The 72,089-nt window shown below is 39.6% G+C and overlaps 1 protein-coding gene across 1 annotated transcript; it reads right to left on the bottom strand.

The window, feature by feature from the left end:
• Positions 1-6,905: 6,905 nt before the first annotated feature.
• Positions 6,906-57,941, bottom strand: LOC142104104 (mucin-5B-like). The gene is made up of 9 exons (XM_075188593.1): positions 57,932-57,941; positions 54,385-54,643; positions 53,131-53,290; positions 38,161-38,325; positions 34,761-34,848; positions 34,401-34,507; positions 18,416-18,638; positions 9,627-9,752; positions 6,906-7,066 (listed from the first exon to the last, which is right to left on the bottom strand). The coding sequence occupies exons 1-9, from the start codon at positions 57,939-57,941 to the stop codon at positions 6,906-6,908; spliced, it is 1,299 nt and encodes a 432-aa protein (XP_075044694.1).
• Positions 57,942-72,089: the final 14,148 nt, after the last annotated feature.

The raw sequence follows: 72,089 nt of genomic DNA on the forward strand, positions 1-72,089 counted from the left end.
AGTGGTTGGAGTGGACTGGTATATGGTGGGTATGCCATAGCATCACTTCTCCTACTACCTTCACTGTAAAACTATCAAATGCCATTCACTTACATTTTCCATATCACCATTTCTATATTTCCATACTACCACTTCTAAATCCCTACTTCGACCACTGACTGTAATATTAAATCACCTTAGGAAAAATATAAATGTATTATTATAAAATTGCTGAAATAATATTAAATTACCAGGACAAATAAATGCAAATTATGCCATTTGGAAGGCCAAATACATCTGGGAGACACCCTACCAAATAAATGCTTATATTAATCAGCTGTATTGTACAGATATACCACCATACCTTTAGCCATGGTTTGCTTATCATAGGTTACTTGAGGAAAATCATTGTTGTCATATTTGATATCAAACATCTAAGGAAACAATAATACATTTAATCACAAAATGAAAGATAAATTGCAGGTAAATAATTTGTGATAGTTTTTTTTTAAAAACTTTTATTCAGATAATCTCCCAAATATAAGAAAGGTAATTTGAAGGTAATAATTTTGCCACATGGAAATAAACTATATTGCTGGATGTGATTTGCAAATTTAAAGTTTAAATACTTTTGCAGCATATTCGATTTGCCTCTTTGCATTTCAGAAATGCAAATTCTCCAGCCAGCAACTGAGTACAAAACTGCTCCCCTGAATAATTTACTGGATGTGACTGGGTGCATTCCATATGTCTAACTGTTGTGCTATTTAGAGTGTAATATTAAAAAAAATATGGAAAGAAAAAGGAACTTGGAATATGAAGTTTACTTTTAACTAAGCCACTACAAAGGTAGACAACTGGGTAATGCCTTTTACATGGGAGCCCTTTGAGTCAGTGCTTTATAAACTGTGGTTTAGATCATTACACAGATTATCTACCTGTACACACCCTTATTTGGATAGGTACATGGATTTCTGGTCAGAATGTGAAATACTTAGAGATGAGTGAAGGCGGATCAGCATGTTCGTGTGAATTGCATTTTGCAGCTGAACAGGCTGCTTTGTATAGGAACAAAGTTCTGATGATAAAATCTATGAATTTCGCTTTTGCTATGCCATTCTGTGGGATGGCTATTCTGCACCTAATTGGTAAATTTCAGTTCTGTAATCTTTATTGACAGTGAATAAAGTTGGGTCAGTGACAGTGGCAAATCATTGCGCACTGCCACTGACCCATATTCATTGCATTCATTGTGGTATGGTATGGGATAATAGTGGAAAAGAACAAAGATAACAGGGAAAAAAATTGCACAGATCACATGCATAATAATGTCAAAATTCGACAGTTTATATCTAGAAGAAGAACTATAGATAAAAAACTTCCTAATAAATATAAACATATAGAAAAATATATTTATTGAGTAGAGAGAGGTCTAATTTTTAAATTAAACAGAAAAAGAAAAACACAGGTGAAGGATATTTTTTCCCTTCAATTTTAGATTTTCCCTTTCCAGTAGCGTTTTAGTCATCACGTTATGTATCAATATTTTTGCAGCTATGCTTACATATTTTCCTTTATCCAGGAAGAGGACAATCTGCGTTAAACATGTGGCAGTTTCGCTATAGGCACATTTCTTCATTTCAATGGTCACTGAGAATGTATTATCTGCACATGGCTGAAAGAATAAGAACACAGTATATTTTAGCACTAAATGACCAAAGTACAGCAAAGATGTCTCTATGGAGGAGCCGCGAGCCTCAGTTTGCATAGGTGCGCCTACATGTTCCACCAAAGATGCATGGCAGCATTTACAGAGAGATAGAAGTTTACACCAGCCAATGGAAGGAGTTGGTAGGAGCAAAAGCATTGCTTGCAAAGTACAGAGCAGACACACCAGGGCGCCTAGTTTTTGCAAAGCGGTGCAAAATGAAATTACATTTTGTGGAGCACTATGAAGATTATAGGAATAAGATAAAGAGGTAGAGAGGACTCATAAAATCAAACAAAAATACATCAAGTAATAAAAAAATTCTCAATGTCCCATTAGTCTCATGTTTAATATAGGCTATAAATGAGGCTAAACTTATTTTAGGATATAATTTTAAACATGTAAATTAAATAAAGGTTTGGTTCTAAATTGGCATGTGTGTATTGCAAAACTCATCTTTATATGTAACTTTATATGAGTGAAGGTGATATGTAAAAATGTGTAAAAATGGGCATTGTACACTAACCCAGAACAGTTTTTTTTTTATTTTATCCTAGCTTTTTATGACTTAGGTGTACCTTGGATGATCTCAATGTAAGTGGGCAATACTGAGATGTATATTTTGATAGCAAAGAAAATTATATGAAATGTAAGTGCATTTCTCAGGTTATATTCTTTGAAGTGAAACATATTTTGCGGCATCTAATAAATATATTTTGTGCTGATGAATTGTGTAATGTGAACATAGAGAGCTGGCCGTTATTTATAAGGGATAATTCATAACTGTAGTGTAAATAGGTTGTATCAAATGAATCCATTGATAAGTTAGTGTAAAAGTTAAAGACGGAGAGTCTGATGCAATTGTGTTTGATTGCTTTTTACATCCCAGTGTGAGGAGATAAGCCTGCCACTTTTAGCAGCTTCCAGGATGTCTCACTGTTCGCTTTACACACTTGAATAGACTTTGTGGTGCCAATCACAGCTGGAGATCCTGGTAGGCAGCATGTGAAAACCAATACAGGTATATAGAAATATGACCTTTAAAGGAAAATGTTGTCATAGTTCATATTTTGGGAAATCTGGATGCCACTCCGTACTGAGGGGAAAAAAAACCACACAAGGGTCTTAACACATAGATACCAACTACACAGGGAACAGCCATAGTCACATGTATTTTGGGATGAGATTGGATATTGTTGTAATCTCATCATATTTGGTATTTAAATGTGCGGGAAATTATGATCGGTTTATTGAAGGGAAAGTTATGTCTCTGGGAGATATCTGAGGAAAGCTAAGACAGGTCATAACTTAGCAATAGTTTGAACAAACCTTAGGTGACACCCAGGGGATATTTCAACCCCTACATTAGCATTCACACTGCCTTTGTGAATGCCGTCCCATTTGACTTGCTTAAAAGCCTTTGTTCTAAAAGAACACATGGTCAGCTTTTTGGGGAATCAATCGAATTGAAGGACTGTCATTCTTTCCTGCCTGCCCCAGGCATACAGATTATTATTTGTAAGTAATGCTCTGTACTTTCATCCCATTTGATTTAGAACTGTTTGCAATTTTTTATTTGCATGTCAAATCTTTATCTAATTGTTTTTATTATCTGTAAGCATTGTACTTTTTGTATATTAAATCTAAAATTTAATAGTTCTGTCCTTGTTGCTCTAAACAATTTCATTGCCTGTTTAGAAGAGATAGATTGCTTGGCTGGATTAATTCTTTAGATACCAGAGTGAGAAGAGTTAACTATTTAGCTACCGGTGCACAGAGTGTGCGCAATAGGCTTGCTACGGGCCTTATTCATAGCTGGTGGCAGTTGCTGAGAGGTGTGAAGCCTGCATTTGTGTTGGGACGGGATCAGCGAAATCTGTAGCCTTAGAGAAAGAGGTGAGTGTTACATTTGGGTCTGGAATCCTGTGTTCCCTTACAGTTAGCTTCCAAGCAACAAGTGCGCATGGTGCGGTTTGTGACTGATAAAGGGGTTCAGGAGCGGTTTCCTGACAGAATAGAGGTGATATATTGTATGACTGTTAGAATATAAGATAAGATATATAATCAGGGAGTAGCTAGAGGGGCTTATCCCTGACATGTAACAAAAGTGACGTCATGCACTTTCTGCATGCCTATGTGCCTTGAGCCCTATGGGGAGGGTGTTTGGCTCATTACGCTGCAGAGTCCAGCACTAAAGTAGAGATGAGGGTTCAGGAATCTCTGCATCCTATGGAGGGATGTCTGCAGCGTGAACACACAGCCACTGCAATTCATAAACCCGAATCCACCTGTATCATTCAAGTGGAGCTAGCTCAGCATAACAGTCCAAAGACACACTCTATGCTGGCTCAGAACCCTGGTTAAGACAAGTACCCTTGGTGTTATTGGGTGCTACAAAACCCTTTGTAGTTGGTGGGTAAGAAAGCACCCTTATTGTTCTTGGGTAAAACAGTAGCCTCAGTGTTGATGGATTAGATAGCCCCCTTAGTGTGCGAGGACAAGGCAGCATTTTCAGGGTTATAGGGTAAAATAGCCCCCTTATTGTCATTGGGTAAGACATTAACCTGAGTGTTGGTGGGTTAGAAAGGCAGGGAAGGCATCATTTTAAGGATTGGTGGGTAAGATAGTACAACCTGTGTTGGTGAGTAAGATAGCACCCTCAGTGTTAGTGGGTAACACATCATACTTGGTTCTGGTGTGAAAAACAGAACCTGTGGCATTGTTGAGTATGATGGCAAATGCCCTCAGTATTTTTTTTATTTTTTTTTTAAAAGATAAACTGTAAATGGATAAAAAAAAAAAAAAAATGATATAACACATACTCCTGAATGGGCAGTTTTTTTTACTGATCAGTCTTAGAGACTTTATAAAAATATGGATATATGCAGCCAGCAACTATCAGCTTGATTTGTCAGTGATAATTTTACCTTTGTCAACACATAACTACATTTCCCATGAAATGTATAATGAGCCTTATCAAAAGTTGTGATATGTGATCCACCTTCCACAGAACATACACTTGGGCAAGGGAGTTCTTGACAGTTCCAGTGACCCCCAGAACATAAGCTGAAAAAAGCAACAGTACTTTATTACATAGAAACATAGAATTTGATGGCAGATAAGAACCGCTTGGCCCATCTAGTCTGCCTATTATTTTTTATAAACCTATGGTAACCTCACACCCTATTGATCCTTTATTCTTTAAAAGGATATTCTTATGTCTATCCCAAGCATGTTAAAACTGCTCTACTGTATTAGCCTCTGCCAACTCTGATAGGAGGCTATTCTACTTATCATTATTTTTGTTGACAGTGGTGTTCATAAGCATAAGCTTTTTTTAAATTTCTATTCATTTAAAAAAAAATGAAACAGAACTTCAGTATCCAATTTTTTGCCACAAATACCTTCTTACATGTATCTAAAATTAGAGAAATACTTTTCCAAATTAGAATCATAGGATCATAAAGTCACAGTGATAGTGTCACACGGCGGACCTTCTGTTTCTACAACCGTGGTCCCACACACTTACCTGCCACCCGCTGGTTTCCATGCTCCGGCCGTCGGCGTCCTGTTTTTGGGTCTGCGCGTGCATGGTCTCAATCTTCTATGCCTTCTGCATGTTTCCTATTGGACAACCAATCTCGGCTCTAAACTTTAAAAGGCACGTGCCCCTACAGCTCAGTGCCTCTTGATCGTGTTACTTGCCTGGTATCAGACGTGGCTCCATTGCTTCCTGTGTACCGCGGTCTACTAGAGCTTACGCTCCATCTCATCCCGCTCTACTGCTGGCTACAAGAGCCTTTGCTCCATCTCATCCCACTATATCACGGGCTACAAGAGCTTACGCTCCATCTCATTCCTCTATACCATGGGCTACAAGAGCTTATGCTCCACCACTCAGCTGTGTTGCTTGTCTACAGAGCTCACACTCCACCACTCCGCTATACTGCTTGTCTACAGAGCTTATGCTTCACCACTCCGCTGTACTGCTTGTCTATAGAGCTCACGCTTCCCCACTCCGCTCCGCTGTACTGCTCGTCTACAGAGCTCACGTTCCACCGCTCCTAGTTTCTCAATTGTCTCAAAGCTTGTGCTCCATCTCTCCTGCCGTTACCTGCTATCTGCTAGTTCATCCTTCTCATTCCCCTAAGAGATCTCGCCCTATACTCCTAGTAGGGGTCGCGACCTGCGGGCGGACGCAGCTAAGACCAAACCACCTTGCGGTGGTCCCTGGTGATCACCGTCTATTCGTTAGACCCCGCACCTTGCTAGGAGCAGTGCTAAATTGGGCAGATCAAGAACCCTGTCTTCAGAACTGTGACAGATAGTCATTTATTGCAGGCTGGCACAAGGCAGCCTTGTGTGTCTCCTTTCGCACTAATATTGCAACATTTAAGCTCACAGTACACTTATGGACACCCGTCAACATACATAAATTTGCTCAATGTGGCATGTTTGCCATGGAGGTCTAAGGTTTTATCACTACCTCATTGTATACCTGCCCTGTGGACAGCCAATTTGATCATATTTAGCTATTGCTCTCCTGATCCACTCTTGTTAGTAACAATCAGCTGTGCCTTCAGAATTGTCTAATTGATTTGTTCTTACTCTATTTTATTGAAATGTACTATGGTGCATTGTTTCCATTGCTCATAATGATATCAATGCTCATTACTTTAATTCAACTTATTCCACATTATATCTTATGCCTCCTGCTTTTACCTTTTTTTTATTTATAAGTAGGTTCACCCCATTTATAAATTTGTAATAGTTTTCGGCACTTTATATTCCTTATGGTGATAATTTAATTTGCAATTGGATAATTGTGCTATATGATGGGCGATCATTATAATGTTCATTGATGTTTTTCTATAGTGGAATTTTTCAAACTGTAGTGTGTGGCACTGTGTGACACGGCATGGCGCTGCCATTAGTCAATCCTAGACATTGTTCAGGGTGCCATTGATTAGGGAGCGCCTAAAAGAGTCAATAAGTGTAATAATGACTCTGTGGTGCCCCTATAGGGTGAGCTTGCCAAATGGCCGCACATTACCCTTAATCTTAGTAATAAGTAATAATAATACATTTAATCAAATAAAGAGACACAAACATGTAAAACATATCAGCAAGCATTATTAAACAAGTGCTACAAACTATATAAAAATTAATCTGACAATAATGTAGCAAAGAGATTAGGGCCAGAGGGATGCATGCAGCCCTAAGTCTGTATGTTGCCCATCACTGTTATAATAAATACATACCAGGTATGACATGTTCCATTGTAAACTGATCCTGGTGGATATATTTGATTGTTGTAAGTACAAGAACAATTTTTCATCACGATGCATCCCAAGTTAGTTATATCATCCAGCACATATCCTGAGAACACAAATAATAACTTAGTCTGGATGTTCTATAGATAAGCAATTTGGTTGCTGTTTTTATAGATTCTACACTGGACTAGTGATCTACTATCGTCTACCAAGTGGTCTATTACTTCTATGATATGAGGTTTACCTCCCCGACAAAACTCTTTTGTGTATATTTTTCCCAATGCTTGTCCCTCTTGGGAAAAATTCTTCAAATACAGAATCAGCTATTCTTAGCCAAAACAGTAGCTCATTCAATTTAAGTCTTTCTCCTGTAACAATGTTACTGAAGGATCATCATTATCATCATCATCATTGTCTATTTATATGCCGCCAAAATTTCACAATGCTGTACAGAGAACTCACTCATATCAGTTCTTGCCCTATTGGAGGATACAGTCTACATTCCCAAACATACACACACACAGTCCGAGAGAGACTAAAGTCAATTTAAAGACAGGAAATGAACCAATTAGCTTGTTTTTTGGAGTGTGGTGGAAACTGGTGCACCTGAAAAAAAAAACATGCAAACACGGGGAGAACATACAAACGCCACACAGATAAGGCCATGGTCAGGAATCAAATTCATGTTCCCAGTGCTGTGAGGCAGAAGTGGTAACCACTAAGTCACCATGCTACCCATTTTTATATCTTAAGAGACAATCATTCGGACAAAGGGCAAGTGCTGTTAGGCTTCAAAATAATGTTTTTGTGGGTTATAAAAAGAGTTCTATTGTGTTATACACCGATTAGCCACAACATTAAAATTATCTTCCGAATAGTGTATAGGTACCCCTTGTGCCACCAAAACAGCTATGACCCATCGAGGAATGGACTCCACAAGACCTCTGAAGGTGTCCGGTGGTATCTGTCAACAAAACTATTGAGTGTATATCACAATCATTGTAATTCTAATTTATTAATAGCACAGTTCATTTTATTTTAATTAAATTTTGATCATAATTGCAAGATCCAATCTAGAACGCTGTCATGGAAAACCCCTAATACTATAAATAGACCTCGCGCAAGTGGTAAGCTCATTGCGTATCGGAGCTTCTACAGTGTAGAAGCTATTTGCGGAGTCTCTCATCATTACTTTATTTTTTGCAAACAAGCATGTTCCGGATTGGATCTTACAGATATGGGGCCCTTCTGGATGAAGATAAGAAGACTTCAATCAACGAGAAGGCCATTCTGGCCAAGAAGAACTGATGACTTCAAGCAACAAGGGGGGCTTTTTGCCCAATAAGAACAGAAGATATTTCAAGCAGAGACTTTGGATTTACAAATTCTTTTGGAATATTTCAAGCAGGATTTTGGATACAAATTATTTTGGGACATTTCAAGCAGGACTTTTGGATACAAATTATTTTGGGACATTTCAAGCCGGACTTTTAGATACAATTTTTTTTGGGACATTTCAAGCTGGACTTTGGATACACATTTATTAGGACTTGGTATTCACACATTTTAGAATTAAGAGCTGCTGATGGAAGAAGAAAACATCACTGGTGAGTATATTGGGGATTTATTATTTTTTAATAAAAGTATGTGGTATAAATGAGGGTGTTTAGTGTCTTTATTGGGGTTTTATAATTTTTATTAAAACTATGTGGTTATTAAGAGGGTGTTGTGGTTTTTTTAATATTATGTATTGTGGAACTACAGATGCCAACCAGCCGTGGGTGTCAGGGCATGTTGGCACTTGTGACTCTCAAAGTGCCAACATGCCCTGGCTGCCATGTGTATGCTGGTGCTTGTAGTTATACAAGTATCAGCATGCTCAGACTGTTTATGGCACCCTGACTGGCTGGGACTTGTAGTTCCACAAAACAAAATGGCTTCCTTTTGTTTATTTAAATTTATATTGCCGTTATTACCCTACTACCCACAGCCCACGGGGTTAGGAAGAGCCCTAGTGCTTTTAGCACTGGGCTGATGGTCCCTAGAAGGGGGGCCCGCTCGTTTTTATGGCTGGGGGACCCCTGCCGTATGTCCCCCTGCTACAGTGCCACCACCCCAGGCTGCTTTGCCTAGTGCTAGTTAATTAAAAATTGAGGGGGATCCCACGTAAAAAAAAATCCAGATTTTCACTTTACCAGAAGTAGACTGGCAGCACAAGGGTTAATAGTGCTCGGACGGGGGGACCCCACTCTTTTTTAAAAAAAATAATTAATCTATTTTAACACTTTTGACACCTGCCGTGACCTCCGGCTGCATAGTCTGACAGTGTAACAGTGATGTGTTAACTAATCACGCAGCTAGGAAGCAGCGTGTTGTATGCAGCGAGTTTTAAAGCAAACTCAGGAGAGTTTCCTTAATTGCAGCTTCATACATTTGAGACTTGTATAGCTAGAATGGCAAACAGTCGGGAGTTTGATCTCTACCGATTTTGGAAATAGCGCTTTTGACAGAAACACATCTCTGGCAGCTTTACATGAAATCTCAGGTTCATACATCTGCGAGTTTCAACTCTCCCGAGAAAATTGCCTGATTTGCAAAATCACACCTTGATACATTTACCCCTATATCTTGTAATTATATTCACAGCATGAACTCCCTAATGGTACCTTTTGGACAGGTGCATCCAGCCACACAGGGTCCATCACAAAAAAAATGTCTTCCTGGATTGGAACAGGTAGGAGCACATGGAGGACTGCATTCGTTGTAGATCAGGTTAAGAGGACATGGCTTGTCTGAGGAAGAAAGAGTAAGTTTATCACATGCAATTTCTGGATATATAATACATTGCTCGATTTAGCGCTACATTTCTAATGTCACACTGGCTGATTACCAGGAGGTGCTTGAAGTGGGTCAGTATGTGCTATTATGATATGACACTGCTCCTCTAGAAGCATGCTGGAACCTCAACTGCTGGGGCAGCTACCACTTCAACAGGTGGAGAATTGAAGGAGGTAGCAAGAGGAAGGTGGGGTATGCTGACACCAGAAAATGCAGCATGGATTGGTAGTATAACTGCACATCCCAGGATGGGTACAGCAAACTACTTTCTTTTTATCCACAAGTGTTCCCATAATTTACTTTCATTCCCATTGCAGCAGGACACTGGGACAGCAGTAAGGTAGCTGTTTAGATACTGCATGCCAAAAGGAATTTGAATTACTAAGAAAAGGAATGAAGGGCTCCCACCAACCTCCAGAAAGATCCAACTGTAAAGCCAACTACCAAAGCAGAGAAACCTCCGGTAGTGACAGCACAACAAAAGCTGCAGCATTGATATCCAAGAGTGTGTACCTACATCTAATTTATTAATTAATCCCCTCTTTTCTTTCTGTTGGCAACTGATAATGAATTATTTGTCATCTAAGGACTGAATACTTCTTTTATATTACATTCTATTTTTGTTTAATTTAGTTTACTTTAATTTAATACATTTATTTACTGACATCTTTTATTATTGTGAATGTTATCAAACTTACTAAAGCTTTCGGGGGCCTAAGGAGCCCCCAGGTTCCCGGGTGCTCACTTTAAATTTATATTCAAGAACTTCTAAAGTCCTGATTTGATAACTACCATCATGTATAAAGTTTGCTCTCTGCACACAGTGGAGGTAGATGTCCTATGGGCTGAATATACACTATTACTGAGCCATGATGGACTTGTACCTATAATTCATTGTATATAAAGAACAGGTACATTTTAAAAAATGTGCATTCAAGTTTAATCATTTTATAAAATGTTACTATTTTCAGAATTTGTTTTCAAGCTGGGAGGGAATATAAATATAGTGAACATTAATCTTTTGGCTGCTAATGGCAAGTGAGACCCCCCCCCCCCCTCTGGCCTGATTCATCAAGGCATACAAAGGACACTTACTATAGTTAAAGTTACTTGTTTTTCTGCCGTATCCCTTGCACCTGCTCTGGAGCTAGTTTACCTTCAGCCACTGGACCTGCAGGCTTTATACTGTGTTAAAAGATAGAATTAAAAAATAATGCCTGGGGCCCCCCCTCCTAATGATATTAACCCTTGTGCTGCCAGCCCACTGCTAGTAGTTGCAAAATGGGGGGGGGGAAGGGTTGGTACGAAAAACCAGCACTAGGCAAGCATAGTAACAGTTCTTGATTGTGACTTTATTTAATGCTGTATAATCAGTGCATGGTGGCAATGAAACATCCTTCTTTTCACAAAGAATATAGGTGCACCTGGTGGAGAAGTGAAGGGAAAAATAAAACCCTTTTCTAAACTTTCATCCACATAATTCTTAAATACCATTAACTCAGGCTCGGCTAATCCACCGGGAAATGATAGGGTCTGTGGGGTGGTAACTTGTCAGCATTCTTCTTACTATAGACATCAGAAAAGTCTTTATATTGTGGTGGTATCTAGTCCAATACATAAGGAGGGGAATTATGTAACTCGCTCACCTCTTCAACAGAGGGTTCAGATTTAGTCTTGGAAGCATAGGTCTCTTGTGAAAATTAAATAGTCTTTGATTCCCAGTTAATGGATGGGATTATTTGCAGCCAACCAAGGAATTTTTAGAATAATAGGAAACTGGGGAGAAGAGATCAGTAAGAAATTCAGAGTCTCTTGGTGATTTGGCTCAATTATGAGGTCCAAGGGTTCAGTTTCATTAAAGACAGGACCAGAGTTCAAAGGTGAACCATCCACGGTTCTCATTAACACAGGTATATGTTTCTCTCTAAACTCAATCTTGCTTCTTTTAACAAACAATGTCCATAAAATTGCCATTCGCACCAGAGTCCACCATTGCTGTTCTGGAAATCCAGTATTCACCTATCCGGAATCGAATCGAAAATGAGAAATGCAAATGCTGAAGAATATCAGAAATCACAGACTCCTGATCAGAAGAGTCTGCATCAGCTTAGGTGGCCACAGTCCTCTGAGGTCTTCTAGGACGATTTGAGATATAATGTCCTGGTTTGCCACAATAAAGACACAAGTTCTCTTGACGTTGTTGTTCCCTTCTCTCATTGGAACTATGGTTGGGAAGTGTGACTACTATTCCTTAGTGGATTTGACCTCAGAATTCCCATAAAAGTTTGAAGTTGTGGGTTCCCAATAACTGGGGTACGTCCAGATTAAGGCCCTCCTTTCTTGTCTTCTCTCTATTAATCAAGCATCAATGCGAATGCAATGGTTGATGAAAAGTTCAAGTCCATGGGTGCCACTGCTTGGGCTAATTCATCTTTAATGGCATCAGAAAGACCATTTCGATAGACAGACAACTGCACCTCAGAATTCCCTGTAGTGTCAAGGATCCATCTTCGAAAATCTGCAGTATATTATACAACTGAGCGTCTCCCCTGACGTAATTTCAATAATGCATTTTCAGCAGTATCTTTCCCGTTTGGATCATCAAAGGTTTATTTCATCACTGTGAGGCAGTCATCAAATTTCTCTAATATTGGACTAGAAGCCTAGGGACAAGCCCATACAAGGGTGGTCTCCTTAAGTAGCAAAAGCAAACACCAGACCTTCGACTTGTCAGACTGAAAATGAGACTCATACAATTTGAAATGCATCTGATATTGATTAATATATCCACAAGTCTTTAGAGGGACTGAGCTGGTGGGAGAGGGAGAGCAGCAGGGAATGGCATTGTTACAGGCACATGTGGTAACTTGTTTTCTAACTCTGTGATATAGTCCTCATGTTGAGACAGCCTAATTAGAAACTCCTGGAAGTCACTGTGTGAATCATGCTCCTTTTGTGAGACAACTTGAATCTCTTGCTTAACCTGTGATTTGAAAGCTAAAAAAACTGTCTCTCCGGAATTTCACCTCCGCCTGATATTCAATTAGCACGGTGGTTAAACATGCCACGAGCCGCTTAACAGGTATATCTTCGACAGAATCCATTTCAAGGCTTGAGTATCGTGTATCGATACTGGTGGTATTAACTGAAGCCCAATAGCTGAGTAGATATCCAGCGAGTAGTCAGACATTTGCCTTGTCGGTACATAAGAGGGTAGTCAGACGTTTTTTGGGTCGCTGCACAAGCAGGGTAGTCATACATGTGCCGGGTCAGCACACAAGAGCTGGTCACGAATGCAAGGAAGTGCAGCAAGTGACAGGAGCTGAGCAGGCAGAATACTCAAGCACATGTTGGATCCAGGAAGTGCCTATTATAGGCCCAAACAGGAAACAGGATCCAAGATGGTTTCTCCTTGATGCTATTCTGGCCATGTTGGATAAGAACAAATCTGTAGGCAAGAATGCAGAGACCTCTTGTTGTCGGAGGTGCAAATATCAAGTAATTCCTTACACCAAAAGAGACATATACAAAAGAAGTAGGCTTATATTGTTGAAAAAAGAGGGAGAGGGAGCAAGAGGGAATACTCAAGGTGGATTAAAATCTGCTGCTAGGGATCTCACTGCAAAGAAATGATGGTTTCTTAATGATCGGGGGGATATGAACATATTTAAATGTGGAGGTAAAGATGCCAGTGGAGAGGTTGAATAGGTGGGCAAGATGATAATGGCTACTGGAGACAGGAAGTGAAGGAATTTAGAGGGAACAGGGTCAATGGGGGCAGGTTAAGGGAGAAGCAGATAAGTGAACATAGAAAAGCTCAGGCTCAGTTGCTGGGGGGGAAGGAAGAGAGGGTGATAGAGTGAAAGACAGGAGAGGTGGATAGAGAAAGAAGATTTGTTGGTGGATTGTTTCTATTATACGTTTAAAGAAAGTGGCAAAGTAATCATCAGTAAGAGATAAGGGGGAAAGAGGGGGAGAGCAGGAATGTGATCTAAAAGTGGCTATGTGGTTTAGATGAGAGATTTAAAGTAAGTCTATTTGACAAGTGAGAGTGTAGAATAGTAGGATAAGAGGATCAATTTGAAATGGACAGTCTGCATCAGAGCAAGATTTCCTCTAGTGGCGCTCAGCAGAGCAGTAGCACCTTATAAGGTAATGATTGTATGGGGAGTGCAAGCATTGGGGTTTGGTTCAATGGAGGTGAAGTGTGATGGCCAGGGGCAGCATCCTAAAAGGCAACCTAACAGGGAGGCTACAGCAAGAGAGAGTTCTACTAGATGTTGAAGTTCCCAAGACAAAAAGTGGGAAGGTCAGCGGAGAGTAAATTGGAGATTCAGGCAGCAAAGTTGTGAAGGAATTGGGATGGGGGATCAAGGGGATGATTGAAAACTGCAAAATGTAGGTCAAAAGGAAAGAATAAGCAAATGGAATATACCTCAAAAGAGAAGAATGAGAGAGGTGGTTCAGAGAGGAATAATATGTAGGTGAAGACAGGAGACAGCAGGATGCACATGTCACCACCATGACGATCACCAGAAGGAGGAGTGTGAGACAAAGATAGATGGTCAAATAAAAGAGGGTCTTGTGAAATAGTGGTAATGGGAGAGATCCAGGTTTCAGTCAGAGCAAAGAGAGTGAAGGAGTGAAAAACTAAATCATGAATGGATTTGATTTTATTACAGTTAGAACAAATTTTTCAGAGTTGGACATTATCATTATCATCAACATTTATTTATATAGCGCAAGCAGACTCCATAGCGCTTTACAATTGGGAACAAACAGTAATAAAACAATACTGAGTAATACATACATACAGAGAGGTAAGAGTGTCCTGCTCGCAAGCTTTCAGTCTATGGGAGAATGGTTTGATACACAAGGGTAAGTGCTACATCATATTGAATTTTTGTCCAGCTAGAATGCAAAGGTTACAAAGTAGTTAGTGGGCTGTATGCTCAGTCACACAACTATGTTGGTCAGAGTGTTGTTGTCTATGTTGGCTTGAAGGTTTGAAGACTAGAGGAAAGTTTTGTAGTGCGAGAGAATGAATTCCATAAAGTGGGTGCAGCCCGAAAAAAGTACTATAACCTAGGATGGGGGGAAGTGATCAGAGTGGAAGAGAGAGGCAGATCTTGTGCAGAACAGAGGTGTCGAGTTGGGAGATATTTTGAGACAAATGAGGAGATGTATGTCGGTGCAATTTTGTTGATGGCCTTGTATGTTAGTAGAAGAATTTTATATTGGAATCTCTGAAAAACAGGCATCCAATGTAGACACTGACAGTGACTCAGCAGATGAAAAACGATTTGCAAGGAAAATCAATCTAGCCATTGACTGTAAAATAAATTGTAGGGGCTCGAGTCTGATTTTGAGAAGACCAGTAAGGAGGGAATTATAATAGTTGATGCGGGAGATGATGAGTGCATGAATTAAAGTTTTGACAGTGTCTTCTGTGAGATATGTACGTATTCTTGACGTTTTCTAGTTGTTAAAGATGGAGATGGAAATTTGGTTGACAGAGTTGAAGGTGGGTGGTAGATGGGAAGTTCTTGTATGAGTAATGGACCGGAAGGTAATTTTGGAAATGGGGTGAAGACTATGGTTTGGGTTGATGTCATTGGCTACTAGGAAGAGGATGTGGGTAGTGGGAATGCAGGTGGGGGAATGAACCAGTACATTTGGGGGGGGACACATTGTGAGCAGCAAGTAGTGAGGGAATGAAGAAAGGTAGGTATGATTGTGAATTCTTTATTCATGGCTGTGTTCTTAGGCAAAATTGTGAGTGAGCTCACTCCCTTGGCTGAAAGGCAACCCCACACATGAATGGTCTCAGGAAGCTTTACTGTTGGCATGACACAGGACTGATGAGCGCTCATTTTTCCTTCTCCAGACAAGCGTTTTTCCAGATGCGTCAAACAATCTGAAAAGGGGATTCATAAGAGAAAATTACTTTACCCCAGTCCTCAGCAGTCCAATCCCTGTACCTTTTGCAGAATATCAGTCTGACCCTGATGTTTTTCCTGGAGAAAAGTGGCTTCTTTGCTGGCTTTCTTGACACCAGGCCATCCTCCAAAAGTATTTGCCTCACTGTGCCTGCAGATGCACTCACACCTGCCTGCTGCTATTCCTGTGCAAGCTCTGCACTGGTGGTGCCCCGATCCCACAGCTGAATCAACTTTAGAAGACGGTCCTGGCGTTTGCAGGACATTCTTGGGCGCCCTGAAGTCTTCTTCACAATTGTTGAACCTCTCTTCTTGAAGATGATCTGATAAAAGGTTGATTTAGGTGCAATATTACTAGTAGCAATATCCTTGCCTGTGAAGCCCTTTTTGTGCAAAGCAATAATGACTGCACTTTTTTCCTTGCAGGTAACAATGGTTAACAGAGGAAGAACAATAATTTCAAGCAGCACCCTCCTTTTAAAGCTTCCATTCTGTTATTCTAACTTAATCACCACGACAGAGTGATGTCCAGTCTTGTCCTTGTCAACACTCTCACCTGTGTAAGAAAGAGAATCACTGACCTGATGTCAGCTGGTACTTTTGTGGCAGGGCTGAAATGCAGTGGAAATGTGTTTGGGATAAAGTTCATTGTCATGGCAAAGAGGGACTTTGAAATTAATTACAATTCATCGGATCACTCTTCATGACATTCTGGAGTATATGCAAATTGCCATCATAAAAACTGAGGCAACAGACTTTGTGTGTCATTCTCAAAACTTTTGGCCATGACTGTAGTACCAAGTCCATTAGTCAGAGGAGGCAGGGTCATCTAAATAGTGGAGCATCCAGCCTGTGGTGAGAGAGACAGATGGCAGTGGTCCAGAGACAACAGATTACAGCAGCAGATGTCCGGAGAAGATCAGATACAAGTAGAGAAGTTGTGATAACCTCAAGAGTCACAATCCTAGGAATGCAGACCTTGACATTTGCCCCCTAACTCGACTTTCCCCAATTTCCCCAGTGCTCTGGAATTATTGATTGCATGAAAAATAGAAGTGTTACATATGACTTGTAATCCTGAAATGATTGCACCATGGTGACTGACAACATGAGAGATGAAGGGGGAGGAAACAGTGTCCCCCTCCTGTCCGTACTCCACTCACTGTGTCAATTGGGGGCAGAAGTACAAGTGCAACATTGGACAGCATAAGGATATGGAAAGGCCTCAAATCTACACTGCATTTATTGAGATGTTTACTGGAAAAATGTTACATTTATGTGGCATTCTCTTTTAATCACATAACAATTGTATGCACTTTTAATTAAATTCACCATCTTTCTCCCATATACTTTTCTGATAAAAGTTAGTTTCAAATAAACAGTAAAACTTCTATACAATGTTGAAGTCATTGCAATATAATAAGAGGACTATCAAATAGGACACAGTAATGTAGGGCCTTATTCATTAAGGAATGTACTCATTTTTTTTACCTTAGTTTTCTCCAGGACAAAACCATGTTGCAAAACAAGGGGGGCAAAATAGTTTTTTATTTTGCACATAAGTTAAATACTGTTTTTTCCCTAGATCAACTTTATATTTCAGTCTACAAATAAGCTATCAAGTTTTTGTGTGTTTTACGGGAAAAAGCAGCCAGTATTTAACTTATGTGCAAAATTAAAAAAAACTAATTTGCACCCCTTGCTTTGCAGAATGGTTTTGTCCAAAAAACTTAAGTAAGAAATCTTACTCAATTTCTTATTTAACTTTCCTTAATGAATCAGACCCGTAGTGCTAAAAGATAAGTTTGTGCAAGTACACCAGAGCTGCATGTGTTCAGTGCACAAAGACAAATGCATTACCAAATAAGCAGCTTCCAATTCAAAATGTTTATTCATGCTATAAACGCATACTTGCCAACTCTCTCGGAATGTCCGAGAGACTCCTGGTTTGCGGGTAGGTCTTCTGGACTCACGGGAGAGTATGTCAGCCTCTCGCATCTGCACACTTCCTAGTAAAGTGGGCAGAAATAGATAAAAAATGCCTTGATTCTCCGGGAATCGCAGTATTGTAGCCCGCCCCTTGCTGTTAAATGACACGTATGCGTCATTACGTCACGGGGCCTGGCCAAAATGACATGATCTGCTGAACCCTGCCCCCTGTACGCCCACCTTTTCCCAGCAGCTCCCGGATGCTGACTTCAAGAAGTTGGCAAGTATGTATAAACGGGCACAGGAGTGTGTCAAGCACCATGAGCCTGATTCATTAAGGAATTTAGGCTAGAAATTGAGTAAGATTTCTTACTTAAGTTTTCTGGACAAAACCATGTTACAATGCAAGGGGTGTAAATTAGTTTATTATTTTGTACATAAGGAAAATACTGGTTGTTTTATCATGTGGAATACTTGATAGCTTATTTGTACACTGAAATTTAAAGTTGATCTAGGAAAGAAAAGCCAATATTTAGCTTACGTGCAAAATAAAAAACTAATTTGCACCCCTTGTAACATGGTTTTATCCAGAAGAATATTTAAGTAAAAAAGTGAGTACTTTCCTTAATGAATCAGTCCCCATGTCCCTATTTCTGTATAAATCAATGGTCATAGTGAAATGCAAAATTAGTCATGAATCTGTACATTTTAATAAATGGTAATTGGAAACAATCACAAATCATACTCACAGCACATTGTTTGACTTCTCCACTCTGGTGGTCTTCCTCCAGCCACTGCACACTGGCGGGAATACTCAGCGATAGTGGTACACAGACAAAATGCACTATATTTTTCTGTTGCATTACAGAGGCACATATCAAGCATGTAGGCGTCAACATACGGATCTGTTTTCACAAGTCTATTGCACATTGTCCACTTAGAGTTCTTTAGTTGTTGCAGGCACATACGTTTCTAAAAGAGACAAATTTAAGAAAAAGGCTGAATAGGGTTTAGATAGATACGCTATTTCTCAAATTGTACAATATAGTTGTGAATAGTTAAGTTTTTAAAAATATTTAAGTCATGCTTAAATAGGTGCATGCCCCTTTACTCTGTGTTTCTTAAGAGTTCTATGAGTTAAACATGCTGTCTGATAAAATCTCATGTTAAAAAACAGCCTGCTGTCATATTTGTATGAACTCCTAATGTATTTGAATTTCCTGTTATTTTTAGTGATGCTCGGTCTCGGTTTTCAGAATACCGAGCCCACCTCAACAAAGCCGAGCCGAGTACCAAACCATGCTGGCTAGGTACTTTCGCGCACCCTCAGAACTAAAGGCAAGGCAAAACATCATTGTCGGATCTCGCGAGTTTTGAATTCTATAAACACCGCCCTCCATGAAGATCTGGTGCTATTTCACAGAGAGACACAGAAGGAGTAGCAGAGTTGTTGGCAGTCTTCAGTGCATTTGGGCAGTACCATAGCTAGAACAGAAAGAGGAGGGGTGGCAGTGTTCTTCAAAGTCTCCAGTGACATTCTACAGAGTTATAGCTCACCCAGAAACAGGAGAGGTGGCAGTTTTCAGTGCTGAAAGAAAAAAATATAGGGCTGGCAGTGTTCTTCAAAAGGCTCCAGTGACAATCTACTGTGCCATAACTCACCCAGAAGCAGGAGAGGTGGCAGTGTTCAGTGCAGAAACAGAAATTCTAATAATAGGGCTGTCAGTGTTCTTAAATGTCTCAAGTGAAATTCTACTGTGCCATAGCTCACCCAAAAACAGGAGAGGTGGCAGTGTTCAGTGTTGAGACATAAATTGTAATAATAGGACTGTCAGTGTTCTTAAAAGTCTCCATTGACATTCTACTGTGCCATAGCGCATACAGAAACAGGAAGGGTGGCAGTGTCTTTGTCACTTTCCAGTCTTCAGTCACAATATTCTTGTCACTCTCCAGTCTCAGTCATAATGATACTAATACATAAGGTAAAGCCTATGTTCAAGTGCATAGTGGTTTTAAGTCAGAGAAACAAAAATGTAAAAAAACAACTAGTACTTTTTTTAAGAAAATAAACACCTCTCTAATAAAGGCGAAAGTTTATTGTAGAAAAACATGAAATTGCCAACATGCCATTCTACCCAAAATATTAACAAGCATACGAGCATCAGCTAGTTCCATTAACTCAGCTAGATCCCTGCACCTGCAATCTACATTGTCATCATCTATACCCTCATCAGTGTGTACATCATCCTCACACAATACTAATTATTCCCCGCAGGAATCCACCATTACAGAAGTCTCTGTACTTTGGTGCATTTGCCAGTAATGGCCTTCCCCGTGGAATATGTAGTTCATTTTTTGACAGATCTGTCACGATTTTTTGGAAATTCTTTTAGACCAGACAAAATGTCAAAATGTGGTGCTGACTCATCTGTATCACCACTAGGTGTTTTGGGAAAAGTAAATTTTTTCCTAGCAACAGTTGCCAAAGAAACTGAGGGAGGATGAGTCATCAACTCATGTACCACTTGTACTGTCAGCTTGCTTACCAGGAGCTCATTGCATCTCTTGCGATCTGGTTCAGTTGGAAAGAAAGAGAAGGCCTAGCTCTTAAACCTAGGATCCTGCACACTTTCCAAAATGTAGTGATCTGATTTCAAGATGTTGATAACGCGGATCCTGGTGAATCGAATAAAGTACTTGATTCATAGTTTCATAGCGAAATTTCTTTGTGTCATTGCGTCCTTCAATTTCTCCAGCTGATTTTCTGAAAGTCTAATTAGGGGAATCACTTAACTCAAGCTAACAGTATCTGAACTCACTTCACAGGTGACTACTTAGAGTGGTTTCAGCACCTTGCACCACACGGAAAGTATTCTTCACTGCGCTGAACTAAAATATATTCCCCCTTAAATTTGATTCTTCTTGCAGCTGCTGCAATCTCCTACATGCTGTTGGAGAATGCAGAAAATGACCCGAATTATTTTGGGACACAGACAGCATCTCCTGCATGTCACTGTCATTTTTAAAAAACCTCTGTACCACCAAGTTGATTGTGTGAGCAAAACAGGGAATGTGATGGAATTCCCCCCCCCCCACTGTAATGCTCTCAAAATATTGGTGGCGTTATTACAAATGACATATCTTCAGGAGATTCCAAGCGGGATAAGCCATGTTGCAATGACATCCTTTAGTTTTTCAAACAGGTTGTAAGTTTTTGCCACTTAGTGTAGCCGGTGAAACACAAATGTATGATAGAACTTTTAATTTGCAACAGGATGAGGGGGATATTTGTGCAGCTGACGACGCTGCTAATGAGGATGTCGATGATGATGAGGATGATGTTGTTTGTCTAAGTCCTGCACGAGTGGAAGCAGTTCTTGGCAGGGATAAGAAGAAGGCCATTGTCATGTCGGAACATAAGACCAAAAATTTAACCTCTTATGTGTGGAATTATTTTTACTCGATCCTGACAACAGTTGTCTAGCCATTTGTAGCATTTGTAAAGCCACACCAATAACACCTTCATTATCAATTGTTCGGAGTTAGTCCTGCATCCAAGATGCTAAGGCTAGATGACTTCTCCCCTATCCAGAATTACTTTGAAGAATTCTTGAGTCCCGCTGCTGCTTCTAGTGGTGGATCTTCAAACTAGAAGTAGACCAAAAAGAAGACTACTAGTAGTTTATAACAATTGACTGTTAAACAATCCTTTGCAAGAGGAAGCAAGTATGAACGCTGCCCCCCAGTTGCAAAGCGGATCACAGATGCCATGGCGACTATGCTAGTATTAGATGTGCGTCCAATATCTACAAATAATCCGGCCGTTTTAGACAGTTAATTGAGGTCCTGTGTCCCTGTTACCAAATTCCATAAATACACCATTTTACTAAAAGGTTCGATGAAATTTAATTATTGGGCTACAAATTGCAATTCTACCCATTCTACCCACAGACATGTGGAGAAGTGGAACTGGGCAAAGTAAAGATTATATGGCTGTTACAGCCCACTGGGTTGGTGAATTGCCTTCAGCAGCAGGAACAGCAGCAGCATGTACCCAACAACGCCAGATTATTCAGAGGCAGGCTACTCTGTGTATCAGCAGCTTCACTAAGAGGCTTACCGATGACAACCTGTTTGAACAACTAGGGGATGTCATTGCAACATAACTTATCTCGTTTGGACTCTCCCGAGGATATATCAATTATGATAACTCCTCAAATATTGTGAGAGCATTACAGCTGGGTGAAATCCATCACATTCCCTGTTTTGGTCACACAATCTATTTGGTGGTGCACAGTTTTTTGAAAATAGACAGGGATGTGCAGGAGATGCTGTCTGTGGCCTGAAAAATGTCAGGACATTTTTGGCATTCTGCAACAGCATGTAGGAAATTGAAGCAGCTGTAAGAAAAAATTATTTTGCTCTGCCACTAACTGAAGCAAGAGGTGGTAACAAAGTGAAATTCCACACTTTATATGATTGTGAGGATGGAGGAACAGCGAAAAGCCATCCACGCTTAATCAACAAGCCATGACATGGGAAAGGAGGGGGAATGTATTTTAATCCAGTGAGGTGGAGAATACTTTCCGTTTTGTGCAAGGTGCTGAAATAATTTGAAGTAGTCTCCTGTGAAGTGAGTTCAGACACTGCTAGTTTGAGCACAGTGATTCCCTTAATTCGACTTTTGGAAAAGCACCATGAAACATTGAAGGAGGAGATGAAGCAAAGAAAAAATGCTGAGTATGTCGGACTTGCAGATGAAGTACTTTAATCGCTTTTCCAGGATCGAAGAGTTTTTAACTTCTGGTAATCGGATCACTACTTTTTGGTGACTATAGGTTTAAGAGTTATACCTTCTCTTTATTTCCAACTGTCCCAGATCACAAGAGATGCATTGAGCTCCTGGTGAGCAAGTTGACAGCTGAACTGGCACCTGACACAATGGCGTCTCCTCCTTCAGTTTCTCAGGCTACTGCTGCAAGGAAAAAGCTAAGTTTTTCTAAGAGTCCCAAGGATGATGCAAATGATTCAGCAGAATATTTTGACATCTGGGGGTAAATGTATCAATATGCGGGTTCTTCAACACCCGCGTATTCAGCCTCTTCCACGATTAAATTTCAAGCGGCGCTGCATTGTAAAGGGAAGTTAACCCTTTACAATGCAGCGCCGCTTGAAATTTAATCGCGGAAGAGGCTGAACACGCGGGTGTTGAAGAACCCGCATATTGATACATTTACCCCCTGGTCTGGTCTAAAATAATTGTCCAAAAATTGTGGCACCTCTGCCGTAGAAATCAACTGATTCCTGATTCTACTATCAACATCCAAAGATTGGTGGAAGATTATTTTAACGACAGCATAGAAATAGACACGTGAGACAGTCCCTTTACATACTGGGAGGAAAAAAAGGCAATTTGGAGACCCATTTACAAACTCGCTTTGCAATACCTAAGCTGCCCACCCTCCAGGGTGTGGCCAGATGTTTATATTCATCAAAATGAACTTCAAGTTCGACGAGAAAGGCTTTTACTGGCATTTTCATCAAAGTATAGAGACCTCTGTAATGGTGCATTCTAGCAGGGATGAATTAGTATTTTGTGAGGATGATGTACACACTGATGAGGGTTAGGATGATGACAATGTAGATAGCAGGTGCTGGCATCTAGCTAAGAGAAGAAAGCTAGCTGATGCTGGAATGCTTTTTAATATTTGGGTAAAGTGGAATGTTGGCAATTTTATGCTTATCTACAGTAACGTTTCACCTTTATTAAAGATGTGTTTTTTACTTTAAAAAGGTAAAAGCTTTTTTTTACATTTTTGTTTTTGACATTTATGTTACAGAGACCTCTCTAATGGTGGATTCCTGCGGGGATGAATTAATATTGTGTTAGGATGAAGTACATACTGATGAGGGTGAGTATGAGACTGAAGATGATGACAACAACATCTTGCCACTGTAGAGTTCATTGACAGCACTGTTACCTTAGCTGCATTAAGCTGCATTAAGCCCATTGTCAGCTTGTTTTGTGGGGTGTCCAAACAAACCAAGCACTTCAGTCACAAAATTGACACTCCTTGTTGCTGAAGGAGTTGCTGAAGCATGGTTTGTTAAAGTGTGCATGTCCTTTTTAAGGTCCATTATAAGGCTGGGTGGGAGGATTCCATTATAAGGCTGGGTGGGAGGATTCCATCTTGCACCACTTTTCCTTTCAGTTACCGCTTTGTGCCAATGTTTCCTACATGTGCTATAACTGCTGAAGTTTGTTTTAAATCGTCCTTTCAATTGTTTCTCTCTCGTACGTTTGACCACATACTTTGTTTTTCACTGGATTCGCCATCTCCAACTGTGTTATGGGAGTGCTCTGGGTGACAGCGATTTCTTCGTCTTCATCTTCCAAATCTTCGTCTGCAGTGACACACCCATTTGTTTTCTCAGGTCTCTTAGCTGTTCTTTAAACTGGACATATTTATCATCCTGTCACAGGGCCTCCTCTGTATTATTCTTATGAAGTGCAGTGTATCTCTCATGTACAAGCTCTCTTAAGTACGGTATCTTATCCGGTGAATCATGTTTTAATTTAAGTACGATCTCTTCAACAGCATCTATATATTGGTTTAAATCTCTGTTCAATGCATGGTATTCCATCATGGCAGATACCTTGCTGCCCACATGCTCCGTGTCACAGTCTGTCTGAAGCAGATGTAATGCAACTCCAGTTGTAATATCCATTCCTGTGTGTCCTAGCTGCGAGATTAGTAAACACATCATTGTTATACTGCCTGTCTATAGAGCCAGAGGTTCGGTGGCTGTCAAAAGTTAAAAATAGATAAATGTTTTAAAAAAAAACGCTTTTGGTCCCCCTGTCTGAGCGCTGTTAACCCTAGTGCTGCCAGTCTACTGCTTGTTGCGTGAAAATCAGGAAACAAATTGCGTGGGGTCCTCCTGATTTTCATATATCCAGCACTAGGCAAACCAGCCAGGTTGGTTGGCACTATAGCAGGGGGATACGTGGCAGGGGTCCCCCTGCCATAATGACATACCAACCCCAGGCTGTTCAGCGCTGGGCTGGATTTAATAAGGAGTGTGATCTGCTGAAAAAAATGAGCGAGTTCCCCCCTCTAGTAATAACCAGTCCAGTGCTGAAAGCACTAGGGCTCTTCCTACACCCCTGGACGGTAGGTGTAGGGTAATATTGGCGATTATAATGTAAAAAAAAACAAACATTTTTGTTTTGTTGAACTACAAATCCATTTTGTTTTGTGGAACTACAAGTCCCAGTCATGCCAGGGTGCCATAAACAGTGTGACCATGCTGATGCTTCTATAACTACAAGCACCAGCATAGCCATTGCAGCCAGGTCATGCTGGCACTTGTAGAACTACAAGTGCCAACATACAGACAGGCGCCAATGAATAAAATCCAGCCGCAAGGTCTATTTATATTCTATGGGGAATACCCAAGACAGCGTGGGAAATTCCCATAGAGTATAAATAGACCTTGCGGCTGGATTCTAGGCAGGCATTTTAAGCGCAATTTTCATTTGTTTAAAAAACGCACGTAAGTGGGGCATGGTTTGGATGCCATCTCTGGAGGACGCTGGATATTTGAGCTCCGCTGCCCAGTCCATTTATTTACAATATATCCGGGCCTCCCCCTCCACCAAAAGTGCTCCAGGGACCTGTGTTTTCCCGTGCACACCTTGTGTCTCTTTCCAAATCGGACCCGGTACGGGCCTGGCACAGCAATGGTGCCTGCGAGAACGTGAGACTACGCACTGACAGACGTACTAGTATGGGTACCGCTTTCAAACCACTTCCAGTATGGAGATATTGTCAGCCAAGATTTGCTGCATCTACGCTGGGAAAGCTAGCACCCATAGTAACTGTCAGACTGCTAACACCATGCAGACATGCAGCACTCCTGCATGTCTGAATTTACAGGGGGGAGCTCTGCTGGCATAAGTTCCGCCAACACAGCTCATTTTCTGGGTGTGCACTTACTACTTACGATTTTTTCAACACTTACCTTGTATGCAGGCTCACAGGAGGTTGCCCTGTCATCTCCCTCTGTGTAAAACTCTTGCAGCTGCCCAGTAAATCTTTAAGGGTGTGTCACTTTCCTTAACTGTAGTCCTATACTACCATCCGGTGCCCAATAATATTATTGCGCCTCCTTAGAATGCCTATGCACAATCAGTAGATTTGATTGTTTTTTTAACAACACATATACATCTCCTAAGTGTTACAAAGCAGGGCACGGAGGTCTCCCCACCCGCTACATGTCCCCCCATATGGAGTCAATTATCGTCACTGGATGTCCCTCTAGTATGTAACCACTAACCCCCCCAGTATGACTTGCAGGTGATGATTGGCAATTCTTTCACCCCTGCAACTTTGACACTAGCAATTGGGAGGCCTGAAGTCACCTGTGACAGTCGATCCTTCTTTAGGAAATAATATCCGGACAGGATGCTGGGCGAGGTAAAGAGTCCACATCCTGCGTAGACATGTGCCAATTTGTTAAAATCTCCCTGGTCAACGTCACTATGACCTCTTTCTCCATTGGCCTCCCTCTACATTCCCCCACTAGTGAAGGTTCTTTCTCTGAGGCACTGACAACGCACGGTGTGGCAAGCGGAGGCACTAGCTTGTGGAACATATTTAACTATTTGAAATCGCTCTCCACCACCAAGATATTCTAACCCTGACGCAGAAGTTACTGGAGACTGTTTCTCCGGCCGACTCTAGTATAGTTGCAGGCATCTCCCATCTGGTGGGAAAACTCACCACTATGGAGGATGACAGAGACACCTCCAACAAGTATGTTGCTAAGCTCCAGGATTCTGTCCTCTGAAAGGCCTCTGAACTGAAAGGCCTTCAAGCAAGAATGGATGACCTCGATAATAGGGGACTCTGAAATATTCTATGTATTGCAGGTATCCCTGAAGACATACCCCCACATGGCATAATGGATGTCCTCACAAAACTTTTCAACTTGGTTCCAGGGCAGTACCCTAGAATCCAGATAGTTTTCGACAGGGTCCCTAGAGCCCTACATCCCAGATCCCTTGCCTCAGCAAAACCCTGTGACATAATTTGCCGGCTCCATTATCACTCTCTATTGGAAGCCATCCACTGCAAAATGTGCAGTCTTAGCAGAATAGACTTTGATGGATATAGGATCCAAATCTACCAGGATCTCTCCTGGTACACCCTGCAGCAGAGATGGACCCTCCACCCCTTAACAGATGAGCTCTGTAAACTGGACATCAAATATTTATGGGGTTTTCCCTTTTGCCTACATGCCTCATGTAATGGCAAACATGACATTCTCAAAGACCCTTCTGATCTAGACACTTTTGTTGGACCCTGGATGTCCCCTGCATTCCTCTCGGGGACTAGCAGTAGGAAGCCTCTCAACTGGTTCCACCGTCCCTTCCACAATGAGAGACATGGCAAAGGGTACGATGTGCGGGCAGAAGCCCCAAGGCCACGGTATAATCTGCTCCGATTGACGACCCATAATTGTACACTTGGACTGGCATGGGCTTACACAAGACCAATGGACTGATTACTCTCGAGTACAGTACACTGTTACTGTATTAGATGACTCTACTTATTGGACACTGTTTAGTTATGCCTCCGATTCGGTTACTTCTGGTTACTCTTTTACCAATTTAAATTTAGTGTTTTTTAATAGTCTAGTTATATTGTTTCTCTTGTCTCACTTCTTTACAATTCTGTCTCCAAATAGATTGCCAACACCTAACACCTATCCCTCCATCCACCAGATTCACACTTACCTGGAACCTTGGTCAAAGTACACCCTGTCATGTTGCCTAGGTCCGGTTCTTTTCTCATTTTCACAAATTTCTTTTCTCTCTTCATCCTCTCACATCTATGCTGTCTCATTCACCGCCCACCTATCCCTTTGCCCTTGCCCCGTTCCTCAGCACTCATGTACTGACCTCAATGCTTCCACCCTGAATATCTGTGTCCCTTGATACACCATTGATGGCTTTGCCAGCCCATGACTGCTCTTTGAGAATAAGCTCCATTAGTGCAAAAGTTCACAATGTCCCTGAGAAGAGATCCCAGGCCCTGCATTCCTTTCATGTAGACAGGGCAGATGGTGTCTTTATGCAGTAGACAAATTTTAAGTGAGGTGATGCACCAGTTCTCCATAGCAAATACTACCTACATGCATATTATGGGAATTGCCCCATGGGGAATGCGAAAGGGGTAGCCATTTTGTTCTCCAAGTCCCTGCAGATTGCTAATCTATCTAATCACTACTTTGGAGAAGGCTCCGATCTTCTTGTGAAATGCACAATCTTTCACCAGCAATTCACATTTATTGCCCACTATGTTCCCAATCACAATCAGGCATAATTCCTGGAATCCACTCTGGAGATCTGGAGGGATTGGGGATACTGGGTGGAAATTTTAACTGGACCATAGCACCTTATCTGGACACCTCAGACAGGACCTCGAGACACCCCAGTATAATAAATCGTAAGATAAGATATATTTTCCATGACTATCAGCTGACTGACTCCTGGTGGCTCAAACACCCCACAGAGCGGGATTACTCTTTTTATTCTCCGTCTCACACAGCATACTCATGTATTGACTACCTTTTTGTTAGTCATAAACACCTACACCTCATAGAGGCGGCTGCCATTGGCCAAGTGACCTGGTCAGACCATGCACCTATCTTTCTAGCCCTAAGTCTCCTGACTTCTTCCTCCAGACACTGGACCTGAAGGCTCAATGAATCCTTGCTTTATGATACATCCTGTAACAACCAAATTGCAGCAGCAATAGCTGACTACACCGATCACAACAATGTCACCGATGTATCATAGGTGACTATCTGGGAGGCACATAAATGCATTTTATGCAGCAAATAAATGCAACTAGAGCCATTCATTAAGAAGCGAAAACTCACTTTTAAAGAAGAGCTCTTGTGTAAATTACTGGACTTGCAAACCTGACTCAAAACCTCCCTGGCCAGTGAGACACTGTTGAAGCTGACTACAGCAGGAAATGCCCTCATTAAACTGCTCAGAAACCATACAAAACAGGCAATGCACAAATGTAAACACAAATATTTCCAGTGGGGAAACAAACCGGGGAAACTCCTGGCTAGGCCATTCCGAGCCCAGTGCGCAGCCTCCTTTATCCACTCAGTTGGAGACGCTAAAGGACGAGTGAGTCATTTGACTAAATTGTATGCAATCAAGCATGCCTCCCCAAATCCCAACTGAGTCTAAATGTCACCTAATTAGTAACTGCTTGCAGATATGCCAGTTCCCCATGATCTCTGAGGATACCAAGAAGATGCTAGACTAGCTATTATCTGTGAAGGAACTGGTGGATGCAATATCCTCCATGCCGATGGGCAAGAGCCCGGGCCCAGACGGCTTCACTATCAGTTATTATAAAACAATTGGTTAATCCTTGAGCCCCATGCTTTTGGGGGCTTTTAATGAGATTTCCAAAGATTCTGACTCTCCCAGCAGTCCCTCAAAGCTCTTATTACATTCATCCACAAGGATGGTAAGAACCCCTTGCAGTGTTCCTGCTACAGCCCGAATTCTCTGTTAAATGTAGACTTAAAGCTCATTGTTAAAATGATGGGCAACTGCTTAAAACTTTTGCTGCTGGCTGTGATCCACAGCAACCAGTTTGGCTTTGTGCCGGGACATGAATATTGTAGACCTGATGTATTCAGTCAAAGACTCCAGGGTCCCTACTGTACTGGATTGCCAGTTTCTAACTGGGGTGCTGGAGCACATGGTACTGGGCTTTACCTGTTTGCATAGAATAGAGCACTCTATAAAGATCCTACTGCCCATGTAAAAGTCAATGTCCCTCTCTCTGAGGCATTCCCTATTTACAATGGAACTATGCAAGGGCGCCCACTCTCCCCTAATTTTTGTTCTAAGCATGGAAGCTCTGGTTCTGTTGATTAGAAATAACCCTGATGGGTCGGGTGTGTGGGGGAAAGAGTTGGAACACAAGTTAGCTTTGTTTGCTGATGACCTTTTGACCAATATCCCCAATCCTGTGCTCTCTCTGCCTAACCTTATGAAGATTAACTATGATTAACTATACCAAATCTATGGGCCTGAAACTCTTGGTTCTGCTGGTAGTTCTTGAAGGGCTCCGAGATTCCTTCCTTTTCACCTGGCTCAACACCCACATCAAGAATTTAGGAATATTACTCATGAAAGAGATGATCGATCACTATAGCGTTATTTTTGCCCCTTTGATTCCGAGGTGAGTTTCGGTAATGGAGCTCCAGGAGTAAGCATCATTAAAATGAATCCGTGTATAAAACTTTTATACATGCTACAAATGCTCCATAGCCACAGTTATTTTGCCGATATTCAGAGGATAGTCCATTAATTTGTTTGGGCAGGGAAACCCCCAGATTTAAACTTGATGCTCTTTACAGATGGAAAGCGCAAGGGTGCCTGCAGTTGCCATTATTCTCAAAATACCTTTGCTACTTAACTGGGTTCTGGAGTAAACAACAGCCTCGAAGCCTAAACAGTGGGTCAGAATTGAAGGCCACTCGATTGGACTCCCCCCGTCTTCCCCTAGATGCCCAAACTCTCTCACTCTTCCCATCCTACCATTGGGCCTATTCTCCAGTGCTGGGCCAGATTACGCAAACTGGAATGTCCCCGCTCACACCTTTGTCCTTCAATTTAAACTTGTCTCCGGGCTATCTCTTAACACATTAAGGTCATGGTCTGACTGGGCACTGTCAGGAGTGCTCAGCTGATGTCTGATGGTCATATATGATGGACAAGGAACTGGGTAGGACCAATGAGGATCAGTTGTGGATGAATGACTTAATATGTTCCATTGCTAGTTCCACCAGTCTTTTGGTGGTGGAGACATGGCTAAAGCTCCTCTCGAGGTCGTACTGATGCCCATCCCAGATCAGTAAAATGATCCCAGGTATTTCAGGGTTCTGTTGGAGGTGTGGTTCGAGGCCAGACACACCCCTGCATATTTGGTGAAACTGCCCAGTGCTGACCGCCTTCTTGAGCCAAGTTCGCCATTTCTCAACAGAAATCGTAAGGGGTCCAGTACCAGACGGCTCTGAAATCTGGTTATTGAATGACTCTGATGTCTCTACATCCCAATATAAGAAATCATTACTTAGACATTTGAGCAACGTGGCATTGGCTGTAATTCCAATCCACTGGAGGTTGAATATCTTCCCCTAGAATGGTTTAGGTGACTTGAACTTCACATGGCTATGGATGACCTCTCGATTTCAAGCCCAAACAGAATTACGGCTCATATCCCAAGGCCATTCTGACTCAGCTTATTGTTCAGGATGGCAACCTCTCATGAACAAGGATCTCCTAGATACTCCCAGGAAGCCCTGAAGACCCCCCATGCCCCCCATGCCCCTTCCTGTCTCTCTTCTCCTCTCTTTCTTAGGCTCCTTTACTCTTTTTCTTTCATTTATATAGAATAAATATTGTGAAGCTGATTCCTAAACTTTGAATGTCTTTGAATGTTTTGATGTACTGATTACTTGTGCTTGTTATTATCTCAATAAAGAAAGACTTTACACACACACAAAAATGCATGTAAATTAACTCTGTGTACTCTCGAATTCACCAAGGAATGGATATCAAGATACATACGCTGATGAATTCGAGTGTAGGTTTGCTCTGCTCTGCTACATAAGTCCAATACCTAGGTGGATTATACATTTGCAAAAGAATGCACAAAAAAATAAACATTGAATTAATGTCACCTGTTAATAATATGAGCGTTAATAATAAAACTGTCACCTGTTAATAATAAAACTGTATAAAAAAATGCTTTTATTTCTATTTTTCTCCAAAAAATACATTTATTGTTCTCAATGTCTACTGAACACATAAAATACATTTTGATTGTAAACACATGTTATAGCATGTCATCACTGCTTATCAGGACTTAATCTAGCCTTGTAGCTGGAGCAAGAGATACGGCAGAAAAAATAGTAACTTTGTAATGCCCAGAGCTTGATTCGGACGTGGATGTAGGCACTTGAGTTTGGCGCGCCAATACTGTAAATTGACTACAGCCGAACACTCCTTCCCCACCCCGTTCCTTCCCAGGAATCGTAGGATATAGTGAGTGTTTTTTGTGTACAAAGACGGAGAGGACAGGGCTGCGTTTACTGGCCTATGGTCTGGTTCTGAACATGCTCAGTGTGATTTTTCGTACTACCGTATATACTCGAGTATAAGTTGACCCGAATATAAGCCGAGGCACCTAATTTTACCACAAAAAAATGGGAAAACTTATTGACTCGAGTATAAGCCTAGGGTGGGCAATGCAACAGCTACTGGTAAATTTCAAAAATAAAAATAGATAACTTAACTGAATGCTGGCCCCTCGATAAGGTCTGAATCATGCCCTATATCCTTGTGCTACCTCCCCACACTATATCACTTCCCCACACTACAATGTAACAGTATAATGTGGGCTAGTTGAAAGAAGAGAAATTGCTAGACTAATGAAGGAGAGAGGGAGATGGCTGCTATTTCATAAATAAATAAATAATAATAATAGAAATCAAGGGGATTTTGGGATTAGACTGCAGCTGAATCTTAATAATGATAGCGCTCAATTTTTAATATACTGGTGAGAAATAGAAAAACAAATGTAGATATAAAAATTGACCAGACATTTAATTTAACATAAGAGGATAAATACAATCAAAAGATGAGACATGCAATTGAATTATGATAAAATTGTGATAATGCTACCACATAAATAAGGCACAAGGTTAAAATTTATATATAAAAGAAACCAATGTCCAATGCATGGCATAATGTATCCAATGGGTACTTCCGTGATTGAGCCCGGGAAAGCTGCTAATAACAAGTCTATGTAGTAGGTCCCGTAAGAACAGTCTTAAACCAACCTTATAAATTTGATAGTCCACAAAGAGGTAGGGAAGTCCAGCGGTTCTCCTAAGATGTACCCTAGGTGACAGAAAAGGGAATCCCCATTTGAAACAACAGCGCTAATTCCACGCTGAAGACGGTAATCCACGGAGGTAGTAGAGAGAGCGTCTGAGCTCAGCTGTTCCCGACGTGGCTCTGCGCAGTGTGATGTGATGTCAAAGGTCACTCTGCACAGGCTCCACCTGCACCACCCACCTTGCCCGCTCTGCTGCAGCCTGCATTGCGCTCAGTACGGCACCTCACTCTGCTGCCGCCGGCCACCTTAAGCAGGGACTTTTCATTGTCCTGGAGCTTCACTCGAGTATAAGCCGAGGGGGGGCTTTTTCAGCACAAAAAATGTGCTGAAAAACTCGGCTTATACTCGAGTATATACGGTATATGCTCAAAATCGGCAGATATGTGCCTTGATGAATCAGGCCTTTCAAGTTTAATAATTCAATACTAATAAATATTTAACAAGTTCAATAATAAATTTATCAAAACAATTAAAATATATTTGTTATATAAACATATTGCTGCATGGATACATATTCATAACAGATAACACCTTGAAATTGTATGAAAAAATGAGACTGGAATTAATTCTAATTAAATGACTAAGGAGATCCATTTAGGACTCCACTATTATGTTAAATACAATAAATAGCCCCACTACCATACCACCAATAGAGTAATAGTTCCTACTCACCATTAAATGATTTACTCCCACTCCCATTATATTTAGAGATCCACCACTCATTTGCCTTCTATATCTGGTGCTATGTTGGTTCTTCTCTCTGACTTTGGCTGCACACACATTGGACGACATGCATGTCAGGTGGTGTACATCTCACATGTCATGTAATGTCAGTGGAGGAGATGGGAAAGTATGGGCAGGAATGGATTGGTAGGATTCGTGGCTACATTAAGTAAAGTCCCTGGTACCAGGGGAGGAGTCAGCCCCAAAAAGCATTCAGAACTTTGGCCACGAAATGAGGTGGTCGTGGGGGGGTTTCCAAGCAACTAGAACTCACCCCTAAGTGCGTGCCTGCTTTTGCACAGATACTCCTTATTAATTGTTAACATTTTCAAATCTCTTGAAGCTCATTATAATATCTTGTCTCACACAACAAAATATTTTTTCCATTTATGAACAAAATCCGGTGCATTATCAACAATATCCCAAATTACATTTGAAACAGTCTAATCCTCACACATCTCATTATACTGTGAAAATTGACAAAATCCTGCTGCACTAATTTTGTGCATCTCCATGAGGCCACTTGATAAAATGCTTAATTCCCTAAATATTATGTGTTGGTATAAATATATACTTATTTAATGCACAATATTGAAGCAGTCATTCATTTCTTGTGGTTTTGTTTTATTTGATACTTAGGGCTATATTTCCTATTGAACATTATGTTAGGTGACATTTTTAAATTGCATCACATCTCCTGGGGATAAGTGTTCCAAACCGCGGATTTTTTTTTTTTTTAAAGCACTGGAATATCCACCGAAAACATTTGAACAAACTGCCATTTAGTACATCTAGCTCTTAGACATTGGGGAACATACTAAAAATTGGATCATACTGCTTAAAACTACCCTAGATAGCTCAGTGTTCTTTAATGTGACAACTTGATGGCTTGACAAGAGAAGATGTATTTTTATGACTGGGCACTCGCATTTTTCTGCAGTTGTAAATGACCCTACAATGTAAAGGTTAGACCACTGCTTCATGTACTCAAATGTACACTTACATAAATAATGCATCTTTCTGTTGTCTCTGGCTCAGGGTCTTCACAGATTTGTTCTGGTTTCCTTAATTTGTGCAACTTTCCAAACTGTAAAGGCTCTAACAAGTTTCCTATATAAGAAAAGTCATCAACAGATCAGTAAAGTGTTAAAAAAATACAATATGTCAACCAATGCCTGACCTTATCATATTACTTTGTGCTTCAGTTTAAGCTAATATTGGCTACATTCTCATCCTATGTAGAAATATGTGTTAAAACCACTTTTGACCCACAACAGGAATGATGTTTGCAATGCTGGATGTACTTTTATGTATAAAAGCAACTGCTAAGAATTTTTTACATATATTCCATTCTCATTCTTACCCTCGTAAACAAGGTCATTACTAGGATCACCATTATAATCTCCACAGAGACCACATGCTTCCCCCATATACTTCTTGTTGAGTATCAACTGAAACAAAAAAAGATAAAATCTTAGTCTGCAGTAAGACTGAAAGAAATGTGCTGAGCTGTGTTAGCCAATACAGTGTTTTTTAAAATACAGTATTTAGAGAAACCTAACAGTGCTTGCTTTCCATATCTCCTTGCTGGAGTACAGGTGTATTCATTGCTGACTGACACATTTTAAAATATCAGGTGGTATAATTATTTCACTTGTGATCAGGAAAACCTGCATTGTTAGGTCTCTCCGAGGACTGGATCTGGAAAATAGAAAATACTGAGTCAATAGAATTTAAGTATTTACTTTTTTACTCTAATTGGAAAAAATGTGACAGATGCCAACTGAAAACTTTCAAAGTGGATCTGGTATCCCACATTAAATCAGAGTGATTTATTTAAAGCATTAAATAAGGAATCCTGTTTGCTGTACAGTATGCTTAAAACAATAGATAACTATTGTAATTACATTTTATGTCACCTTACAAAAACCGTCTTTCTTTTTACAATACTAGTTAGGTTGCTGACAACCATTCGCATATGAGATACAGTGGGGCCTGAGTCATTAAGGCAAAAAAGGAGTAAATGTTCTTTCGGACATACCATGTTACAATGTAAGGGGTGCAAATTAGTTTATTATTGTGCACATAAGTTAAATACTGGCTGTTTTTTCATGTAGCACACAAATATTTGCCAGCTTTATTATTACACTGAAATTTAAAGTTGATCTAGGACATGTCCTACCCACTATCTATAAATCTGCCACCACATTTTAAATTTACCTCCCCCTCTAATGCAACATGGTTTTTGCCCAAGTGCAAATGTTACTCCTTTTTTATGCTTTGCTCTCCTTAATGACTCAGGTCCACTGTATTAAGGCTGAAAATATAAGCTGGAACAGGAGAAAACGGTTAAATAGCAAAAAAAAAAAAAAAAGAACAAAGAACACAACATGAGGGGGCAGATTCAATATGGTGGGATTTGACGTGTCTCTGGAACAGTTCCCGGAGACACATCAGGCCTGATTCATTGAGGAAAGTAAAGCAAAAAAAAAAAAAAAAAGAGTAACTTTGCACCTTGCCAAAACCATGTTGCATTAGGGGGTGGGGTGTAAATTTAAAATACAGCCAGTATTTAACTTATGTGCAAAATAATAAACTACTATGCACCCCCTGCGTTGTAACATGGTTTTGTCCAGGAGAGAAAACGTATTCATTTTTTGCTTTACTTTCATTAATGAATCAGGCCCATCATGTTTTACTAAAATCTCTGCTAATTTTCATATACCTTGCGGCTAATTGAATATGTCCCTAAGACAGAGATTCTGATTTCTTTATTTTTTTTTAAATAATATATATATAATTTACATTTTATTACCATAATTTAATTTGAGTGTCTCTTAGGAATAACAGTATGGAGGAAAGATGTAAAAAGGTATAATCTAATCTTGTAGTTTACATAATAAATGCATGAGAGCCATTGCTGAATACCGCTAAATGTGTCAACAGTAAAATGTCCAATGTACAAAGGACAAGAACCCCATTGCTGTGTGGTAAATTTATTTCACAGCTCTAATTTTGTTGAGTTCAAAACCCCTTCTAACGTAGCCCCTGAACATTGTGACCTGATTAATCTTGAACACAGTTTGCATTTTTAAAAATCGGACATGACTTGCCAACACGTACGCCTGTATTCAAGTACAAGCGGATCTCAAAAAATGTTTCCATTTGAATATGGGTATAAGTATGCTCTGGCTATATGTTACTTGTCATATGCAGTCAGAGCATGCTGCATGAAACAGACATGCATATGTGCAATATAAAGTTCCATCAGGATGCATTAAAAAAAAAAACTATTAAATAAATTAACAAGTCTTAATTGCGCGATCATTAATAAAATAAAATTTTAAAAAAGTTTGCTTTATTTTACATGAAATACATAAATCAGGATGCTCTTAATGGATACTGTACATAAAATGCATTTTTATAGTTTTTCTTACTTGTAAACACTTTTCTTGCAAGTATATGTGTCAGTCATGACTACCATTCGACACTTACACCTGCCTGTAGCTGCTGCAAGTGAAAATGGAAAAACAAGAGATGCCCAGAATTTGAATTGGACAAATGTGTGTGCACTGGACCTCGGCTTGATCTGCTATTGGTAGTGAACATCCTTTGTGTGTGTGCTAAATGCCATTTTCCATTCAGCCTCTTTTGGACACTGGTCAGTTTATGGGCCCCTCACATGTCTAGTTTGATAAATATTGTGGCCTAACAGAGCCTGTTGAAGAGATCAATTTGAGGGAGTATCTGTTCTTAACCACTGTGTATTTCCTGTGCCTTGGTGGCATGGTTCCATGCAGCAGGCCAATTAGGCAGTCCCATTGTCTGTCGGTAGGTTGTCTCTCTGCTTTATGTCAATGACCCTGTTGAAATCTTGTTACTCCTTGGGTAGCCCTTCTGTTGCAAACTTTCTTTGGGTCATAGCACATACCCTTTCTGCTTTCACTGTTTGTAGGCAAGTGATCTGGCATGACTCATCCCACTCCTGTATCTTTTAGCCCTCTAATCAAGTTATGCATGTAGAACCAGGATGATTGGACTCTTAGAGATCTGGATGTTGCTGAATGAGATTAGCTCCAAGTGACTGGAATCAATCCACATCATCAGTCTAATAATCTTCTGGTTTACCGATGCTGGTGTTATGAGTCATCCATCCACAGCTTCCACATTCATTGCCCTTATCGTCAGAACCAATGAAATTTCCTTCCTGCAAGCAAAGTCCAAATCTATGAAATTCTCCATGGCTCTAGAATTCAGGAAGGACCTGGTGTCTGTGGAGCAAGCCCCTTGGAAAAGACAATGAACAGCTTAAAGCGCAGAAAGGAACCTGGAAAAAAAATGAGCAAAACACTTTCTTGATGGCTCAGAACTGCAATTCTGGGTTATCTTTCTTCTAGTGGTCTCAGTGGTCATAATAAATACATTCACCCATTTCTTGTCCTATGTCAAACATAACCTCCTTAGATGCATATGCTTTTTTAAGAGCTTAGTTACCATGGCATGAAACTTTGTTGGTGATAATATATGGTAAATAGCTGTCTCTTTCTGCTGATGATGATGCTTCTTAAAGCAGATGTTAAACTGACTATGAAATGCAAATGACTATAAATCACTCCAGGGAATTGGGAGATTCCCAGCAAGTGTGATGCAGTTAGCCAAACCAGGATGATTGGTCTGTTTGGGGTGTGAATGGCTCTAAATGAGATAACTACCCAGTGGCTGGAATAAACACAAATCAGTACCTTAATAATCTAATGGTTTACTGATGCTGGTGTTTTCGGTCTTCCATCCACAGCTTCTACTCCATTGGCCTGAACTTCAGTCGCAAGGGTAGTATAATTTTGTGGACGAGGTCCACATCTATGAAATTCTCCATGGCTCTGGAATACGAATACAAGAAGGCCTCCGTGTCTACAAATTAAGCCCCACTGAAGAGGGAAATAGACAGATTTAATTTCACAAAACAACAAGGAAGATTACTTTCCCCAATACTCATCAGACTTGCCTCCATTTCCGGTGAGCAATTTTTTTCAAATGGATCAAATCTTTCCAATTCTGGACACTTTTTCTTACAGTGACCTTAATGACACAATAGAGATATCCACCGATCTGTCTACAGCAATTTCTCTAGTCCTTGGGCAAAATTACAATCCTAGCTGCATTGGCCCCTCAAAGCCCTCAGCTGGTATGTCACAGATCATTGGTGGTTGATGAGGATATGGTGAGTAGCTGTTTTTTTCTCTGATGTTGACACTCTTGAAGGTGCTGAGAAAAGAGCAAGGGGTAATGAGTCACTCAACGAAGGTGGAAAGGTCCCAGCAAATGAGCTCATCTTTAATGGAGTCCAGCAATCCTCTCTGAAAGGAGGCAAGCAATGACTTGTCATTCCTTTGAGCCTTTGCTTTGACAAATCAAAACAATATTGGACAACTGAACAACTGAGTTGCTCCATCCAGGCCAGTCTTAAAGAGGCACTGGTGATGCAACCTAGAAAGTCAAAAATCAGCTTAGATGTGGCCAAAACCTAGCCAGTTAGCAGTGAGATGATATATTTCACTGATTCTCTTTGTGAGGAACAAGACTGCTAGTAGTTCAAACACAGGCAAATTAGTGTCAGAAATCCCCTGCCATTGGGGTTGCCATAACAATGCAAGTTACAGTAATTTTAGGCTTTAGGACAAAAATTTGCTCTACCATTTGTTGCTCCCTGTTAAATATCTGTCATCAGGTGATAGAGTTGGATGATTAGCAACTCATGGTCATGGTCAGCCTCAAGGGCTTCTTGCATCAGGATGCCAATTTCCACTTTGTGTATCTCTGAGTGGTGAAGTGAAACATTACACGTCAGCTCTACCCCAACATGATCCATGTAGAGGCATGAGCAAAATGTCATGTGGCTGGCTGCTCCCAGGCAAGAACCACTTGGCTTGGGTCATTATCAGAGACATAACATAACTGGCCAAGCCACTAAGTTCTGAAAGGAGGGACAAAGCTGAAGTTAATGTGTTGGAGAAGGTAGAATCATGAGGGAAGAAACCAAAGTCAATAGACAGGCAAAAAAGATTATTTGAAGCACGAGCAGGGAAATGAAGAAGAGAAATTAACTGTAACAATTCTGGTGGTCTCGATTTTGGAGACTGTCCCTTACAATGAGGACTTTTCTCTAACTACAGGGACAATAAAGTCCACTTTACTCAGCTCTACTTTTCAAGATGTAGGTTTGTGCATCTAACAGCATTGCAGTATATTTGAAGGGGATTGGAGATGTTAGAGGGCTTCCTAGTACTGCCAAAAGCAATAACCATGTACCTTGTATGATGAGAATACCCAATTTAGCAGTGTGGAGGCAGCCATGTTGAGGGAGTGGTGACTCATACAATGCCTGCCTCCAATCAATGTAACCATACTCACTTTAAGTTCCTAATATACCCCTTACTCTATAACTCCTTTGTGTGAAGTTCAGGGTGATGGTCCAACTATCCCTTTACCTGATGGGATTTGTAGTTTCCACATCATGTAGAAATGCAAACCTATAAATCTGAAGTCGATTTTATATATGATTGTGCTGCTTGCATTACCAAAGCTCCTTACTGTGTACAGTCAGATATAGCGGTCTAGCTATGCTCACCTACCTGCTGGAAATTGCAATCCTACCTCAGGTGGAATAGTAAAGAAATGTGGCTTGACAGTGTTGGTAATAAATGCTAAATTTGCATTACCCTAGTTATACACAATATACTAATGTAATGAATTGCCATACACAAACTAAAATAATGTCTTGACAGCCTTGTTAATAAATGTAAAAGTCACAATTTCTATATAACAAATATTTAAATACAAACACCTGCCCCTTGTTTATTTCATGGGAATCTTCTTTCCTGCAGTAGTTCAAATGGAAATGACAATTGATGACTTGATTTAATATAGCCACAACAATAATGATTTAAGCATTCAGCTAATCAGAAATGGCTACACAGTTCTACTGATAGTCATCATTAACATTGTGTATCGCTGTACTAATGCCTTGTAGGCGCAAGAAATGTGGGGATGCGTCCATGTCTAATTATGTTGCAATTGCATGAAGATGCCTTTACTACTCTCGCCTATGCTTCAAAAATACTCATCATCATCATCACCATTTATTTATATAGCGCCACTGATTCCGCAGCTCTGTACAAAGAACTCATTCATATCAGTCCCTGCCCAAAATACTCTAGAAATACAGCGCTAGAAACCTGGGTTAGGTTATTGAGTATTGACCATGTAAATATAAAAAGCTATAAACCTCCTGGATCACCAGGTAAAATATAAAAAAGTATTCATTAGTAGTGATGTAAAAATATATAAACAATAACACATCAACTGGTTAATTAATAAAAATAATGACAATTTGTAAGTGCATTCCATTCATATGGATGTGAAACAACACTGTAAAATACTGAACTCACTCAAAATCAGTCATAAATTCATTACTGTCTTTCAATTATGGATTAAAGACTCCTAATTATTAGAATCTAATAAAATGTCCTTTAGACACAGATAATTTCTTGATCTCTAATCTGCCTCAAATGAAAATATATCTCCACGAAAGAAAAGCAGAAATGACACAAAATGTTAACATTCAAATGTTCATCATGCAAACAGCCATAATTGATGAACTCCTGGATAGTTTCTGAAATGAAATTTTGCTGTAGTTAGATGATATATACCACAAATCACAGTGGCTATATTTAGTTGGGAGAGACTCGAGGGCAAACCCACCCGCAGTTCTTGCAAAATGAAAATCCAAGCTAACAAAACAACTGCTGATCATCTGTTTAGGTTCTGCAAACAATCAGCTGCAATAGCCAGGCTCCCTGGAGGGACCCGCCGGCAATTCTCACCTGTCCTACCAATCCTCTGGTCAGTCCCAGAAATATGTTGGCAGCCTCAGACCCCACAAATAAGTTGGCAGTGTACTTAAGCAATAATTGGGTAATCTATTGTATAACAGAGCATTCTCCCATAGATAAACTGCTTGCTGCTCTTACATGCATCTCAAGGTCTATCAAATACTGTAAGCTTAATATGCTCTAGTGTATGAGAGCTCGCTGGATGGTGTGCTGGCTTATTGATGGTGTAATAAACAGCCAAAGATGTTCTTTTTTTAAGTGGACATATATCAAAGTCAGAATCTCCTAGACAAGGTCAACTCATATCATCCATAATGCACTTCATTACAGGGCTGTCATTCTCAATGGGCACAATGGGCAGGTGCCCGGGGGCCCTGCAGCCCAGGGGGGCCCGTCGGAGGCAGCATAAAAAAAAAAAACTGAAAAAAAAAAAAAAAGACAATACTTACCTTGCGGTCAGCTGGCTCCCTCCCTGGTCTCCTCCTCCGTGCGGCGCTCACAGTGCATGTCGGGCGTGACGTCATCACGCCCGCCCGACATCCATTGCGGAGCGCGATGGAGGAGGAGACCATGGAGGGAGCCGGATCGCCAGCTGACCGCAAGTAAAGTATTGTCTTCTTTTTTTTTTCCAGGTTTTTTTGTTTTGTGCTGCCTCCGACGGGCCCCCTGGGCTGCAGGGCCCATATATATATATATAATCATTTTTTTAAAATATATATATATATATATATATATATATATGTATATATAGGGGCCCCGATGCACTGCTTTGCCCGGGGGCCCAAAATGTTGTTAAGATGGGCCCTGGTTCATTACAGGTTGTAACTTCATCAGAGGGAAAGTAGAAATAACTCGGTAATCAACCAAGTTTCTTTCATACAAGTTAACCAATCAGTAAGTTAATTCAATTAATCATACAGCTAGTGATCTATGGTTAAGAGCAAAAACATATATGCACAATGTTAAAAAGATTTTTTTTTTTCATTAAAAACGAGATATATAACCCTTCTGTAGAAAGAGGCACTAAAAATATAGAGGTTGAAAACTCACCAATTTAACGCCAATAAATAGATACAGTAAATGCTATATCATCATCATCATCATCACCATTTATTGATATAGCGCCACTAATTCCGCAGCACTGTACAGAGAACTCACTCACATCAGTCCCTGCCCCATTGGAGCTTACAGTCTAAATCCCCTAACACACACACACACACACACACACACACACACACACACACACACACACACACACACACACAGAGAGACTAGGGTCAATTTGTTAGCAGCCAATTACCTACCAGTATGTTTTTGGAGTGTGGGAGGAAACCGGAGCACCCGGAGGAAACCCACGCAAACATGGGGAGAACATACAAACTCCTCAAAGTAAGGCCATAGTCGGGAATTGAACTTATGACCCCAGTGCTGTGAGGCAGAAGTGCTAACCACTCAGCGACCGTGCTATACTAGGTAAACCCATGTAATTTAATGTAATTTGACTTCCCCAGGACTAGATATATATGTGATGCTTACATCATAGTATACTTGATTAAATATTAGCCATAAATATCTATATATAGATTGAAAACATTTTCTGACTAATTTTACAGTCAAAATAAATGGTAAAGCATAAACGTATAAGCTGATAACATTTTTATTTTTTTATACAATATCCTTCCTCTCAAATTTAGCTGCCAGTAGAATATCAACTATTTTATAAACAGAAGATAATCTTTTATCAAAATGTAATGATACATTTTACTCATGTTAAAATTCAACAGTAGTTTTCACACTTTAGAATATTAAGTTCCATCGCTTCATTGAAACAATCTGAATGGATACAGTTACATTGGTGCATCTATACCACTTCTTGCTTGCACAATTTACTATCTATCTGCCCCTCTTTCTGTACTTTTTACATGTTCAACATCATTTAAAGATAGGTATGTCGGGTCTCCATTGTAAACGGCAGCAAAAATGATGTGGTACACTGTAAATGGGATATTTATTCGAGATGTTATGTCTAGGTTTCTACAATTCTCCTTTTTAGGGGTCTTGTTGTCCTCCCTATATATTGCAATGAACAGCTGCATTGTAACAGATAGATGAAAAATTTTGTATTGCAATTAATAAAGCCCACTGTATAAAATTTCTTATTATTACTAGTGTAGACAATCTCCTTAGATCCATGTTTAATGTACTTACAGGTAATACAATAAGTCTTTGCATATTTAAAGGTGCCACACATCGGTTTGGGCAAACAATTATGTGTTGAATCCAATCGGTCATGTACGTTTCAGATTACAATTCTTTTTAAAACTACTTTTGATTTCTCTGGAAGACATTTCTATAGTATGGGATCTTGCATTAGGATACAATAATGTCTTACAATAATCTTTTTTATCTCATGTGATGCACTATTAAATTAAGAAATAAAAGCTAGTAAATTGAGAATTGGGTTCTGTTTAGTCGACAATAAAACAGTCCTATGAAATGTTATTTTTTGGATGCTGGGGCATGCTTGTGCTCATAGTTGTATAAGCTCCAGCAGGCTCTGGCAGTCATGCTGGTATTTTTGATTCTACAGGCACCAGCGTACCAAAGCTTCACAGAAAAAATGCTGATTTATTCATTTTAATTATTTATTAACACTCATTTGGCATGAGTGTTGAGAACGGCCCTAGTTATTTTAGCCTGGAGCTGCTTTTTCTCAGGGAAGGGGCCACTTATTTTTTGGAGGAACAACCTTTTTCTTTGAATGAGCAAATCATTTCCTCTGCTTGGCGTTCAAAATCACATATGTAGAACAATTACGTTTCAGGCGAATGAGTTGGCCCTTCAGAATGTTTTGCTTCCATGTCTTGTAATGGGCACTTTTGTAATTAAGAAAGTTATTGATATCAACCCTTTTCTTATATGTAAGAATTTCAATCTTGGAGCCTTTGGTGGAGAGTGTCAGATCCAAGAAATCAATGGAGATTTTGCTAAATGTATGAGTGAACTTCAAATTATACAAATTAATATTAAGGTATGAAACATATTCAATCGCAAGTTTGTTTTCTACCATTCCAAATAATAAATAGATCGTCTATATAGAGGCCATAGAGGGAAAGATTTTCCCTGAACCCGCCACCCCAGATGCGCTCATCCTTGAACGCACCCATGTATAGGTTGGCATAGCTCAGGGCAAACCTGGTCTCCATGGCCATTCCCATCAGATTGTAGAAAGTGCACACCCTCAAAAAGGAAATAATTTTTTGTTAATATAAACATAACTGAATCAATAATACATTTCTGGTGGTTCTCTCACCTATGCTTGCCTGCACATGCCCACCCATCATTGACACAGGTCAATACACACACAAATCTAGATACAGACTTAAGCGTACACATTATTAGGGAGCATGGGCAGTATGGAAATGCATTAAAAGATTTAAGTACGTCCAACTTTAAATGAGCCCCAAAGGACATACATTATCATATATCAAAATATAATAAAAATATACAGTAGACCCACTATTATTTATTAAGAATACAAAAATACAAGGGGGTAAATTTTCCAAACTGCGGGTTTGAACAAGTGGAGATGTTGCCTGTAGCAACCAATAAGATTTTAGCTGTCATTTTGTAGAGTGTACTAAATAAATGTTAGCTAGCCTCTGGTTGCTATGGGCAACACCTCCACTTTTTCAAACCCGCAGTTTAGGAAATTTACCGCAAGGACTGTTGTGAGTTTCAAACCTTTCAGCAACCAACTGTAAGGAAGAAAAAGGTTTCATGCTAACTTAATTTTCCCTAATTAATATGGTTCAAAACTGTTTAAGCACATTTGTAGTGCACACACTCCTCCCCAATATTGAAAATGTAAACATACCAAGCAATAGTGGTTTCCTCTGGTATGGCATAGATTCCAAGTTCAATCAACAGTAAAAAGAAAAGTGAATAACTGGTGTCACACTGTGCACCAACTACTGGCTTGTATTTTATAAACAATGGGACAGCACAGTGCTGTCCGGTAATTTACCAATTCATGTGGGTGGAACTGTTTTTATAATATGGGAATTAAGGGTGGTAGGCCAGGGCCCAAAACTGTCCTCCATTCAAATAAGTGGTGCAAATATGATCTTATTAAATAGTACAATTAGCTAAAAATAAGGAGCTTTTAATACATTCCAACAAACTTAGGGAGGCGCCCTTGCTGTTGTTTGCAAAATAGTTTGAGTACATATAGTGTAAACACTTCATTTGAGTGGTTTGCTAAATTTCCTAGTGTTTGTTCAAATATGGTCCACAAGGTAAAACATTTTTTTTTTTCAGTGGGTGAACAAGCAGAACAAAGTATGTAAAGTAGGGACCCATAGCTTGAGCAATACCCAGGGTCAACCTTATTTTCATCTGTCACTAAAGTGATAACAATGCAAATCCATGGCCTTATCTGTGTGGAGTTTGTATGTTCTCCCCATGTTTGCGTGGGTTTCCTCCGGGTGCTCCGGTTTCCTCCCACACTCCAAAAACATACTGGTAGGTTAATTGGCTGCTATAAAATTGACCCTAGTCTTTCTCTATGTCTGTCTGTATGTGTGCGTTAGCAAATTTAGACTGTAAGCTCCAATGGGTCAGGGACTGATGTGAATGAGTTCTCTGTACAGCGCTGCGGAATTAGTGGCTCTATATAAATAAATGGTAATGATGATGATGATGATGAAACCCATTCCAAAAGTATTATCACCATTTACTAATCACTAGAAATAAAATAAAAACTAAAATGGTTCAACTAGGCAACCACTTGGTAAGTTTAAACTAGCCAATCAACTGGTCCTTGGCATGTACAGTTCTCCAGGGCTATTGACATTTAAGGGATACTGTGCACCCACTAGTTTACTGTACTTTCATAAATTGCCAGGACAAAATACAATACTGTAAGTTAATGTGCAATAAAAATATAAATTAAAGAAATTATCCAAGTTTTTCTATGGAGGGCATTTTATGTTTGTGGAGGACTATCATATCTGGAGAACATTTATTTATGTGAGGACTATCATCTGTGTGGAAAGAACCATTTCTGTGGAATCAATCTATTTCCAAATAAATTGTTATGGGAGAAAACTTCACATATATTGTAAACAGATTGAATTCACTGTATGATGATGAAAATAATTTCATCATACTATGGGATCTATACCTTAATGAAAAACACAAAGAACTAAATAAAGTATTGAACATTAGTTGGGATAAAAGTATGGCAACTTTTATCTTGCCTGAGAATATTGGTGTTTTTCTGGTCTGACAGGACATGATATGTATGTAAGTTCATTGTATGCACAAACAGCCAGGTCCAGTGCATTCAAGTTCATATACAATCCAGTTCCATTAAATGATATCCACTTACAATCCATTAAAATGTGTACACATCTACATATAGTACAGTCCAATATATTTTTGTAAAATTAAATCCGGTCCAACATGCTAAAATCCTCTAGACTCAGTCTTGTCAATCCTTGCATATTCATTTCCCAAGCTAAATACACTATTCATTCATCATGAATGGCTAAATTTATCAATTTTAAAATATAATTCCTCCTTGATCCCATTGGCTAAATAATTCAGGCATGTGAGCAAGCATACAGTATTAATTGAAGCTATGAAGATTTGTCATGGACCATGCCAAAGGGGTATGCACACTTACAGTGTTAAACAGTCTGCCATGAATTCCCATACTTCTGCATATTTTGTGTGCTTCCCATAGCAATACACTACTGCAAGTGTTGGGGGGAAAAAACTTGTGGGACACAGCATATTAGTTTAACTAAGCAAGTCAAATATTGGTAAAGCCTTACCAAGTCACATGTTTGTCGCTACATTAAATTTACAATATCCGTCTGCTTTTCAGTTTTTTCTTACCATGTATACTTACATGAATACTGTTATTTTCATTCAAAGTAAGCTCTAGGCCTAACTTAACATATATTTTGAGTGTAGCACCAAATTTTTCTATGCGGATGCCATTCTTGCTATATGGGAGCTTTAATCTGTAAAATGAAAAGCAACAATGATCAACATTCTGCAGATCACTCTAATGTAAGTTATTGAGATATAGTGAATAGACTATTGTGAAAACATAGCTATATTTTAGTGTGCAATAATTTTCAGGTGGTCCTACACAATTGACAAGTTTAGCAAAATATTCAAAAGACAAATAAAATTTAGGTTTTATAGGTACCGTATATACCCGAGTATAAACCTACCCGAATATAAGCCAAGGCACCTAATTTTACCACAAAAAACTGGGAAAACGTATTGACTCGTGTATAAGCCTAGGGTGGGAAATTACTTGCTTCTTTTAATAAACTCAGACTCCCAAAATGTCTCCAAATGTGCCAAAAAATAAGCAACCATATTAGTAAGGTGTATATAGCGTGTATATATAGTGTATATAGCGTTCACATGAGATAGCAAATGCCACAATTTGGAAAATATTGGAAAAGATATGTTTGTTATTAATAATTACTAGATAAACTGCTCACCCCCAGGTACTGCACCCGTTTCCTACTAGGCTATCTTTAGGACAGTACACACATCTTGCATCTCTTTCTCATTGATGAGGAGCTCTGGATGTGTCCCCCTGTGTTTACTCTCCTCTGTGCCTGGTAGGGAGGGAGGGATTTTCTTCCGCCCCTAACTTCCGCAGTGAAACGCAAGTTTGCGTTCCAAATGCCTAACTTCCTGTCAGTGCAACGCACATGCGTTCCACTGTGGAAGGTAAGAGCTGAGGGACCGGAGAACAGGGACTCACTCGAGTATAAGCCGAGGGGGGCTTTTTCAGCATAAAAAAATGTGGTGAAAAAGTCGGCTTATACACGAGTATATACAGTAATTATTTATAATTGAACCAAGTGCATTTCATATCATACATTCAGCACTGATGGTAAGAGACCTATTTCTAAAATTAGATTCCTGCCCATAGACATTTATGCTCATGTATGGATGAAAATAAACAAAATGGGTATCAAATATGGAAGGCATTTGTTAATAATCATTGGTAATGCTATTTTAATTTCTTTCAGAAGAAAAGGCTTACACCAACCCAACCAGAATTTAAATATCTGTTGCAGAGAAACCTAACTGTTCAATTAGTTATTAATCTACCTTTAAAAAAAAGTGTTTTTTTAATTTTCTTGATAAAATAAAAAATAGCTTATCAATTACTGGTATTGTGCTTTACTGCAGACCCTCTTTAAGTTAGTTTTTAACTGTGTAGTGTGGAGCTACATTCAACATAACTGTTGTGTTCCACTGTGTCACTCACCTAAGATGGTGGCCACTGTATATTTGAGAGTAAAATTTCAGATGGACTACATAGGACTTAAACGTTAGTCTTGTGTTCTTGGGAAAAGTGGTGCTGTCTGGTGAGCCACAGTGGCAGCTGCTTATCTCAACTCTGAATTTGCCTAGAGCAAGCTCAATTCAACCTACCAACTACGTCCAGTCTGTAGCCCTCCCTTGCATCCTGCGGGTATATAGAGCTGGCAGATTATTGTGAAATTCAGCAATGATACAGCTTTAACTATATTCTATTTCCTTGTGCATGATGTTGGCTATCCCAGAATATCCATGCAGCTCTCTGACCCTTCCTTTGGCTACAATTTTTTTCCGAAGTTTGTTCTAGTTTTGGACATTCTTCAGCGACACATGTGACCTTGCTCATTGACCTCTACACCAGTCCTTACCATTGAAATAATTAGTACAGTGCTTCAGGCCAAAGCATTCCTTGCATCCAGAAAGTACCTGTCATAATAATCTGTCTGCGATGGATTCCACAGGAGCAATGACAAGTGTCTCCATTGATTATCCTATGCCACAAGTGCTACTGGACTGAAGGACTCAGATGTCAGCTGCTTACCTTTCACTTAATAATGTTCAGGCTGCAAGGAACTGTACCATACCAACTCTCCAGCTGCCATTTCCACCTGCTGCATCCATACTATGCTCTATTCCAGTTCCAGAAACATCGGTGATGATGACCTAATAAATTTACAGGATTGCAGTGAATTCTGGCAACATTTGGCTGAATGGTGACTGGTATTTCAACTATGACTTTGCACACACTCCACTGACCTCTTAAAAATGGCAATGATTTTTGCGCAACTAAAAGGAGATTTTTTTCCACTTGGTCCACCCCAGATTTCCATTAAAGAAAAGGGCATAAAAATGCTCAGATAAACATTATTCATCAACAAGTCATTGTGCAAAGCATCATTATTCCTCATCAACTAAAACACAACCAGATTGTGAATGAACAAAGACCAATGCAAATAAGTGGTGATCATGGTCCTATTTCCAATAAAGAGAGGTGCAGACAACGTGAAAATAACCTTTGTTTATTGATTGGCAGTGCCAATCATTCCCTTGAGGACTGTACTCTCCACAGAAGATGCAGACGGTCTGGGGCAGACCGGGGCAGATATTCTAGCAGACCCAGATATAATAAAAGGGAAATTCTCCTTCTTCAAAAGTATCCAATCTGATTTTCTCTACAGCCATAGCCAAATGTTACCATTACCTTTACAGATTACTGTTTTTGAAAAAGACACGTCAAGTTGTCAGCTGTGATGTATTCAAGGTCTGATGGAAACTTCGTGGAGGAGAACTAAGCACAACAACACTGATTCCATCGAATTAAAAATGAGGTTCTATTTTCTTTGGAGAGTACTAATGGAACTTTCATTGCTTCTGGTCCTCTCACCTGTGGGGATCCATTGGAATACAAACCTGTTTGCCTGTTTAGTTACGTCAGCATAGTCCCTAACAATTCTACATTCTCCAACTCATTCACTTCAGCTTTGTCCCTCTGACTTCTAAATACTCAGGACAAAGTTGCTTGGCCATTCGTGGTGTGTCCCTCATAGCTACCCTAGTCAAGTGGTTCTCTCCTGGGAGAAACGAACCTGTCTATAGAATCTCAGATTTTTGTCTGGAAGCAACAAATGGCAGCGCCCAATTTTGTCCAGGATGCTAAAACTGCTTAACCCTTGCATTTTTCTGGCAACCACATAATTCTCAAGCTGATTCACCTGCCATTCCAATTACAAGCAGCATCGTTTGCCACAAAGTGGAACAAAATGTGACATATCATCCTGTGGCTGAATGACCAGGCCTTGCCTTGGGCCACACCAGTCAATGAGAAGAATAATCCATTAATGCGTAACAGCAAGCAAAGTTTCCCCACAATTAAGCTAATCTTTTACTCTCTGGATTGTACCAATGCCACTGAGACTGGCCCGGATAGAGCAACATGGTCAATCAGTCTTCCAGGATGTCTGTGAATTGTGGACTATTTCATCAGAGAATGAATGGAATGACAATTCATTGGTTGGCTTGTTTCAGAATTGGTGAACTCTGTTAAAGACAAGCTCATTTGTTGGAACCTTCCCACCTCCCTGGATGGACTTGATTGCATTTGGCTTGATACCTGCATTCAGGAGCGCAAACTTCTGCAGAAAGGGATGACAGCTCACCATCTACCGTTAGCTCACCAGGTACCTATGATCCTTATCTTTCCAGCTGATTGCTTCAAGGAGCATATGAAGCTAGGGAGTTTTTCTTTGCCTGAGAATGAGAGAACTTGCTGTCTAGAGACAAACAGATATCTTTATTGTCGAGGCTGAGGACATTGGAACCTAATCCCTAACAATTTTTGCATAAGGAAACTTGGAATTTTGCTTCTCTGTGATTCAAGACACTTGTTTGACTGTTTATTAACTTTGACTTTGTTCTTCGGGATTCTACATTCCTGTCCTCTCATGTCATGGTATGTTTCTCATAGCTATCCCAGTCATGTGGTTCTTTCTTGGGAGGAATGAACACCTATTGTAATAGGCATGCAGTGGCTTTTGCTGAATTTTCCTAGAATACTCCTAGTATTAGCTGGGATGATAAATCAGTGAGCTTTTTGTCTACATACTGCATGCAACATTGTCTTCCATTACCTCCTCAGACCATTATCATTTCCCCCATTGGGGGTTCACCCCTTAGATTTGATAAGTATTCCTCTTGTCTATCACAGTTATGTTTTTCATAAAGTCATGTGGACAAGCTACCACCTCATCAGGCATACGACTCTTTGATTGACTTGTTACTCTGCATACAAATACCATTTGAATAAATTTATGCTCTATCAGAAGTGGAGTTGAAAGAACAAAGAGAATATATGGACAAAAAACTTTTTTTTCTCATACCAAACTATTTTCTCTATCTTTTATCCCAGAATTACTAGAGAAATTACACACTGCTATCAGAGGAGCAAATGTAGCTGATAATTGGAAGATCTCATTTACAACCCAATATGTACAATTTGAATATCTAGTAATGCCTTTTGGTCTTTGCAGAGCTCAGGCCACCTTTCAACATTTCATCAATAATCTGTTTAAAGATTGAAAAATTCATTTGTGGTTGTTTTTTTTAGATGGCATCAAGATATATTGTGAAGATTTACAGACACACAGGATACATGTCCAGTTTTGTAGCACCTGGTCAGCATTTTGTTGGTTGAACAAACTACTGTAGACATTTCATAAGGAACTTTTTCACCATTGTGGTACCCAGATCTGCTTTTAATTTATTCAAATCCACAGCAAGCATTCATCTTGGAGGTAGATGGTGGTCATCATTTTTCAGTGTAGAGGAGACAAAATGAGCCTCCGACCCTTCAACCATTTTTCTAAGTGCCTCCTACCAGCAAAGTGCAACTATAATATGGAATATAAAAAATTATTGTCCATCAATATGACTTTTTCTAACTGTCGACATGTGCTTCAGAGATCATACATTCTAGTAACTGTTTACATAGATCACTAAAACCTTAAGTACTTGAATGACAAACTAGATGAGCATGAGCACTTCTACATTCATGTTAATTATCAACTTAGTTCAAAAATGGAGAGGCTGATGTTCTCTCCTGAAAATGTAAATCTCCTTCTACATAACATCCTTCCTTTGCGGGGACCATTCTACCTTCTCTGAGCTTCCTCACAGCACTTCATTCATAGTGTTCTATACTAAACTAACAATAGCCAAACATCAGGGGTGACAAATATCCCCACAGCTGAAGATACCTCAAATGGTGATCCATGAAAATGGTTGATTAACCAAAAATCTAGATTCGTTATTCCAACACCTCTACTACAGAAAAGATTCTACAATGCCATCACAGTGCTCTCACAGCAGGACATTTGGGAGTTAATAATATATTAAATCAAATTCTTCTGCTCTACTGGTGGCCTCTATTGGTCAAACTTTTCAGAAATATGTGGATGCTTGTCCTAATTGTTCCACTTTAAAGAATACCACTGCTTTGAAAACTGCCCACATATTTTATGTATTATTGATTGCATGGATGTCCAGTTTGAGTTTTTCAGGGCCTTCTTTGGTTATCACCCTTCATCTGTCTTCTGCCTATCAGCCTCAGTGTAATGGGCAGATAAAACAAGTAATTCAGACTTGTGAGCAAATGTGCAAAGTTTTGGCAACTAGTAACAAGATAATTGGGAACAGTCATTACCAACAGCTGAATTTGTGTGTAATAATTACATGTACAGTTCTAGCAAGCAAAGTCTTTTTTCACCAATAATGGTTATCACCAAAAGTTTAACCAATTGTGGTGCCTAGTTGCTTGTTGCTTGCTGTTTCATATCTCCATGCTAAGCTATTTCAGATGTAACAAGCACTTCAACATACCTTACAAAATGCTTAACAAGCAGGGAACCAAGCAGACACATGGCACAGTTCTCCTTCTGTTTATACAATGGGAAAAATGTTTGTCTCTCTACAAAGAACAGTTACCTGGATACCCATATCACAGGTTGGCTGAATGTCCCATTCGGCAATTTTTCCCGTCAGTTTTTCATTGGATACCATGGTTCTCCTTTGTTTCTCTTGCTCTATGAGACACATCCATCCCGAGTTCCATTTCTCTCTGTTGAAATCTGCACTCCTATCTTCCCTCAAAGTACATGAGCATTTGGAATATCTGTTAGATTCACTGCTTAATCATGGAATCATGGCAGTTGCAGTATCTCAAGAAATGGAAGTGTTATAGTCTGGAAGAATGTTCCTGTAAGCCTGCCTCTAGGGTCCACTCCATACATTTGATATTGTTCTTCCATGCCTGTAGCCCGGATAAACCAATGGTGTCTGGTACCAACCAAAGGCGTCTGGTAAGGTCATGTTCCTAAATGTCACTAACCTAAGATGGTGGCTGTTGTATATCCAAGAGTAAAAATATAGACAGCCTACACAGGTCTTGATCCCTGGACTTGTGAGATTGGGTAGAGTGGTGCCATCTGGTAAACCACGGTGGTAGCTTTTACCTCAGATCTTATTCTAGAACACTTGTATCCTTTGAAGTTGTCTGGTGCATGTTCAGTTCAGCTTATTGACCACTTGCTGTCCTTAACCAATTCTTCGCCATTCTGGATGTATATAAAGCTGGCAGTCAATTGCACAAAGTGTCAGATTATAGTGCAATTTAGCGATGATCCAGAGTTCTCTGCTATACCTGACAACCCTCCCATCTCTCTGACCCTGGCTTTGGCTCCAGACTTCTCTGATCTCTGCTCTAGCTATAGATAACAACCTGGTATACCTGTGATTTTGTTCACTAAAATCTACACTGTTTCTCCAGTGGGTTGATTTAGAGAGAATTTAAGTTACACTCCCTAGGGCCAATATGCAATTGAGCATCTTCTAAATTTATGGATAATGCCTTTGTGTCTGTGAGGCTATCCTTACAATGCCTCAAATGCTGACCAGAATGTTGATCCTACACTTGTCTAGTGATAACTAGTACAAAACAAGCTGTCTCTAGGTTAATATTTTCTGCTAGGATGGAGTAGACTCAAAAGACTGTCATGTATACGGCATTACCCAGATTTCTTAGCTTTAGCCTAAAAAGAAGAAAGTTATTGGCATATAGTAATAAAATATGCATTAATTGTATGAGCCTGTTTTTTATTTGGTATATTTTCATCCTCAGAAATTTTGTACATAAATATTGTAGATTGCTTTGACACTTTATAGGATAAGAATAGTACTCACTGTAGGCCATGGACTGTAGGGTTGTGATCAATAATTTCTATCAGCAGTTCATTTAGTTTTACAGATATCTGAGCGATAACTGGTAGATTGTTAACCAGTGATTGTTGAATTTGGATATTGAAGTCTTCAAAGTGTTTCCCACAGTGTGCGGCAAAAAGGTAGTTACATATGCCTGGGAAACGATAGATCTCACCATCAAATGTCTTGAAGTGGAAGTTCCCCCAGGTGCTGCAGAGCCCACTCTGTTTGGGCTTTAAACCTGATGTAGAAACATGTCAGACTTATTGATAATCTTAATGTCATAACATGACATAAATAGGGTTATAACAAAGTAGCATGCAATTACAAAGAATAGAGCAAAAAGTAATTAAAATTATTGTCATATTACAAAATATATTGTTTAAAAATGTATACCTGTCTGGCATACATATGCAACAGTTGGCATTGAATCTAAGGTTGGCTATCTCTTGGCCCAACAAATGCCCCTAAATATGAAAGCCCACTGTCAACCCAGGAGGTCCAGTGCTGGAACCAGGAGCAATGCCACTTGATTAATAACCTCCAAACTGAAACATTTGCAAGTGGGAATTCTGCACCTATATGAACTAGATCAATTAGTAACTTTTATGCCTGCTACTATCAAATCCAGTTTACATTGCTGATATAGGGGCAGTTAGAGTTACATATAATACCGCTTTCATACTGCCGCCCCGGCAATATCCCGGGTTTTTCAAGCCGGGTTTTTGCCGGGGCTCGGAGCGTCCCAGCTCAGAAACACCATTCATACTGCACCTCGGACCCGGGAATTCCCCGGGTTGACCCCATTCATACTGCACACTTCTGTGCCCTGGCAATTTGTGGGAGTCATCACCAGAGCAGTTTTCATTGGCTGAAAAATGGTGATGTCATTGAAAGGTGACTGTTTTTTTCTTCCACGGGCTCCCACCGATGACATCATCCTCAAGAAACAGTCATGCAGCCAATCAGCTTGTGTTCTGTGCAACCCGGGTTGAAAAACCCGGGTTGCACCATTCATAGTGTAGGCAACCCGGGTCCGACCCGGGAATTACCCCTCGATAAATCCCGGCTTGAAGACCCGGGTTTTCAGACCCGGGATTTTTGACTTGTACCATTCATACTGCACCAAGACATGGGTCGTTTGAGCTCGCCCCGGCAAAAACCCGGGATTTTGGTGCAGTATGAATGGAGTATCACTACATGTATGTGGTGTAATTTAAGGCTACACATAAAATTAGTTGCATTGCACATTCACTTGCGCTGGTATTTTGATCTGCAGGTTTCTGACACATGTTTACCCTTTTGCGTGGAGAGGCGGATTAGAGGCATATGCAAATGCAGGACAGTAAGAACATGCAGACACAAGTAGTGCACGTCTCTTAGAGATAAGTCTTACTTTGGGTATCACATAGAAGATGGGTACAGATTTTTAAAGTTGAATTGCTGTATATTTGCTTCAGATGCATCTTTAAGCTAGATTTAAGATTCCATGTATTTTAAGATTTATGCAAGTCAAAATAGAGACACGGAAACATAAATGTGCAGATGTATATGGGAACATACACAAAAGGGAATATTTTACATTCAACTATAAATCACCCCTTCAGTGTTTAAGTTTTATTTAACACTTCAGAAAATCGCCCCAAAAAAAAGAATAAAAAAAAATAAAAAATACACATTGGTTTCTGGTCCTTTACTTGCCTCAGGTTACTAGAATTCTTATATTTAGAAGAACTATGGGCCTGATTCATTAAGGATCTTAAATTAAGAAACTTCTTATTTAAGTCTCTTGGTCAAAACCATGTTACAATCCAAGGGTTGCAAATTAGTATTCTGTTTTGCACATAAGTGAAATACTGACTGTTTTTTCATGTAGTACACAAATACTTGATAGCTTATTTATACACTGAAATTTAAAGTTGTTTATTTGTGTACTACATGAAAAAACATTAAGTATTTAACTTATGTGCAAAACAGAATACTAATTTGCACCCCTTGCATTGTAACATGGTTTTGTCCAGGAGACTTAAATAAGAAGTTTCTTAAGTTAAGATCCTTAATGAATCAGGTCCTATATTTTTAGCTGTGAAGATATTTTCTGGGGCTTCATCCTCTCTGTTTTTACCCTATGAAGGTCCTTATGTAGAAATGGATGAAATTTACGCTTACAATGTAAGCGTTAATTGTGTCCCGCAGTTTACTTAGTGTTCCGAGCTGTCGGTATTTTAAGATAAATGCAACTCAGTATAGTATGCAAAATGTGTATCATTATCACCAGCATGGATAGTACAGCATGGTAAAACATCCAAAAGAGATATGCTTTCTAGTGGTAAACATGCCTCCTAGTGATGTATCTGTGGCCACTCCCCCCCAGCATAGTACACAAGGAGCACTAACACATCTTTACAGTATTATGCCTATACTTCCCACTCCTACCTCGCCCATTCTGTCTTTGTGTAGAGAGGCAGCAGTAGGGGTATGTCTCAGTCTGAAAGCTGACTGAAATATAGGTATTATGACTCAACAAGATATAGCCACAAATTATGGGCCTGATTCATTAAGGATCTTAACTTCAGAAATTTCTTATTTCAGTCTCCTGGACAAAACCATGTTGCAATGCAAGGGGTGCAAATTAGTATTCTCTTTTGCACAAAAGTTAAATACTGACTGTTTTTTCATGTAGCACACAAATACTTGATAGCTTATTTGTACACTGAAATTTAAAGTTGATATTTGTGTGCTACATGAAAAAACAGTCAGTATTTAACTTATGTGCAAAACAGAATACTAATTTGCACCCCTTGCAATGTAACATGGTTTTGTCCAGGAGACTGAAATAAGAAGTTTCTGAAGTTAAGATCTTTAATGAATCAGGCCCTATATCATTAATGCCATGAAATAAAATGTTTTTTTCCAATATACAAAAAAGTAATCCTATGTGATATGAAAGATAAAAAACAATATAGAACATAAACCAAGACGCAATCCACCATAAGTTTAGCCCTATTTTCTACACATCCCATGGCATTATTATCAGAAATCAGATACCCCAATTCCAGTGGTGATCATATATCAGACAGAAATAATACTGACGGAAATATTACTGACACGAAAATCCAGACACTGTAGATACTGACATGGATAAATTACCTACATGGAGAAAATACCAACAGTATAAATACTGACTTGGATAAAATACATATGTGGAGAAAATACAGACAGTGTAAATACTGACATGGAAAAAATACCAACACATATAAAATACCGACAGTATGATTAATGACGTGAAATTGCAGACAGTCACACTACAGGCATTAAAACGACAATGCAAGCGGGCAGTAAACTGTGAATAAATAAATAAATAAATGTGGCTTAGCCAGCCAGGGCTGGTGGCACTATAGTAGGGGAACCCACATCAGAGGGTCCACCTGCCATGATGTCAACCAGCCCCAGGCTAGTCAGTATGGGGCTGGATTCTCTAGGGAGTTGGGGTCTGCAAACAAAACATGGACCCCCTCCATAGACATACCCAGCCCCATGCTAAGAGCACAAGGGCTCTTCCCACACCTCTGGGTGTTGGGTGTGGTGTAATAAAGTGAAAAATAAAAATTAATTAAACTATTTTACATTGGTGAACTACAGGTTTCAGAAAGCCCAGGCTGCAATGAACAGTCTGGTCAAGCTAGTGCTTATAGTACTATAAACACCTGCATACCCATGAATGCCAGGGCTTGCTGGCACTTGAGGAACCACAAATGCAAGCATGCCTTGACACACTGGCCCTGCTGTGTCCTGTAGTGCACCAATGTAAAATGTAAATAAATTACATCCCTCTTTAAAACCACAACATTTTATTAAAAGACAAAAAACACCCAAACACACTTACTAACTCTGTCCTTCTGTCTTCTTTACAATCCAGTTTTGTAAGCTTTTAATCCAAAGTGAGTGATGATAAAAAAAAGACACAAACAAGGGACAATGGAGGCAGGTAAGACCTGAAACTCTGACACCCTAATGGTGTCCGAGGCAGGTTTAAATAGAGTCTCTGCACATGCATCAGGATGATTGGGGAAACTCGTTCCTGTTGCCTGGCAACAGGGTGCCCCCGGCCGGAAATGACAGGCGGCAATCCACGCTCTATGGGAGTAATGCCGGACTATGCCTGACATTACCCCCACCCCCTTCTCTTTAACAGAGGACAACTGGAACCAGATCTCACCAAGAATTCAGCTAAGAGATGAGGAGCATGAAGGTCCTCTTTATTTACCCAGGATCTCTCCTCAGGCCCTTAGCCTTTCCAATGAACAAGGAACTGACACTTGCCAAAATTCGCTCCACTTCGAAATCATCACCAAAGAAAGTCTTAATAGGAGGAGGCACAGGGGGATCTTTAAAGAATTCATTGTGTAAAACAGGTTGTCTGCTGAAATTAGTAAAAAAAGGGAGAGAACCCAGTAGAACCCAGGAGGATTGATGTTCAGAAGAATAGTAATGGAGGAAGGTCTCCAGGTCCTGATTCACACGTTTGGTTTGCCCATTGATCTGGGGATGGTATCCCGACGAGAATATGATGCTTATCACAAGATTTTGCAAAAGGATCTTCAAAATCTTGACACAAGCCCCACGGTCCGAGATAATTTCATGAGGACAACCGTAGAGACGAAATACGTTCTTGATGAACAGATGGGAAAGTTCAGAGGAGGATGGCAACCCTTCACAGGGAATAAAGTGGGCCATCTTTGAAAATCGGTCCATGATCACCCAAATGGTATTATAACCATGATTCTGGGGTAGATCTATTTTTAAAGTCCATAGGGATCCTGTTCCAGGGAGAATCTGGAAGTAGAAGAGGTTGCAGAAGACCAGAGGGAGGCTGTCTGGGGACCTTATGCCGTGCACAAACATTACAAGCTTTTACATATTTGAAAACATCCAATTCAACAGAGAGCCAAAAATAATATCTGGAAATGAGAGCAATGGTCTTCTTAAAATCACCATGTCCAGCAAATTTAGTATAATATGCCCATCTCAAAACTTTGGCACAACGGTGAGGGCTTACAAAGGAGAGCCCAAAAGGAGGAGACTTTACCAAACCAGTCAAATCCACAACTTGCACTGGACTAAAAATGGGATTACATGCAGGAAAAGAGAAAAGATTGGAACTATCAAAAGATCTGGAAAGGTCATTGGCTCTGGAGTTCTTAGTGCCAGGGTGGTAGGTCAAGGTTAAATTGAACCTTGAAAAAATAAGGGCTTCTCTGGGTTTGAGACATTGGGCCTCTTGTAAGTAGGTTAGGTTCTTGTGATCAGTCATGAATGTAACTAGGTGTTGAACCCCTTCCAAGAGGTAGCACCATTCCTCTAATGCAATCTTAATAGCTAGGTGGTATTTGTCCCCAATGCCATAGTTATCTCAAAGGAAAAAAATGTCTTAGAGAGAAAACCACAAGGTTCGAGAGTTTCAGAAGAAGATCTCTGCGAAAGAAGTGCACCAATGCCAACTGAGGATGTATCGATATCTAGAAAAAATGGTTTGTTTTGGTCAGGTTGTCTAAGAACTTGCACACAAACAAAGGCTTCTTTTAAGGATTTGAAGGCAGCAACTGCGTCCTTTGGCCAGACTTTACACAAACCTCCTTTCCTGGTTAGGGAGGAGATAGGAGCAATCAATGTAGAGAATCCTGTAATAAACTGGTGATAGTTTGAAAAACCAATGAAGCATTGGCTTTGCGATCATTGGGTAAAGGCCAGTTGAGAATAGATTCCACCTTCTTGGGGTCCATTTGGAACCCATACCCAGAGACAAGATAACCAAGAAATGGAACTTGTGGTAGCTCAAAAAGGCATTTTTCGAATTTACAGTAGAGGTGGATCATAGTCAAGTAAGTACCTCCTTGACTTGCTTGCTATGGGTGGAAATATTAGGAGAAAAAATTAGAATATCACCAGATGAACCACCACGGAATGGTACAGGAGGTCTCGGAAAATCTTATTTACAAATTCTTGCAATAATGCTGTGGATTGCAGATGCCGAGTATTGAAAGAGGTTTTCCATTTGTCGACTTGGTGAATGAGTATCAAATTATAGGCTCGTCTAAGGTCTAGTTTAGAGAAGAACTGTGCCTCACAGATGCAGTTTAACAGTTTCGGGATAAGAGGAAGATGATACTGATTTTTGACTGTGATTGCATTCAGGTGACAATAATCAATACAGGGTCTTAAGGAGCCATCCTTTTTCTTGTCGAAGAGAAATCCTGCTATTTTCAGATATATATTCAAACATCAAACATGACCTTGGTTAAAGATAGGGATAAACCCTTCCTCTAGGTATAGTTTTTCCCAAAATAAGGTCGATTGAACAATCCCAAGGCCGATGTGGTGGTAATTTTTCAGAGACGGATTTGCTGAAGACATCCAGAAATTCCCTGTATCTGGGTGAACCACTGATGACAGATGAGAGGGCAAGGCATAGAATCTGAGCAACTAGGAGGAGAAACTTCAGAAAGGCATTGTTCTTTGCAAAAGGGACCCCAAGATATGACTTGGGCCAGACTCGTTGTTAATTTGTGGAGAATATGTCCTTAGCCAGGGTAGCCCTAGGATAGTAGGATTATTGGATTGCACAAGGATTAGGAACTTGGTCCACTCTGTATGGAGAACTTCTACCTGAGACCATAGTGGATAATTCAAATTGTATGGAGCATTGATTAAGAATCCCCCTACTGTCTTTAGGATCGCCGTCATACTCCTCATGAGTGGATATGGAGACCTCAGGAACCCATGGTGTTAACAGTGGAGGTAGAAGTAGATGGGAAGGCCATGATGGCAGGAACTGTTTGTTGAGCAGTTAGGGGTCCCTGGAGAGAATCCAGGCGAATAAAAGCCTGTCCCTGAATGCATTGAAGCAACTAAGCCTGATGAATTGCTGTTGTTGTTGTTCCACCCTTTGAGCCAAGTGGAATAGAAGAACTCGTGCAGAGGGTTCACCTTATCCATCCATGGTGCCAGACTATTTTGTCAGGACAGCATATTGGATAGAGCTACTAACTGGTAGTGGTGCAACTGAACAAGCAGGTGCAGAGTCTAATGCATCCCTGGTTTTCACCAGGGAACCCCGCAAGGGTGTTTCGAATTAGCTGAAAGAGGTGTGCAGGTCGTGGTTCTCCACGACATTTACCAGTGTAGTAGTGGTGCCAGAAGTCAAGCAATCTGGGTCAAGCCAATCAGAAGAAGCAGTACCAATGGGAGATCCAAGAGGAAGGTAAGAATAGCCAAGGTCAATGTAGATGTGCAACAGAATCAAATCAGGGGAATAGTCAGGGAATAAGCCAGGTCAAAACAGAAACAACAATAGGTAGCTGGATATCAAACAAGGAACGCTGGAGGCAATTAAGACCTGATACTCTGGCACCCTTATGGTTTCAGAGTCAGGTTTAAATAGAGGCTCCTAGGGGCTATTAGGCTGGTTGTCAGTCACAACACTGACCTCCGATAGGGTGCCGAGAATAGCGTCCTATTGCCTAGTAATGGGCGAGCAACTGCGTATGTGCCCGGTGTGGCCCGGAGGGCGCCCCCCGGCCGGAAATTTCAGGTGGCCGTCCTTGCTCTATGGGTGTGATGCGGGGACAGTGCCTGACAATTATTAGGTCAATAATTCAAATGTAGACATTGTTATTAAGTTGACAATTCAAATGTAGATGGTATAATATGGTTAGTGTTAGGGTTAGGGACAGGTTTAGAGATAAGGGATAGTTTAGGGTTAGGGCAAGGGATAGGATTAGGGATATGCCTAGGGATAGCGTTAGGGATATTATTGTGGAACCTAATAATACTGGCTACATTCTAATTGTCAAACTAATAATACTGTCATTATTTTCGACTTTCTAACAATGTCTATAGCATGGTGTCAACCATATACATGTTGGTCATGGAGATTTCGACCATATGTATTACACCCAGCAAGAGATAATAACGAGATGGAATTCCACACTTTATGTGTCAGCAGTTTTCTCAAGCCATTTCATTTGTGGGGTGAGCCTACCCTGGGATATCTTCTTTTCTTAAAATGACCATCCTATCAGCCAGTGCCCTGCCATTATATTTTAAAAGTGTCCTTTACTTTATTAAACTGTCATCCCATCAGCAACTGCTGTGCCACAATGTTTCACCTAAACACAGGAGGGTTTTTGGGCAAACCTAAACCAAAACACAAAGTTGTTTTTAGAACCAAAATGACAACCAAAACACAGGTGTATGCACACATCTCTAATTTCTACCGGAGTGACAAAGAAAGCACCAATTAGCTTCAATAGTGCAATCACAAACAGCCAATCACATAGCACTTTACTAGTGCCAGAGACCATCATCATCATCATCATCCATTATTTACACCTGTCCTGACCACCCTCAAATAATGCAGCTTTGTCAGGAATATGAACGTCTTTTTCCTGGTCTGCACACTTGGCCTAGATTAGAGCTCTCCCATCCCCCTCTGGTGCAGGCTGGCATAAGTGGCAGAATGATTCAAATCTGCATAGGCTCATATAGGTGTGTGCCACTATTTCATGCAAGATACGCTACACAAGCTTGGAATAGTACTCAGTCTGTATCAATCCCAAGTACCCTATTTTTTGTCCTAAATCAACACTCAGCTTTGTAAAGTTGTGTTGAAAGGTAGATGGACTATGAGATGATTTATTTAGCCTGTTTACTATGTCCATAATATGTAGTATTATGCGTTTCTGTGTGCTCCTAATATATTAACATTAACCGTAATTTTGCTAAGACATTCCCTATATTATATTTTTTTAGACTCCTGTGTATTGAAGTAACTGTGGGTGATTGATTGTGTGTTTTCCCTGTTGATCCAACTCCTCCTCTTTTAGACACTACTGCCTGGTTCATGTAGTTCCAACCATGTTCAAATCCAAGCAGTTCTCAAGATACGTTTCAATTTGAATGTTGGTGTAAGTACACTCTGCCTAAATGTTTCTTGCCCTATGTTAATAGACAGAACACATGATATAATCACACACATGGGCAATATAAAGTCCCATTAAGATGCATGCATAAAGAAAATATTCTATAAAATAAATTGACAACTCATAATCTACTAATCATTAATAAAAATGTAAAAAAAATGTAGGATGTCCATCGGCCCTCATAATAAACTGATCACAATTAAATAAATAATGTTAACTGTATACACATTGGTCTTCTGTATGAATATAAATAAATAAATGTATCAATACTGGAGAATATGACATACAGATGAGAATTTCTAGTATCAATCTATGTCGTATAGAATACGGAAGATGAATGTCCCAAAAGTAGTATGTACTAATCCACAAGCAATAATGCAAAAATTGTGTGTTTGACTGGTCCACAAGAAAAATCACAAAATAACAGTCTTAAGTAGGGAAAACGAATGTATCACCATTGTTGACTTAATCTTGAGATCATTAGTAATAAATGTCCCAGTGAATGCTTGATGCAGCTTGTTCCTTGAGAATTTCTACACAAACAAGGCGCTGCTTCATGGTTGAAGGGGAGTCGGGCTTATGTCCAAAATGCAAATCGCAAAGAACGGATTGGTTGCATAACTTTTGGGGCTGCAGGAAGATTAAGAGGTTCTGGTATAAGACGGGGAATTACATTAATTACACTTTTAAAACACAGATCGCATTAGCCACAGAACCTCTTCTGCTGGCTGATTTTGGCTGCTGGAAAGATTTCCTGCCATCCTCTGATGTTTTAGCAGCCCTGGTTGTAATTGTTACGATTGCAAAATTGATTTTACGATATTGGACGTCCCCAGTGCCACCGACTCTGGGTGTGCTTAAAGTGGAAATTTTAGACAGTAGATATTTAGACAGGAGAGCCACTCTCCCAGATATAGAAAAAGGTGGGCTGAGATTTCATAAAAAATGGGGTATATAAATATTGAATCACTGGACCCTTCAATTCAGCAGAATATCTTTAAACTGTTCAAATACACCACCTGGTACTTACTTAGGCAATTAAGTTAAGGAAAAACTTAGATTGAAAAAGGATGATGGTTCCTACCTGGTTGGACTCCGAAACCTTAAACTCTGGAAACGTATTCTGATTTTAGGAATGCTGAGTGATTAAAACATTGGGCAGACAGCGTGACCCTTCTAACACTCTTAAGGGCGCAGTGGTCCGCTGGATGAAGACCAGACTAATACCTTTTAACTTAACTTGAATTTTACTGAGAGACAACTACCCCTCCCCCCATCCCATCCCTTGTCTTCTTTCCCCATTTCAGTTGTAATTGTCTGTTGAAAATAGTTCATACCAAACAGTCACATTTGTGAATATATGCGTACAAAAATATAAACAATGTTTTCGTGAATTTTAAGCAACGCAAGTTTCTCAGTCAATGTTTATGTTTGATACTGAGCATTAATACCTATATGTCATGTATATTTCAATTGTATTTGAAAACGTCAAAGTGTGTAACAGGAATGACATGCTTGATTTAAGGTATTTGTCATCTGAGCTATTTTTTTTGTTCAAAATAAAAAAAAGATTTAAAAAAAAAAAACAAAACAGCAAGTATTCTGAGCTGAAAAATGCTCCGATACAAATTGGAACATAACCTTATTGCATTATTATTACAAAATATTTCAAGTACAATGTAAAAATAAAATATAGACATAAATAAAATAAAAATCATATACAATTGAAAAGCATTAAGAAATGAATTCATGACTATAGTACATTAAAATAAAAAAATATATAAAAAAATTACATATTATATAAATATACAACTCTGTCTCTGTAGTGATCAGGGCCAGATTAAGGGAATGGAGGCCCCTGGGCTAAAGGGGCCTCCATTCGTCCGTGAGAGTTTCTCCCCCATGATCCGAGCTGCCCGCCCCCCCGGCACTTACCTCCTTCTCCGGCGCGCTGTACACTCTTTACTGAGGAGATCTCGTGAGAGTGAGACTCACGAGATCTCCTCAGTAAGGAGACTACAGCATGCCGGGGAAGGACCGCAGCACTGATCGTGGTATTCATACAATCATGAAATTAAATTGCATATATATGATTAATATTATATTAAAGTAATTATTGGTTATGGAATATGAATTATATACTTACCGTGGTAGGATGGATAGATGGATATCTACAATTGAGTGCCACCTTATTGCAGACTGTGTGGCGAAAGGCATAGAATTGTGAGACGGATTAACATATGCCAGTATATAGTTGACAGACTCACATTAGTTCATCTGACATATAATCAATTTACTCTCCAATTTGCATTAATTGGGTCCTTTGACCCTAACATCTGTTGTGTTTGAGGTTTTGTGGACATTCACCTTGCAGTATTTCATGAAATATATGATTATACAACAAGAACTCAGTGTAGAAATTCTCAAGGAACAATTTACATCAAGCGTCCATTGGGACATTTTATTACTAATGACCTGAAGAAAAAGTCAACAATGGTGATACATTAGTTTTCCCTACTTCATCATCATCATCAGTTTTTCTATTACTTGAGACTGGTATTTTGTGGTTTTTCTTCTGGACCAGTCAAACACACATGTTTTGCATTATTGCTTGTGGATTAGTACATACTTCTTTTGGGACATTCATCTTTTGTATTCACTACGACATAGATCAATACTAGATATTCTCATCTGTATGTCATATTCTCCAGTATTGATGCATGTATTTATTTATATTCATACAGAAGACCAATGGGTATACCATGTCTTTATTAGATTTTTTAATTAATAGGTGTTTCGCATAGGTTCAAATAACTTATAAGTGGACATTATTTATTGATTTAATTTTGATCAGTTTATTATGAGCGCGGATGGGACATCCTACATTTTTTTAGATTGACTAATCAAGGAGAGATACCTTGGTCCCACTGCTGCCGTAATAAACTTGTGTTGTCTGATTTCTGAGCGCAATGTAAGTACCTATTTATGTTAATAAAAATGTGTTTTAAAAAAAATAAAAATATTTTTTTTACATTAAATACATAAATCAGAATGTTCTTAATGATTACTGTACATACAAGCCGGATTCGTTAAGGAACGCATGCTCAGAAACAGATTATATGCGAGTGAATGCAAGTCCCTGAAATTCATCTGAATGCAAATGCTACTTCCGACAGCCTACGATTTAAAGGGCAGAAAGGGGGAGGGAAGAGGCATACGCATTATACAGTAAGGTCATTCCAAGGTCGAGCACATGTACATATGTTTGATTCAAGCTCTGGGCATCTATAAGGTACATGATTTTCAGCCACCGGTTTGCACGATCTACAGAGCAGGTGTAGATCCTGATTGATAGTGATGACAGTCGCATATGCATGCCAGAGCACACAATTGCAATGTATTTTATGTTAAAAAAATATATATGTAAAAAATAATTATGTAAATGTTTATTTACTCATGATCATAGCATGTATTGATGTATTTAATTTTTTTAATTTTATTCTGTGCATGCTAATGGAACTTTATATTGCACATATGCATTGCATCTATCCTGCAGGGTGTTCTGTCTGTGTGCATATGGCAAGTACCATATAGCCAGAGCACACTTATACCCATTTTGAAATGACAACGTTTCTTGGGATACGCTTGTACTTAAATACGATTTTAAAAAACTTACATTATGTTCACTTTGCGTTCCTTGATGATTCAGGCCCACAATGCATTTCACATTTTCTCTTACGTGCATAAAAATGTGCTATCTAGTGACAAACATTCATGTAGTTTTTGATAAAAAGACAATGCCATGATCACTATCAGTTGGCACTTACACCTGCCCTTTAGCTAGTGCAGATGATACTGCTAAAAATAAAAGTACTTTAGAGGAACCCAGGACTTGAATTGGCTGCATCCACGTTGGCATGCCCTTACTGTACATTGACTATGTTCATCCACCCTTTCCCACCCGCCTTCCACCCTTCAATTCGTAGACAGTTGTAAGTGTCATTTGTGTTCAGACATGCGTTCATTGGCGTAAAGCCTGTTTCTTTGCATGTGCAAAGCTATTTCATGCAAGATATGGCAAAAAAAGAAACTTACATCAGAAGATGAATCAGGTCCTATATGTTTGCATAAACCTTTTGTGTTCCATTAACTTTAATTAACCCCTGCTGTCTGCCAGTCATGAATGTAAACTTAGATTAATGTCAAATAGAGCAGCATTCTGTTGACCAAAAAGATGAGTTCATCAGAATATTGTTCCCTGTTTTTGCTCTTCCATCCTTACATCATCTGCCAGGTGACCATAGCGTGGGAACCAGGAAGGGCCTAAAATTCCTGATGTAAAGAAGGTTATACTGGAAAGTCTTGCGGGGGTGAATGACTGTCAATAGTCAGCCTAAGATAGACCAAGAGGTTTATCCCTTCTAGTTCCACAACTGGACTCATTTGCATTTGCAGTTGTCATCACAATATACATGATGTTAACTAACATAACTCATTGCCTATACTTAAAGACATTTAGGTCCGATTCATCAAGGAAAGTATCTGCTGATTTTTAGTGTATCGTATGCAAAATCACTTTGCGCATGCCCAGAACCGGGACATATACCAGTAAACACATGCCCTGTTCACTCCAGCTTTGAATGCTAAGGATACTTATTTCAATTTACGATTTCAGGGAGTGAACAGGATGGGGAAGGAGGCCAAACTCTAGCACACACAGCCACATCAAAATCAAGCTCTGGGCACTGCAAAGTTACTTGTTTTTCCGCCGTATCTCTTGCTCCAGCTGCAGGACTATTCTCTTATCCTGATCACTAGTGATGGCAGTCTAGTGTGCATGCTATAACATGTGTTTGTAAACAGGAGAAACTGTAAAAATGTATCCATATATAATCCATATTGGCTTTGGACATACCATGCAGTGTTTTGTGTAGTAGAGCACAACAGACCTACACCTGAATTCAACAGCACATGTTTCTAGAGATCTGTGCTTTGATGAATTCACAAAGCCGAAATACGTGCATTTTAAAACAAACGCAGGTTGTGCTCAGTATGTGTGCTTTGATGAATCAGGCTCATTTAACTTTAATATAAAATATTTTACATTGAAAACCCACTTGGTGTAAAAACCCCATTGGCCCTATAACTATAGTTGAGCAGGATTTTAGTCAGAACCTTTCTAGAGATACATCATTTCTCCATTAGTGTAACCATCGTTGGCTCATCAGCTATGCAAGCATGCCAACAGTGTCCTGCATAGATATTTTGGCAAGGCAGCATTGTGGTTATTTAGGTATGCACATGCTATTATATCTCTACAGAGACATAATGTACCTCTCCTCCCCTGTGTAGAGACGGGAAGAGGGGACTGTCAGAAGATGGAAATGGATGTTTATCCAAGTCATCTGGCTAAAGCTGTACAATGCTGGGTTAGTGGGGGGAATGGGGGGGCTTTTTAACAAAGGTTAAGTTTCATTTAAAAAAAGGTCACTTTTTTCTTACCTCGACCAATGCGTGATAAGCTCCTCTTGGCCCTGATTTTGGTGGGAAATTCATCCGTTTTTAACTCTTTTTCTGCTTGATAGCAGGGACGATTAGATTCTGTAAAAAATAAATATATTTTTGGATATAGTTTCTAGACACAGTTAATGAATATGTATGCCATTTTATAGATGTACAAAAAATACCTTCTTATACGTCATATAATCACATATATTTTCTGTTGTGTACTCTTACTGTATGTTTGCTGTCTACAAACCCACAGTGTCAGAATACTGTGGTAACAAAAAGTTGTTAATCCTTTCCATTTTCTATATTACATTTTCTATATTCCTGCATTAACTTCAGCTGTAATGTGATCTTGTCATAATGACTTTGGATAAAGTGTGCAAAAAACTTTTGTATTTATTATTTTTTTTATTTTTTAAAAACTGTAACTTATCATAGTAAATTATTCATTATGATTAGTGAAAGTTATAAAACACTTTTTATTTATATTTCATCAATTTATTTGAGGTGCAGCTACCAAATTAGATTAAGTATACAAATTTAAGAGAACAGAATTTGTTTTAAAGTAGCGTTGCATGATAGGACAAAATTGCTCCTGTGTGGTAAGTAATATCTTTGCTGTAATGCTAGAAGTTTCAATGTAAATGCAATGAACTGCTGCAAAACATGATGATGTTTACACTACACATTTTGGACTTTGACTGAGATAAGTGAAATTAAATAATAGGAGAATACATGGTATTAGTTTATATGTGAGATAGAGTTTCTAGTGTGAGAATATATGATTCAGGTTCATGTATAATGAATGTGAGATAGAGTTTATATTGTGAGATTATGATTTTGGTCCATATTTGAGGTATATATTGTTGTAAAAATCTATGTAGAAGTTTGAAATGTGTGTGTTTAGATGTTTAAAATGGAGTCCAACCTGTGGGTCTCTTTCCCCGTATTCCCCCACAGCTTTCCCCCCTCCCCCCATGTGATGTTGAATACTTTTGTGTCAAAAAAGACAAAAGTATTATAGGAGTGATACCTTTGTTGTCTAACCAAAATATTTTTTTATATTTGCTAGTTTTCAGAGCTCAGAAGCCCCTGCCCCCAAACACACACACACACACACACAATACGAAAGCACATCACACACCCTTCGCACTGATTTATGCTACACCTACCATACAGTACAAGCTTCACACACCTTAACAATAGGTGAAACTGACTCACACACTCCTTTACACAACACAACAGCTGAGAAACACACACACACACACACACACACATACACACAAATGGTAACTTGCACTTATAAAACAGACAATGAATGTAATGTATGGTATGAACATATATGCTATAAATCCCATATAGAGAAAATTAAACTTGTTGAGTTATTATAAATATACTTTATTTACTGCTTGATAATATATATGAGATTTACAATTAGAATGTTAATTAAGAAAACAAAACATTTTAAATGAAGCTACATTAGGGGCACTAATGTGCCTAAATCAGTTGTTTTAGATAGTGAATAAATCAGTAGTGGATAGACAAATTCACTACTCAGCAAAGGTGGCAATTCACAAAATTCCTAAAGCTTTTAAAGATGTTTTAAAGGTCAAATGTTTTAAGAGGTTCTTCAGGGGGAAATTGCTATCAACAACATACTAAATGGGTAAATGTCTAAACATTGTGTGTTCTTGGAGATATGATTAGGTAAGATGACGTTATGTGGCGCAAATGTATTATGTGTACTCACATTTCTTTCTGTCTTCACAGGTTACTAAGATCAAGATCTCTTACTTCTCCACATTTTATACATAGGTTATTATGCAGGAGGAAAAGGGGGATAATAGTAGTGCTAAAACAGTGTAAAAAAAATGTGAATTTTACCTGGTACAAGGAAAATTAAAGGAATTTTTATGGTAATGTAAAAATAAGTCTACAGATCCCTGATGACACCTAGCGGTTGAAGTTATGTAAAATTCAGTCCATAATACTCACAAAGGATAGCAAAATATGGTTTTTCAATTCCAGAATTTTAGCAGCACCTGGAATTAAATAATAAACTATCAGGACGGACGGGATGGGACAATTAATTATGTTCGGAAGGGGATATTCCTGGAAGTTTTTTTTTTCATCCTATATTAGGAAACAGGAACTGGATAACTGCAGAATATCAAAACTCTACAAGCGGACACAATGGAGAAGATGAGAGATGGGTAGAAAGAAGTAAAAATTTTAAAATGACTGACTTTTTTTCTCTCCAATACTAGATAATAAGAACTAAGGTGGTGTCCAGCTGTGGCAGATAATATCCCTGACAGATGACACAAGAGATACTGAGATGGTCGCTAAGAACACAGAATGGCAGGACTTCGACACAGATGAGACCTGACATAGATGCCCAAAAGATGATATAAAAGACCCCCCATCATCTTTTGCGAAGATAATACCATCATGAAGATAGAGCAAAGAAGAAACAGCTCTTGGATATTAGGTTTAATGGTTGAAGGATCATTTTAAAGGGGGTTTGCAGACAGTTGTGGATTTTTCCTGCCGTCAGTAAATAAAACATCGGTTTTTTTTATCCCGCCTGCCGTAGCAACTTGAGGTCCCTTTGCGCCTCTCCTCTTTCTTACTTGATACTTTGTACTAGAAATTGCATTGCCATAATAATGACTGAGAGAAACACATGTTTCTTTCTCTCTTCCCTCGCTGGATAGATAGACCTGAGTCATTAAGGAAAGTAAAGCATAATAAAGAAGTTTGCACCTCAGTAAAACTATGTTGCATTGGAGGGGCAGGTAAATTTAAAATGTGGGGATGGAGCTCCTGGACATGACACCAGAGATGGTGTCATCACGGTGCAGTGTGGATTGGTGCATCTGTCAACACAGACTGCATATTCGCTGATTAGCTATCGAGCATATGCCAATTACATGATGGCTGCTGCATTTTCAGACACTGACTGTACTTGTGCAGTTTTACTGGTACGGCAATAGCGCATGCCTGGGTAAAAGATATCACAGATCTGTAGAGGACCAGCATAGCTGCACACCCCTCCCTTTCAGAAACCTGGTTACTGGTGTAAAAATTGGAGCTGCTTAGGTCAATCCTCAGATAATTAACTTGACTAAAGATATCTTGTACTGAGGCTCCGTCCACCTTTGGGGGTCAACGGAGAGAAACACGTGTTTCTTTGTC

The sequence above is a fragment of the Mixophyes fleayi genome, chromosome 10, assembly GCF_038048845.1.
Source record: "Mixophyes fleayi isolate aMixFle1 chromosome 10, aMixFle1.hap1, whole genome shotgun sequence".
Taxonomy (NCBI): Eukaryota; Metazoa; Chordata; class Amphibia; order Anura; family Limnodynastidae; genus Mixophyes; species Mixophyes fleayi.

Excerpts from the sequence above, each read along its gene's own strand:
- LOC142104104 (XM_075188593.1), bottom strand. Across the intron at positions 53,291-54,384 it reads CCTACAGTCCATGGCCTACA|GGAAGATAGGAGTGCAGATT; the intron begins GTGAGTACTATT and ends ATGTACTTTGAG. Across the intron at positions 9,753-18,415 it reads GAGAAGTCAAACAATGTGCT|ACAAGCCATGTCCTCTTAAC; the intron begins GTGAGTATGATT and ends TTTCTTCCTCAG.